At 44.1% G+C, this 70,687-nt stretch overlaps 2 protein-coding genes across 16 annotated transcripts; one reads left to right on the forward strand and one right to left on the reverse strand.

The window, feature by feature from the left end:
* The first annotated feature begins 791 nt into the window (after nt 1-791).
* Kiaa1191 (KIAA1191 ortholog) lies at nt 792-13,827 on the forward strand. 8 transcript variants are annotated; one of them, XM_075969598.1, is made up of 9 exons: nt 792-954; nt 1,520-1,626; nt 1,849-1,935; nt 5,193-5,371; nt 7,883-8,009; nt 10,178-10,302; nt 12,036-12,142; nt 12,263-12,402; nt 12,485-13,827. In XM_075969598.1, the coding sequence occupies exons 3-9, from the start codon at nt 1,908-1,910 to the stop codon at nt 12,688-12,690; spliced, it is 912 nt and encodes a 303-aa protein (XP_075825713.1). In that variant the 5' UTR covers nt 792-954; nt 1,520-1,626; nt 1,849-1,907; the 3' UTR covers nt 12,691-13,827. The 8 variants fall into 8 exon arrangements, with proteins under 8 accessions (XP_075825713.1, XP_075825717.1, XP_075825711.1 ...); XM_075969596.1 differs by having other exon boundaries at nt 793-954; nt 12,482-13,827; XM_075969597.1 differs by lacking the exon at nt 792-954 and adding an exon at nt 979-1,283 and having other exon boundaries at nt 12,482-13,827.
* On the reverse strand, nt 13,760-49,793 carry Simc1 (SUMO interacting motifs containing 1). Of its 8 annotated transcripts, XM_075969593.1 has the most exons (13): nt 49,521-49,752; nt 39,802-40,969; nt 39,679-39,699; nt 39,559-39,618; nt 38,984-39,519; nt 36,715-36,947; nt 35,998-36,067; nt 26,818-26,972; nt 23,225-23,377; nt 20,919-21,047; nt 18,895-19,051; nt 18,662-18,746; nt 13,760-14,665 (listed from the first exon to the last, which is right to left on the reverse strand). In XM_075969593.1, exons 1-13 carry the CDS (start codon nt 49,647-49,649, stop codon nt 14,415-14,417), a joined length of 3,147 nt encoding a protein of 1,048 aa, XP_075825708.1. In that variant the 5' UTR covers nt 49,650-49,752; the 3' UTR covers nt 13,760-14,414. The 8 variants fall into 8 exon arrangements, with proteins under 8 accessions (XP_075825708.1, XP_075825707.1, XP_075825709.1 ...); XM_075969592.1 differs by having other exon boundaries at nt 38,984-39,618; XM_075969594.1 differs by lacking the exon at nt 39,559-39,618 and having other exon boundaries at nt 38,984-39,540; nt 39,640-39,699.
* Nucleotides 49,794-70,687: the final 20,894 nt, after the last annotated feature.

Raw genomic sequence — 70,687 nt, forward strand, 5'->3', positions numbered from 1 at the left:
GTTTATGGACAGACCTCGACAAGAAAGAGAGGGCAGGAAATGGTGACAGGGTCACAAACCCAGGGAAGTCCGTTGTGAACTTTCTGGCTTTGATTTCAAGATATATTTACTATACCGTCTCCATCTTCTTTTTTAAAAGATTGATTTTATTTTATTTTTTTTTAATATTTATTTATTTATTTGTTATGTATAGAATATTCTGTCTGTGTGTATGTCTGCAGGCCAGAAGAGGGCACCAGACCTCATTACAGATGGTTGTGAGCCACCATGTGGTTGCTGGGAATTGAACTCAGGACCTTTGGAAGAGCAGGCAATGCTCTTAACCACTGAGCCACCTCTCCAGCCCCTGATTTTATTTTTATATGTATTACGTGTGCGTGTAGTGTCCTTGGAAACCAGAAAAGGGCGGCCGATCTCGTGAAGCTGCAGTGAAATCCCGAAAGTCGGTGCTAGAACAGTCTCAGGTCCTCTACAAGTGTGGGACTTGCTCTTCAACTGCTGAACCATCTCCACCTGTCTTCATTCTTTTCCCCTCCCTCCACTCACCCCACTTCCCGCCATGCTCCTGTCTCAGCCTCCAAGTGTTTGGGTTACAGTCGCATACAGGCGCAGAGGAAGTGCAGCAACAGGCGACCCTCGCTCCGGGAACCCCATGGGGTTTGCCTTAAGATTCCAACCTACACGGAAGGTGAAGGTGGTCATGGTGATGATCCCAGATCGTGGACTACAGCTCCCAGCAAGCCGCGCCAACCGCCGAATCAAGTCTCGCGCGACGTGCTGCGGTATCGGGATGGGCTGTGCTTTGGCTGCCGGCCGGCGGCAGTGCTTAGTCGGGAGAGTGAGTCGCGCGCTCACGATGGCTCGGCTTTGCTCAGCTCCTCAGCCTCTTGGGCCATCTGGAGCCTCGGAGCCTCTTTAGTGCCGGAGTTCGGGCCGCAGGCGGCTGGCGAGCAGGTGACGGGCTTCGACTTGGCGCTGCTGGAGGGGGCTTGAGCCCCGGGGCGCCGCGGCCTGGGGGCTGGGTGGGGGCCTCGAGCCCCTCTGAGATCTCCAGTTAGGCTCCGTGCACCCGCGCTCCGGGCATCCGCGGGCTTGGCCTCGAGGGGTGGGACCGTGGAAGGATCCGGCCGGGCTTTATACATCCCGGAGGCTTTGTTTTGTACCTTCTGAAGGAAAGACTTGGGCTTGGGGTCGCTGTGGGAGAGGTGAAGGGCGTGTGTCTGGCTTGCCGATGCCCTCGGGGCTGCGGTGAGTGGCCCCAGTGAACTTGAAGAAAAATTCGGGTCAGTAATGCCTGCTGTGCACTGCGGCGCAAGGGTTTTAAGGATAGTTTTGTTAAGAGGCGGTTACTGTTAGCCGGCGTTAGTAAGAGTGTGTTGGTCTTCGCTGCTGCATAGCCCATTTCTGTCGAGGGGAGATGCTATGTAATACGGCTTGTGATGGGAATGAACGAATGTACAGGGCATCGTTTGGTGGGCTTGGGAGCGCTGTACCAACCCTGGTTGTTTATTGTTATTAGAGCCTCTGGATGGAGTCTTCCTCGGAAGCTTTGCTAATTTGCAGCAGCTGGGCAATGCTCCTCATTACCATCTGTCTGTCCGCATAGTTCAGCGTCATTTCATTGTGGTAAGGCGTCTTCACTGTGTCTTGTCTTTACTTTCTCCGTTGTTAAGATGAGCCAGGGGGTGAACCGTTGAACTTTATCCTTTGGGGTGTGTTTGTCACACATTGGTTCTAGTGTATGTAAGTTTCAGCCTTATTAACAAGCCATAAATCGCTGAGAAGAGCAGCCCTGGAGTGATCATCCGCTGTTCAGCTTAAGAAAATGCCCTTTGTTATTTTTATTAGGTGGCAGGGACTCCGCTCCGAATTCTGTATAGAAAAAGCTCCTGGATCCCAGTCTTTCAATGGCTTCGAGACAACCAGAAGTGCCTGGTAAACAGAGTTCTTATTTGGTTAAGTCTGTTTTGCCTTTATTGATCTAAACTTATTTTCTCCAAATCATATGTTAACAGTTCTCCCATTTGCCACTAGGGAAGTAGTCAGATTGTCATCATTTTAATATTATCTCATTATCCTCCAAGCCACGCTCAGATCTTTACTTAGAGCCACTGCCCTTAAGTGTATGACAATACATTATACCAAAGGAGAAGAATTAACAGTATGTTTGTAAGGTGTGTCAGTGTGAATAAATTACCCTATTTTGAGGGTGGTTAGTGTAGGACGGAGGTCTGGGCAAAAGATAGAATCACTGTTAAATCTAACTCAGTTGTAAAAACGTTTGTGTCAACACTTAGTGTGTTCTCTTGGTTTGTTCTCTTTGGACTGTTACCAGAAAGGAAGACGATTTGTTTTTTGTTTTTTCGAGACAGGGTTTCTCTGTGGCTTTGGAGCCTGTCCTGGAACTAGCTCTGTAGATCAGGCTGGTCTCGAACTCACAGAGATCCGCCTGCCTCTGCCTCCCGAGTGCTGGGATTAAAGGTGTGCGCCACCATCGCCCGGCTTAAGAAAGGCTATTTGTAAATCAGGCTGAATCACTGAGTCATTCTCAGAAGTGTAGACTGTGTTGCCTGCCCATCTAATGTGAAGATTAAACAGTTTTTTTATTTGTTCTTTGGAGACTGGGTCTCTCTCTCTGCGGTTTGTAGTTCTGGCTGTTTTGGAACTCTACTTGCTTGTTTGTTTTTCGAGACAGGATTTCTCTGTAGCTTAGTGGCCTGTCCTGGAACTAGCTCTTGTAGACCAGACTGACCTTGAGCTCGCAGAGATCCTCCTGCCTCACCCCCAAGTGCTGGGATTAAAGGTGTGAGCCACCACCACACCATCTTAAATAAAACACATTTTGCAAATTGAGTTAAAAGTGGCTGCTAAATCTGCTTTTACTGCTCAAAAAGTGTTGTTTGTTTGTTTTGAGACAGTCTCACTTTGTAGACCTGGCTATCCGGAAACCCCAGAGATGCTCCTCCTGAGTGTAGGATTAAATGCATGTGTACCACGCCTGGTTCTTTGTAGGCACATGTTTCTTAGGAGAGGTTAGCTAACGTTATCGTCATGGTTTTTATGAAGCCACTGGGAACAGTCTTTTTTTTTTTTTTTTTGAACCCCGGTCTCCCGCGAGACAGGCGGAGATACTCACCACTATACAAACGAGGATGGGAACAGTCTTGAACATGGTTCTGAAATTGCTCCCCAGTAGGTAGGTTAATGGAAGCGTCTCAATGTGTCTTAGAATCTCTTGTCTCAGCTAGGCTCACGCCTTTAATCCCAGCACTTGTGAGGCAGAGACTGGAGAATCTCTGAGAGTTCGAGGCCAGCTCTGGTCTATAATAGAGCTAGTTCCAGGCCAGGCTCCAAAGCTACTGAGAAACCAACCCTGTCTTGAAAAACAAAAACAAAAATCTCTTGTTTCTACCATTATGTGTGTCTTCCATTCATACTGCATTGCCATAAACTCATTGTAACCATGCAGAACTGTGGTGTCACACTCATTGGGTTAGTGCTTTGTAGCATGGACGCATGGAGTGGTGGGCACAAGGTGGGAGCCCTGACTTGACTGTCTACTGCACACTAAGCTGTGTGATTGCTTGTGCTCTGTACCAGTTTCCTGGTCTCTGGGACATGGGAAGAGCATTTGTTTAGTGATGATTGGATACAAGGAGGGATGTTAGTGCCTGGTAATTTCTATTTGTCTATTTTAGTTGAGATACAATGCACATCCTGTAAATTCACCACTTACAGTGGGTAGTGTAATGGCTGGTGTGTTCTTAAGGTTTGCATCTATCAAATTAACCTACTTACAGAGTATTTTCCTTCTCTCAGAAAGACTTTGCTCCCATTAGGAGTTACACCTCATTGCCCTCTCTCCCTGGCTCCTGGCAACCTCTTGGGTTTGTTAGTAGTTATTAATATTGGAAATAGTCACATGGTAGCTGTGGGTCTCCTTGCTGTCTAAGTGAACTTTCTGGGGTTTGGGACTTGCTGCCAGGCAGGCTGCTATCTTAAAGAATATGATTGTATAACAGGAAAGTATCATCTTGAAGGCAGGTTCTGGATCAGTAAACCAAAGTGAACCTTCTTGCTCTCTGTTGTGGCACAGCTGAGAGTGCCCTTGAAGCATGGTGCTGGCGTCACAGCTCTACATTCCAGCAGGCCTGTGGACAGGGCTGGCAGGATCAGGCTGGTAGTGCTGATGAGAGCGGCTGTCAGTCATTTCTTTGGAAATGTTCAGTCATCAGAATACTAGAAACTGGAGGTGGTGCCAGGCTGTGAACTACTGCTTGTAGTTCTCTTTGTGGGGAGACAAGAGGCATGGGGTTTGCTGTAGACTTGGTCAGACCTCAGCCAGCTATTTTCTCTATGAACTAAGGCAGATCAGTTCACGCTAGGGTTTAGTTTCCTCATCAGATGTGACAGAGAGAGGTAGAGTGAGGGGGAAAAGAAGAGAAGATACCTCAGCCACTTTATGTCCCTTAGTCTTGTATGTCTGCGAGTTTAGTGTAAAAGTTTTGAAATGAGATAGATTTGAGTTTTGACTGGAAATCATGCTTTGAAATTGAGACTTTGCACAGGTAAATTTAAACTGAGTTTAAGGTTCTTTAGTCTTTAAAAGTGGATTAGGTCTTGGTGTAGTGGTGCATGCCTGTAGTCCCAGCTCTTGGGAAGAACTGAGGCAGGAGGACTGACAGAATTTGAGGCCAGGTGTGCAAGTTATATAGTGAGTACCAGCCAGCCAGGACTACATAGCAAGACCCTATGAAAAAGGAGGAAAGAAAAGAGGATAGTGTTGAGTGGCTGTGTGGAGGGAGACTCCGGAGTGTAGTGGGTAAAGAAGGCAGTTAGCACTGCTATTACCCTTCCTTTGAATGGATTGGTAGCTGCCACAGACAAGCTGTCCCTAAATAAATTCCATAGCTTCCTTGTCTATAGATTATCTTTTTTTAAAAATATTTATTCATTTATTATGTATACAATATTCTGTCTCTGTGTATGCCTGCAGGCCAGAAGAGGGCACCAGACCTCATTACAGATGGTTGTGAGCCACCATGTGGTTGCTGGGAATTGAACTCAGGACCTTTGGAAGAGCAGGCAATACTCTTAACCTCTGAGCCATCTCTCCAGCCCTCAACAGATTATCTTAAAGCCACTAGTATGTTGAGTTGATATCCCATATTGACAGGTATCTCTGTTCTTAGCTCTTGCATCCAGTGGGCCTCTAGGCAAGATGTCCCTGCCCATCGGGGTGTGCCGCCGGGCATTCAGCTATGATGATGCCCTAGAAGACCCTGCGCCCATGACTCCTCCTCCATCGGACATGGGCAGCATCCTCTGGAAGCCAGTGATTCCAGAGCGCAAGTATCAGCATCTTGACAAGGTACCTTACCCTGCTGACGACTTCTGAACTCTCACCCCTTTGTTCTCCTGTTCCAGAAGCCTTCAGTGAGTCTCTGCCCTCTAACTCAGAGATCGCCTGCCTCTGCCTCTGGAGTGCTGGGATTAAAGGCGTGCGCCGCCACCACCACCTGGCTCTAAAACTTGGTTTTGTGATTGCCATAAGCACAGTCTCTTGAACGCCTGCTGTACTGTTGCTTTTCCTTTTCTGTTTCCCTTGTTACACTTGCAGAACAGGGACTTCTTTCTAAGAAGCATTCCCCATTGCTCTGTGGAGAGCTCTGTAGTATCAGTTGTCTGTGGGAATCTGGTCCAGGTGGCTGTTGAAGAGAAAATGTTCTAAAGACTGGGAAGCCAGCCGGGTGGTGCTGGCACACACCTTTAATCCCAGCACACTGAGTCAGGTGAATCTCTGTGAGTTTGAGGCCAGTCTGGTCTACAGAGAGAGTTCCAAGATAGCCAGGGCTACACTGAGAAACCCTGTCTTGAAAAACAAAAACCCCAAACGAAAATAAAGACAGTCGTAAGAACGGTGGCAACCTGTGTACAGATGGTCTTGAGTCTGAGGCCAGCATGAGCTCCATACAATGGTCCCCACCCAAAGCAAAGACCTCAGGTAACAACTCCAATAAAAATCTACACAAAAACAAACTGTAGCTGTTTCCAAGGCTGGTGCAGGAGGATTGCCTGCTTGGGCTACACAGTAAATTCAAGGCAAGTCCAGGCAACTTAATGAGGTCTTGTCTCAAAATAGATGTTAAAAAATAGGCAGGGATGTACTCGGTGGTAGAGTGCTTGCTGAGGGTCAGCCCTGAGCCTGGGGGTGTGCAGGGGAGACTATTGTGTGAGCCTTTGTGCAGTGGTCCGGCGGCAGTACTTGCTGGCCCAGCCTCCTTTCCTGTTGCTCTGATAAAATGTTCTGGCAGAAGCAGCTTCAGGGAGAAGGGCTCATAAAGCTCCCAGTTCAAGTACGGTTCATCCTGTGGGCAAGGGAAGGTGGAGGAGCTTGAAGGAGTGAGCTACATCTCATTCAGAGTCAGGGGATAGAGAGGGAATGTATGCTGATGCTCTATTCGTTTCCCCAGCTTATCCAACCCAGGAACCCCTGCCCAGGGAATGGTGCCATCTCTAATAAAGATTGGTCTTCCCACATCAATTAAAAGAATCAAGATAACCTCTCACAGACACTCACAAAGGCTAATGCTCATCTAGATGATTCTTCCTAGGTGTGCTCAAAGGCCTCTCTCTTGGTGGTGTTAGGTTCTGTCAAGTTAACACTGTTCACACTAACTATCGCACTTGGGAGTTTGTTAGAAACCTAATTTTTACTTAAAAATCTTATTATTTTAGAACCCAGGGCGTCAGACATGCTGGGCTAGAGACAAATTCCTTTTTCTTTTGATACGGGGTCTCACTCTGTGGTCCAGGTTGGCTTTGAACTCACAGCAGTCTTTAACCTTCAGAGTGCTGGGACTACAGATGGGTGTCACCATACTTTGTTTATGTGGTCCTCAAGATGGAGCCCTTGTGTCTCATCTGACAGCCTAGACCTGCCAAGTAGCCTGAAATGTATTTAGCCAGTACTCAGGTGACTGATGCATGGTCAAGCCTGAGGGAATATTCTGCTCAGGCTGAATAAGGGTCAGTGGTTGGCATATGTTCAGTGCTTTGTAAGAAGTGTCTCTTCTGTTTCTTTTTTTTTTTTAAAATATTATTTATTTATTATGTATACAATATTCTGTATGCCTGCAGGCCAGAAGAGGGCACCAGACCCCATTACAGATGGTTGTGAGCCACCATGTGGTTGCTGGGAATTGAACTCAGGAGGACCTCTGGAAGAGCAGGCAATGCTCTTAACCTCTGAGCTATCTCTCCAGCCCTTCTATTTTGTTTCTGTTCTCCCTGTTTGTCCTTTCTTTCCTTCATCCCGCATTAATTTTCCCTCTGTTTTGGTAGGTATTCCATCCTTGCCTTGACCTCACTGTGTAGCCCAGACTAGAGTTGAACCCACACCAGTCCTCCTGCCTCAGCCCCTCTAGCCCTGGGATTACATGTGTGTACCACAAGACCAATGTTTTATCTGTAGTCTTATGGGCAGACAGTCTGGAAAGTTAGGTCTCAGGGCTCCAAATTCTGCCTCTCCTTGTGTGATTCCAGGCTCTTCCCCTAAGGTCTTTTCCTGTTGTCACTGGACTAGTAGAGGCTTCAAATCTTTCTTCTCTTACAGGTTACATGTTCTTGTAACTCTTCTCTTAAGAAGTAAGTTTAGGATGGGCGGTGGTGGCACACGCCTTTAATCCCAGCACTTGGGAGGCAGAGGCAGGCAGATCTCTGTGAGCTCGAGGCCAGCCCGGTCTTCAGATTGAGTCAGGGCTAAAGTGAAAAACCCTGTCTTGAAAAACTGAAAAAAAAAAAAAAAAGGAAAGACAGACAAAGAAAAGTAGTAGTTTAGGTGTGACTCCTGCTCATGTGCCTCCTTACCTTTCTTGGACAGACAGAGGAAGGAGCGGCCAGTGTCTCTTCCCTTGCTGTGACTTCATCAACAGCCACTGACAGTTCAGACAAGGCCCCTGTGGTGAAGGCCAAAGCTACCCATATCATCATGAATTCCCTGATCACAAGTAAGCGCCCTTGGGTCTCAGCAGAGGAACTGAGGGAGGGAGTGCTTGCGCCTCAGCTGCAGCTGGTTCTCAGACCTGCTTTCGTGGGGCCCCCCATTCGCCTGGCTGCTGAACCTCATCGAGGAGGAAGATTTCTGCCTGTTAAGCATCTCATTGGCTTCATCCTGCTGTTGCTTGATACAGCCTCATTTTCCTGGACTGACCAGTATGGTCACTTTACTAGATATGACACCCCACTTTCTGAAATAGGGAATCTAGCTGGCAGGTCGATGTTAAGGTTGAATAGCATTAGCAGGAGCTTTGGATCCACTGCTGTTACTGGCCTGGTGTGTTGCTAGAGAAGGTGGCACACTGGAGGACAGCCCTCTGGCCTTGCACTGCTATATACGTTTATTTGGTTTTGAGACAGAATCTTGCTGTGTGCTCTCACTGGCTTTAAACTCAAAGCAGTGCTCGTGCCTCAGAGTTTTATGGCTAGTATTGCTCATATACTACTGTACCCAGCTACTTTTTAAAAAATTTACAGCCGGGCGGTGGTGGCGCACGCCTTTAATCCCAGTACTTGGGAGGCAGAGGCAGGCGGATCTCTGTGAGTTCGAGACCAGCCTGGTCTACAGAGCTAGTTCCAGGACAGGAACCAAAGCCACAGAGAAACCCTGTCTCGAAAAACCAAAAAAAAAAAAAAAAAATTTACATATGCATTTAAAAATAATTTATATTTTCACAAACAAATTTTGATAATGCTGATCAAGGCCTTGAACATGATGGTCCACCAGGAGGGAGACCAGGTTTGGCGCCTCAGTTTCTTTAATTTTTAGAATGTGTTATTGATGGTCCTAATGAGGCTTAATGAGAGCTTTTTATACTTTTTTTTTTACGTTTTTTAAATTTATGTATATAGTATGTGTGTGTGAGAGTGGAGGTGTTAGAGGCCAGAAGGCGACATCAGATCCTCTAGAGCTAGGGTTACAGTTGTGAGCCACCCAGTATGGGTGCTGAGATCTGAGCTCGGGTCCTCTGGAAGAGGAGTAAATACTTTTTAACCACTGAGCCCTCTCTCCAGCTCCTCTTCTTAAACTTCTGTCACAATTGCCTAAGCTTCTTCCTTCTCAAGGGCTGTCCTAGTTGGTGTGGGGAGTTAATTATTCAGTGCACGGCTCTGCATGTCAGCAGTAATACCTGCCCCAGGGCTGAGGTGCACAGAACTTCTCCTTGGTTGGCCTGTATTTTCCTCTCCAGGAGGGGATCAGTGTGTCTTGGTCACTTCTGGAAAGTTGACTCAGAAAGTCAGAGTCCAGACTCCCTTTGTTTCTCTGTGATTGCACCACCGGAACAGCAGCTACTACTTGTGTTCTGTAGCTTGACCATTCTGGCGTTAGGAGGGCACAGCTGTTGTGGCTTCCGAGGCTACCAGACATGCTCATGGTACACAGATATACTTGCAGGCAGCACACCTGTTACATAAAAAGGAAGTGGAGTGTGTAGATCCCAAAGTCTGTTGGTGTGGGGACTGTTCACAGCTGCCATGCTCGTGTTTAGTGTGAAAACTTTGTACCTTAAGAAAAAAATCTGTCTTAAACACACACAAACAAAAAAGAAAAGAAAAAGAAAAAAAATCATCTCTTCTTGTTTATTCCATAGTGAGTGACTTGTGAAATAACAAAATAAACCAAGCTAAAAAACATCGTTAGCTAGGGCAGGAACAGCAACAGGCAGATCATGTGTAAGAAATGTGGGGTCTGTAGACCTTGGCTAGTTTAAGGCAGGTGGCTGTGCTGTGAATCTGACTGGTACCTTGGGGACAGCTGGCAGGAATGTGACCTGCTTCTCTTTGACAAATTTTCTGTGCAAGTGCTAAGTCTCTTAGGAGCTTAGTGATTTGGGAATTCTTACTGTGTCTGGATGCCAGGGCCTCCTGGCCTATTGCTGAATGTGAGGGTGTTATGGAGTCTAAGTGAGAGGAGGTGAGGCATTCAGCATCCCTGTCGGGCAGCTTGCTTTTTAGTATGCTATGAGGGAAGGCTGCACCTGAGGGTCAGAATTGCCATGCCAGGGCCTGTCTGGGGGCACCCTTACTCTCACGAGGCAGTGTGGCCTCTTCTGGGAAGAACAGCAGAGAGTACTGTTGTCCTGGTTAGGAGCTGAGCGTGACTGTTCTCTCTTTTCAGAACAGACCCAGGAGAGCATCCAGCGTTTTGAGCAGCAAGCAGGACTGAGAGATGCTGGCTACACACCCCACAAGGGCCTCACCACTGAGGAGACCAAGTACCTCCGAGTGGCAGAAGCACTCCATGTAAGCAACCAGTGTTGTTCATGGCTTGAAATATGGCTATGGTTTAGAAGTTTACAGCTCAGCTGTTTGGCAACTAAGAGTGACAAGATAATGGGCAAAGGGACCAGGACTGCCCTGCTAAGGTGCACTCCTGCTGAAGGCCTGCACTCCTGCACTTTGTAAAGTGTTCACATGGATCTTTAGAGAGGTCTCTTCGTACTGAATGGTGTTCTGTGACTTACGCATTCACATCATCTTGACATTGATCCTTGGAGGTAGATACTACATTCTGTTTTGTAAATAAATAAGGTACTGGAGAGAGAAATCAGTAAGGTGCTTGCTATGAAGCATGAGGATCAATCTCTAGAAACCATGTATAAAGCTGGATATGATGGATGATCCATGCTGGCTGCCTCAGTGCTAGGGAGATAAAGATAGGTGTATTCCTGGAGTTTGCTGGCCAGCCTACTCTACTCAGCTCCAGATTGCAGTGAGAGATATCTCAAAGAACACAGTGGTGCCAGACAGTGTGCATGGTTTTACTCCCAGCACTTGGAGGCAGATGTAGGCAGGCCTCTGTGAATTCAAGCCTGGTTTACATAGGGAGTTCCAAGACAGCAAGAGCTTACATAGTGGGACCCTGTCTCAAAATAACCCAAACCAACAAAGTAGGTGGCTTTTGAATAGTGACACAAGTTGATCTCCATATGCACTTTTACCCCGTGTGCACACCTTCTCTCCCACAGTTCATATACACACATGCAGGCACTCATGCACATAAAAATAAGTAAGGAAAGAAAGAAAGCAGGGCAGTAGTCGCACATGCTTTTAATCCCAGCATTCAGGAGAGAGAGGCAGGCAAGGAGATCTTTGAGTTTGAGGCCAGCCCGATCTACAAAGGGAGTTCCAGATCAGCTTGGGCTATTGGGCTGTTATACAGAGAAACCCTATACAAAAAACCAAAACCAAAACAAAGCAAAAAACCCAAAGAAACGAAAAAACTATATATATGCTTTTATTTATTTATTTTAAAGAAAAAGCTGGGTGGTGGTGGCATACGCCTTTAATCCCAGAACTCAGGAGGCAGAGGCAGGCAGATCTCTGAGTTTGAGGACAGCCAGGGCTACTCAGAGAAACCTGTCTGGAAGAAAACAAAGCACAAAACAAAACCGAAGTAGCCATGGCAAGTTCCTGTGGGCATAGGAAGAACATAAAAAACACAGTGTGTGTGGGGGGATGGGGGAGCTATGTGGTGAGTGGATGGGCTGCATTGTGGAATGACATTCCGATGAATCTACAGGCTAAGTTTAAAAGCCACTGCTGTGAGAAATTAGTCTTGAACTGGTGTCCATCTGAGCTTAGACAGGACTGATGCTTCTTGGGGAGTGTTCAGTTTTTACCATTCATCTTGCCAACTTACACAGATTGATGTGTTGAGAAAGTGAGCTTAGGTCTAGTAGAGGCATAGCCCTCATGGAGGACAGACATACTACTATGGAGCTTCAACTTAGACATAGAGCTCTGACTCTCCCAGCTAGTGTACTGGCACTATTTTAACAATGGTGTGGAGGTGGTTGGTTACGGGAGAGGAAGGAGAAGGAGGTAGGTTTCTTAGCATTTCACTACAGAGGACAGATAGCAAGTGAGACAGAATCTCTCCTGCCTGAAGTTAGGATGTGCATCGGAGTGCATACACTGACTGCGCGGCTCTGTGTCTGCTCTCCTCTGAAAGTCTCTTCTCACCGTCTGAACAGAAACTAAAGCTGCAGAGTGGAGAGACAACAAAGGACGAGAAGCAGCCTGCATCGACCCAGTCCACCCCGAGCAGCACCCCTCACTCCTCCCCTAAGCAGAAATCCAGGTGAGTCCTTCCTTTAGGGAAGCCAGTGCTGAGGTGGTACTGGCCTCCAGCCTGTGGAAGACACTTCTCATGATATAGGAAAAGGACATTCAGAAATACATATTTACTTCTCCATTCCAGAGGCTGGTTCCCCTCTGGCTCTTCCACAGCTTTACCTGGCCCGAATCCTCAAACCATGGATCCTGGGAATGGAAATGACAAGAACTCAGTAGACAAGTGGAGCCTCTTTGGACCACGGCCCCTGCAGAGGTCTGACTCTGGTAAGAGCTCCTTCAGAAAGAGCAGCGAGGCCCTGGCTGGTGTATGGGCTAGGGGCTATAATCATTTGCTTTTCCTTAGCAGGTTTTGCCATCCAGGCTTACAAAGGTGCCCCGAAACCCTCTCCTATGGAGCTAATGCGTGTCCAAGCCACACGAGTAGGTGAAGATCCAGCAACCTTCAAGCCGCCTAAGATGGATATCCCAGTGGTAGAAGGGAAGAAACAACCACCTCGGATCCATAATCTCAAACCCCGTGACCTGAATGTGCTCACACCCACTGGCTTCTAGAATGCTTTCTGTCCAGGGTCTGTGGTTTTCCCTGGGCTCTGACATAGGAGTTACATAGTTAACTGGAGGCCTGAGTGACATTGTGCAGATTGTCCTTGTGTGCAACCATTTTGCACTGCTTTTAGGTTGGTAGAATATGTCAGTGGTGCTGAGTGACCTCACCTTTTTTTAATCATTTATCCTAGGGAAGGACTTTGACCCTTGCTCTCCTAGATAAATAAGTGCTGGTGTGCTGGATTCCTTTTCCTTGATCAACATGGGCAGTTACAAATCATGATAGAGGTGCCCACCAACTCATCTGGACAGCCATGCTTCCTGACATGCTTTTTTAGCCTTGTGAGTGGGCCTGGACTTGTCTGAGAGACCACACTTGGCAGGGCCACAAGTTCTTTGTCTTGATTAGTCCGGTGTACACTTTGTCCTCCTGGGCCCCTGTAGTTGAAGGCCTGCTTACTTGCTGTGCCACAGAACAAACACTAGTCTCACATGGCCTCTTTTGCACTTTAACAGGAAATTAATTGAACTGAGTCTACTGGTTTCATACTGATGATTTCCCCCTCCACCCCATTGGGGATTGAATCTAGGGTCTTGCTCTACCAAGTTAGTTTCACCCTAGTTCCTGGATCTTAAGCTTTTCTTAGTTATGTGTATTTTGTTTCATGAGACAGGGTCTCGCTATGTAGGCTTGGCTAGGCTGGAACTCACTCATTAGACTCAAAGAGAAGATCTACTGCCCCTGCCTCCCTGTGCTGGGATTAAAGGCATTCACCACCACACCCAGCTAAAACTTTTGTTAGAGATGATAAGTACAATTGGATTATAGTCTTCAGGTTCACCTGAATTTGGTGTCACCTTATTCTGATAACTTTGAGACCATTTTCCACCAAGTTAGCCTCATCTCTTCGGTAACGCATCTTACTGAGGAGAGGAAGCAAGAAAACTGCTTTTCTCTTCTCATTGTCCACAGGTCTGCTGGTCTTGGACACTGTCACAGCTGCTTGCTAGATCATTTTAGATAGTAGTCTGTTTACATAATAACCTTCTCACAGGGAAGCTCTGGAGTCTCAGATTGTTGTAAAAATTAATTTATTTGTGTTATCTTGTATTGACAATAAAAATCTTTACTACTTTCTCAAACCCAGGTCTCTCATGTCCATTCTGCCTGCCCAGTAGTGGAGCCGGAGCTTTGTAAACTTGGTGCCTTTTGATATAACTTTTGACATCAGATGTTTCATTAACAGGCTCTAATTTTGTTTCTTTGCCTGCTTTGTTATATTAGCTTTAATTAACTGGCCACAGAGTAATATTCATAGGCAATATGAAAAGTCTAATTAGAATGTGCTGTATTCAGGAAACACTCTTTCCAGAAACAGGCTGTTAGTACCTTGACTGATGTAACACTGATGAAGATTGTTCAGCAAAAGGGGGTCTTCACATCTTGAATGGAAATGTTGGACATATAGTGCATATTGTATTGCCTATTTCAAAAGCATACATAAATAATTTAATAAAAAATATATACACCTTGTATATTTAAGCCATATTTGAATAGGCTAGGATAAGGATTATAAAAAAAGATACTGAGGAATTATAAAGTTATTACAGCCTACTGATAGGTTTGGTCCTATGATATTCCTAACTACTGTTCGTACTTAAGAGCTTCTAAGTAGCTGGCCACAATCAGGAGGTATTCTTGGTACTCAGTGCTTAGAAGTCTGGCTGCCTCAGTGCTGTGGGGCAGGCTCTGTGTCGGGGTTCAAGTCCGCAGCATAGAAGAGCAGCAGCTTCAGCAAGTGCACTTTGTCTTGGAGCTGGGGGACTAGAGGTTCTCCCAGCATGTGGATTAGGCGGCTGCGGAAGGCCTCGATCTGCTTCTCCACATCCACCACAGTGATGTCATCTCCTTGCTGGGGCTTGGGCTTGATTCTTTTGATGATCAAGTCTTTCCGATCAATCACTGAACTCCGTAGGTGCTCTGTAAGAGGGAAGGAGTCAAACATCTGCTTTTTGTTCCTTGGGATTCAAAAGTTAAAGTCTAACTTGGTAAGTAAGGCCTGGTGCTTGGCTACTAGGAGACAAAAGGTCATGTGAGTTACCGTGGGAACTCCAGTTCTTAAAGGTTTGTGTTCTTGCCTCAACACTGATGTAAAAAAAAATGTTGCTGGGCAAGGCAGTCATGACTAAATAGACCCTGTCTCAAAAAAGGAAAAAAGAAAAAAGAGCTTCTAAAAGGTATATTATTGTGTGTGTATGCCATGTGTGTGCAGCTGCCCACAGAGGCCAGAGGAGAACATCAGATTGAACTGGTGTTTCAAGACAGCTATGAGCTGCCTGACGGGGTGCTGGGAACTGAACTGCAGTTCTCTGGAAGAGCAGGAAATGGTCTTACCTATCAAGCAATCTTGCCAAGAAACTTTATACAATCAAAATCAAAAGTATTTTAGTTTCTTTGATTTAAACAACTCTACTAAAACCTATAATAACCACTTAGGGAGAAATTCATGTGGATTAATTTTTACTACTTAGTGTATGTATGTGGGTGTGCCTTTCACTGAGGGTGCTAAAACATGTACACACTATACAACTGTGTACTGTGGCCTGACAGTGCACCCTTTGACACATCTAGTTGTAAGGACGGGTAAAGTGGAAAGTGCTTATCTAGCATGCAGGATTCTTCAGTTTACTCTCTAGCACCACAACCCCAGACCGCTGTAGTTACAAGAGTATGCAACAGAAAAGACCCTGTCTGCCCCCAACCAGGCAGACAAGCAGGCTGAAAGTAAGGCGATGGTGATGGAAGATTTACTACTTTTTCTCATAAAAGAATAATCCATCCTAAATTACGTATCACCAGCATTGTAGAGAAGTGAACCTAAACACCCATGTGTAGCTCACCCTATAATCCAGGTCTTAGGAGGCCACGGCAGGAGGATAGCCATGAGTTAAGGACCAGGCTGGGCTAGAGACAGAGACTTTAATTTAGTGCTAGTATTTTAAAATGTCCTGCACAGCACTTTAGGTTCCAGGCTGAGCAGGTTTATGAGTTCTCTTTACTTTCTACATAACAATCACCAAGTTAAAGTCAACCTCAACATAGGCATGGGCAAGTAAAATTTCCTCATTACTCTGAGAATAATCTAATGACAGGGTGATCAATAATGCAGCATGTATTTCCTGAGATCGAGAACATTTACTATTGTAACCTGGTGTAATCAACAAAAATAAGCTATCAACACATACACTCTTCAGAATGCCCAGTCCTGGGACTGAACCATGGCCTTGCATGTGCTAGGCCAGCGCTTTATTGCTGATCCTCAGCCCTCCAATACCACCTCTTTCTAATTCAGAATCTTGCTGGGGATCAAACGTTATATTTAACATTCATATGCTTTAGCTGCTCTTTAGTTGGGAACAGTACTTTTGATAGGGAAAGGTCATTCGTTAAAAATGGTCTCTGTTCCAGCAAGTCAATTTGACACTTGAATCATTGGGGAGGAGGGACTCTGAATTGAGAAAATGTTTCTGTAAGATTGGTCTGTAGGGCATTTTCTTGAGTGATCAGTGTGAGTGATACCATCCCTGGAGGTGGTCCTGGGTGTTGTAAGAAAGCAAGCTCAAGCTGGGTATGTTGGTGCACACCTTTAATCCAGCACTTGGGAGGCAGAGGCAGGTGGATCTGTAAACCCGAGGCCGGCCTGGTCTACAGAGCAAGTTCAGGACAGCCAGGGCTGTTACAAAGAGAAACACGGGCAGGAAGCTGAGGTAGGGAAGCATGTCAGTCAGCAGCAGCAGCAGCAGCACTCCTCCATGGCCTCTGCTCCAGTTCCTGCTTCCCAGTTCCCCTGGATGCTGGGCTGTGATAGGTGTAAATGAAATGAGCCCTTGCCTCTCCAAGTTGCTATTGGTCATAGAGTTCTATCCCAGCAATAGAAACCTTGATCAGGGCAGCCATCAGTCTGGGTTTGTGGGGTCCTTCCTTGAGATCAGAACAAGGTCACAGGCTGTGGGAAGAACAGCATGAGGCTGTGTTCTCCATCCAATGTGTCCAGGGGAAATGCCCCATTTCTCCTGTGATGTTACTGTTTTCTGTCAGGTGTGGTGGTGTATTCCTGCAAATCTAGTGCCTAGGAGCCTGAGGCGGGAAAACTAAATTCAGTTCAAGCTGGGATACACAGGTTCCAGACCATGTTGAAATACAAAAACAAAGCCGGGCAATGGTGGTGCATACCTTTAATTCCAGCACTTAGGGAGGCAGAGGCAGGTGGATCTTTGTGAGCTTGGGGCCAGCCTGATATACAGAGCGAGTTCCAGGACAGGCTCCAAAGCTACACAGAGAAACCCTGTCTCAAAACGAAACAAAATAAAACACGCCCTCCCCCCCCAAACAAAGTCCGAAAGAAAAAAAAATCTATGTACTTAGTACTTTGATTTAAACAATTTTAGTGACAAGGTCTCCTATATCACAGGCTGGCCTTAACTTGCTAAGCAGCCAAACCTTGAATTTCCGGTTCTGCCTCCATCTGACTGCTAGTTGAGGCTGTGCTAGGACTGAACCCAGGATTCCATGAATGCTTGGAAAGCACTCAACCAACTGAGCTATAGTCCCAAACTTCCTAATTATTTATTAACTTGCCAGTTCTTCAGCTTTACCAGGGTTCTCATTAATTAATCCCTGCCTAATAAAATCATTCTCACTTGATGAAGTTATTCGACTATGATCCTTGCTAACATGTGCAGTCTGCATGTTACCCGGTCTAACTTTCCCAGCAACTCTGAACGGCACTGTTTCATAGACTTTAAGATTCCCTCTCAGCAGTACTGGGGATCGAACCCAGGGACTCACACATTCAAAGCAAATGCTCTTACCCTGAGCTACAACCCGATCCACTTTAAGGCCACTCACATCTTGTTGCAGACATGCTCTGTATTTGTGCTTTACTGACAGCTGTTTGTAATGTTGCTAATCTGTGAACAACTGACTCAACAAATGTGCTCTGAGAAGCCAGGGTTCTCATGATATGATGGCTTTTGCTTACCTACACAACTTCCTCACTGGGAGGACCACTGTATTACCACCAGCTGTAAAAAAGTAAGGACGTTTCCTAATCACCACAGTGATCCAGCTGTGCTCTCTATAGTTATAAACAAGGAATAGTGCTTTAAATTTTTATTTTGTTATTATTATTATTATTATTTTGGGACAGGGTTTCCCTGTAGCTTTGGAGCTTGTCCTGGAACTAGCTCTTGTAGACCAGGCTGGCCTTGAACTCACATAAAGGTGTGTGCTGCCACTGCCTGGCTATTATTGGTTTTTTGAGATAGGGTTTCACTGTGTAGCCCTGGCTGTCTTAGACAACTCACTCTGTAGACCAGGCTGGCCTCTAGTTCACAGAGATCCATCCGCTTCTGCCTCCTGCGTGCTGAATTAAAGGAGTGTGTCACCACCACCCGGCTTCTTGCTTCTGTTTTTAAAACGTTTTAAAAATTGCTTATTTTTATTTTATGTGTGGGTGTTTTGTTTGCATCTCTGTCTGTTGACCACATATGTGCTGTTCCTAGAGGACAGAAGAGGGCATCGGGTTACCACATGGGTTCTGGGAATCAAACCTGGGCCCTCTATAGGAGCAACAAGTGCTCGTAATCATTAAGCCATCTTTCCAGCTTATATAATAATAATAATTATTATTATTATTTTGGTTTTTCGAAACAGGGTTTCTCTGTAGCTTTGGTGCCTGTCCCAGAACTAGCTCTTTATTATTTTTGAGACACATTTTTACTATGTAGCCTTCAATTCTTCATCCTTCTGCCTCAGCTTCCTGGGTGCTGGAATTAGAGGCCAGCGTCACCACACTGGCCTAGAACAATGCATTACTTAGGTGAACAAGTGAGAATTATCTGACAAGCTGTCCTTTTTGATAATGTCCACTGTGAGACTTCTCACAGGGCCTGCTTGTGAGCAAGTGCCCCTTACCTCTCAGCACATGCTGATAACTGGACAACAGGAACTGCAGATGCTCAACCAGCTCATCCCATGTCTGCCACTGGGTTTTATCTGACTGCAGAGATAGTAAAAGCAGCAGGTAATGAATGCTTGCCCAGTTAGAGGTCCCAGTTACAGCATAGTTTCCAAAGCTCTTCCATGATGGCCAAACAGCAGGAAGGAAAGATGCTCTGGGCGAAGAGCTGAAGCAGAAAGGCAAGTACCTGACACTTGAGCAGCGATGTTGAGTTGTTCAGAAAGTAGAGGGCCTGGGCCAGAGACAAGGGGAGGCGGGTGGGCGTCTCACAGCTGTGGAGAAAGATGATCTCTAACACCTTGCAGCGCAGAAGGTGGCTTTCCATAGTAGTGAAGAACATCTCCCTGTATGGAGAAGAGGGAGTTAGGTAGAAGTACACTCAAAGACTCTACGGTTTGCCCTGGATGCTCCGACATGTAATGGAGGTCTACAAAAACACAGGCTGCAGACAGAAATGGATTTGTTGATGAAGTAATAACTTACAGGACGAGGGAACAGCCTGACATCTGAAAAAGACAGAGGCAGGTATCCTGGTGCACATCCAGGGAGGAGGCAGGAGGATCATGAGCTTGAGGCCTGTGCTTCAGAATGCTGTCTGCCACTGAGACGGACCCCAGACTTTAAGTTTCTGAGTTTTTCATCAGAGATGATATATTCAAGGGAAACAGAATATCTTTAAAAGACATAAAGTACTTAGTAATTAGGAACTGTATTAAAAAATGGTGAAATAAAACAAAATTAAGATAAATAAAACAATGTAGCAAGCCTGGCATGGTTTTAAACCTAGCACTTGAGTCAGAGTCAGGAGGATTTCTGTGAGTTCGAGGCCAGCCTGGTCTACAAAGTTAGTTACAGGACAGCCAGGGCTGTTACACACAGAAACCCTGTCTTAAGCCCTCATCCCACTCCCTAAAAATCAACAAACAATGTAGGTAGGTTGATTCTCTTGCCTCAGGCTTGAGTGCTGAGATCACAGGCTTCAAACAACCAGGCCCAACTCTCATTTACTAGAAGTTTCCTTATATATTTAGCTACATAATGTTCCATCATGTTCAGGTATCATAATAAGTATTCAAATCCCTTGTATGGATGTTTGGGTTGTTTCCAATATTTTACAATTGTAAACATCATTGTAGTGAATATCCTCATGCACATGTTTCATTATTATCCCAGCACTCAGGAGGCAAAGGCCAGCAGATCTCTGAGTTCGAGGAGAGCCTGATCTCTAGGAATACACAGAGAAACCAAAACCAAACTAAACCAAACCAAACTAAACAAACAAACAAGCAAAAAAGGTAAACTCTGGCATGCACACGTGGTTCTGTCAGACACTGCCAAATACTCCTACATTTCTAAGGTTTGCATCATTTTTGCATTCTCATCAGGAATTAATAAACACCTGTTTTCTTGAAACCTTCTTTTTTGAGACGGGGTTTCTCTGTGTAACAGTCCTAGCTGTTCTGGAAGTCTTTTTGTAGACCAGGCAGGCCTCTAACTCAAGAGATCCGCCTGCCTCTGCCTCTAAAATGCTGGGATTAAAGGTGTGTGCCACCACCGCCTGGCTTTTCAAAACCTCTTTAATAGAGAATTTATTGATCCTATTATTTTTTTTCCCTATTTGGATATGTAAGAAATGGTACCTCATTTTACTTTCTAAAAACGACGACATTGAACATCATAGGCGAAGACAATTACTGACTGTTATGTGCTACCAACAAGCCACTGGAAAATGACAGGTCAGGCATTTGTCAGGACTCATGAATACCACCTATGTAAAGCTGCATAGTTATAAAAATAACTGCAAATTATACCAGAATTAATAATGAATAAAAGTAAAAGGTACTTCATGCATCTGCTAGTATAATTTGGGTGGGTGGCTAATTTACCCCTTCTGAGAAAATTAGTGTTAGTGTTGATTCAATCAAATCAATATGGTAGGGACATTCAGATTCTCTTGATAGCGTCTACTTCTTCCCAAGGAAGTTGCTTTGACTGCACTTCGATTGTTTGGGAACCTACTCCTTTCATCTCAAAGACATAAATAGTCCCCCTACTCCTTTCTTCCTTTTTCAATTAGTTTGTGATTTTTCTCTCTGTAAATTCTGTTTCTGGCAGGCAGAAATAAAAAAGCTAGTAAAAAGTTACTTCTTAGTTCTCTTTTTAATGGAGAAATCAACCAAAACCAAAACAAACTGATTAAACCAGACCCACCTTTGACTCCTCTCAGGGATGTCCAGCACAAACCCAAACATCATCTCAGCTATTTTATTGGAGCTGCAGGTAGGAGTCCTGTCCACCTCTACAGCAATGGACAACATCCTCTGAAGCTGACACACGATCCTGGATCCAGAGCACAGGATAGAAACAAGTGAGCGGAAAGACTTGGTGACAGGCTTTCTGAAACTGGAGGTCCCCACCAACGTATACCAAGACCAGACGGCTGGGTGTGGAGGTGCAATCAGAAAGCAGAAGTGGGCAGGCCTCTATGAGTTCAAAGCCAACCTGGTCTACATAGTGAATTTCAGGCCAGTCAGAGTTACATGGTGAGATTCTGTGGCAAACAAAACAAAACAAACAAGCAAACAGCAACAACACAACAAAAGAACAGAGACTATTAGAGGGTCAGCAAAAACCCCCAGGCCAAGGAGAGTAATAAATTATTAGCTTGCTCTCATTGAGCAATTCATCTACTTGAATCCTTTTGCCAGATCATATGTGAACCTTTCAGAATTTGAGGGTGAACTACATAAGCAAAATGCTTTCCAAATTAAAACCAGAATCACACAAGCCCAAGGGTCTAGAGAACTTTAAAGACACTAACTTCTTGGTTTTGTAAATGAAGAAACAGGTCCAAAATGACTAACTTTATTTTAATTTCTTTGTTATAGGAGAAGACAGGCATCTGCCATTTAATTTTTTTTAAGATTTATTTATTTATTATGTATACAGTATTCTCAGTATTCTGTCTGCATGTACACCTGCATGCCAGAAGAGGGCACCAGATGGTTGTGAGTCACCACATAGTTGCTGGGAATTGAACTCAGGACCTTTGGAAGAGCAGGCAGTGCTCTTAACCACTGAGCCATCTCTCCAGCCCCTGCCATTTAATTTTTTAAAAATGTAAACTACTTAATTACTTTTATGTTTGAATATTTTTCGGGTAAGTATGACTATGCACTACGTGCATGTCTGGTGTCCTCAAAGGTCAAGAGGGCTCTAGATCCCATGCAACTAAAGTTACAAATGGTTGTGAGCCACCATGTAGGTGCTGGGAATAAATTGAACCTGGAGCTGGGCGGTGGTGGCGCACGCCTTTAATCCCAGCACTTGGGAGGCAGAGGCAGGCGGATCTCTGTGAGTTCGAGACCAGCCTGGTCTACAAGAGCTAGCTCCAGGACTGGCTCCAAAACCACAGAGAAACCCTGTCTCGAAAAAACCAAAAAAAAAAAAAAAATTGAACCTGGGTTCTCAGGAAGAACAGCCAGTGCTCTTAACTGCTGAGTCACTTCATTTCTGTAGCCCTACCACGTAATTTTTCTATTCCTAGTTTCTTTCTTTTTTTTTTTTTTTTTGGTTTTTCGAGATAGGGTTTCTCTGTAGCTTTGGTGCCTGTTCTGGAACTAGCTCTTGTAGATCAGGCTGGCCTCGAACTCCCAGAGATCTGCGCGCCCCTGCCTCCCGAGTGCTGGGATTAAAGGTGTGTGCCACCACCGCCTGGCTATTCCTAGTTTCTTTACAACACAGCAGTTCTTACTAAAACAAGTTTCAGAATGTTCACTGATGGTCCTTAACCTCTCTCCCATCAGACATGAATATGGGAGAGAGGCAGAGACAGCTGGAAAGCTGGGCAACACTTCAGAAGGGAAAGTCTGGTTCGACAGCAGCGATTTAAACACATCTTATTTGATGGAAAGGCATTATTTTCAGAAACAACCGCAGCCAGGGACAAACAATGGACAGGGTGGGCAGGTTCCGGCTCTGCAATGATGCATTTGTAAGTCACTGTGTTGTCTGTGTCCACAGCTAACCAACATGAGGACCATTTGTTAGAGTTTGGAGAAAACAACAGGGCATCTGGCCAGGGGGTATGAGATGGGTCAGAGTTAGAACTCAAAGGGCAGGAAGGCTAATCGAGGTAAGCCTTTGAGCAGCGACATGGGATGGGGGTGTCCCCAAAGGGGGCAGCTGCCCAGAATATCGGACAAAGTAGGCTCAGGACTTCAGTTAGGGAGCTGGAAAGAGGGGAAGTGACACTCTGAAAGGGAACTAACTGGAAGGCTAGCAGTGAGGGCCTGTAAGGAGGAGTCCTCCTTGTCTGCTGGTAGAATCCAGGTCCTAGAGCACACGACATAGGGATTCTACCATAATTATATTCCAAGTCTAGACTAAGTCTTTAATGAGAATTAGGCTGTTACAAGAGCTGGTAATCTGGGGCAAGCTGATCTTTGAGACTGGTCCTATTCTTTAAATATCAAATCCTTGCAGCCCTGGAAGACAACTTTGTGCTTGCTCCTTACAGCTGGTTGGTGTTCCTGGTCAGGTTAGGCTGGGGAGACAGATGGCCACTGCTAGCTTTCAAGACTCCTGTTCCTGAAGAGGTCTGAGTTCCACCTGGGGGTTGTGTTAATTCATTTTCAGTCACCGTTTTGACCAGCCACTTGATGACATCTCTGGAATACAGAAAAGTAAGAAAGGAAAGGTTTGCACTATTGTTTTACCTACAGTGTCCAGACCTGCATACTTACGCTGGGCTCCCAAACCAGGAGACTCCTCCAAACAGAGTCAAGGACCTCTAGGTTATTTTTTAAATTTTTTATTTTTTGTTTTTCGATCCAGGGTTTCTCTGTATAGCTCTGGCTGTCCTCAAATTCACAAATATCCACCTGCCCCTGCATCCAGAATGCTGGGATTAACGGTGTGCACCACCATTGCCTGGTTATTTTCAATATTTAAATAAGTCTAATGAAAATCACACATTTAGCTGCAGTCTGGTTATAAAAGCAAGCTGAAATATAAACATTTTTCTTTTTTCTTTTGTGGTACTGGAGACTGAGCCTAGGTCCTTGTGCATGCATGTTAGCCAAGTATTCTATCCCTAGGCTGTCCCTCTAGCCCTCAACACTTTTCCAGAAGCTATGTATTAGTTACATTTCACCATAGTGTGGCAAATCCCTGACAGAAATACCTTAAGGGAGGAAGGATTTAGTTCAGCTCACAGTTTTAGAGGGTTCTGTCAATGGCACTTGGACTTGTGCAGTCATGGAGAACACCCTGGGAGGGAAGCATGGAGCAGAGGCTGTTCTTCACTTCTTAGTGGATAAAAATCAGAGAAAAGAGGCTGTAGGAAGTGGCCAGTATGAGCTGTAATGCCCAGGACAGCTGCACCCTGTGACCTATTTCCTCCAAGTAGGCCAACACCTCTAAATACTATCAGTGTATTGTGAATTCATAAAGGAACTGACACATTCATTAGGGCAGAACCCCAAGATCTAACCATCTCTGGAAATATCATCACACACCACTGAGGTGTGCTTTACTAATCCAGTCAACTGGACAGACAAAAGTGGCTACGTAAGTTATAATTACAGAAAAGCTCTTCTGGGGCAAAGATGACTTTCTGAGCAACAATACTACCTAACTAGGTAGAAATCAGGACTAGATGGCCAGGTAGGTCTTCACCAGCTCTCCACTATCATGTACCATCTATGAAGGTAAGAACTAGGGCTGGAGGATGTGCAGTGCAGACACTATATAGGGCTTAGACTCTATCAGTAAGGCAAAACATTGTTAAGATATATTTTGTTGTTTTTCGAGACAGGGTTTCTCTGTATAGCCCCAGCTGTTCTGAAATACTCTTTGTAGACCAGGCTGTACCTGAACTCATGGAGATCTGCCTGCCTCTACCTTCCACTTGCTTAAAGGCGTGCACCACCACCAACTAGTCCTAAAATTTATTTTGATGATTACTGACTATTTAAATAACCAATATAAAAAAGTTGTATTGAGCTGGGTGGTGGTAGGACACACCTTTAATCCCGGCACTTGGGACGCAGAGGCAGAAGGATCTCTTTGAGTTCAAAGACAGCCTGATCTACAGAGTAAGTTCCAGGACAGCCAAGACTACACTGAAAAATCCTGTCTTGAAAACTCAAAAAAACAAAACAAAAAAATTGTATTGAATACACACACTTAATTGTTTCCCTCCTAAAACCACAGTAATACTAGAGAAAATAAAATTGTAAATACTGATTTGGGTGGGACACAAACCTTTAATCCCAGCCCTTGGGAGACAGAGGCAGGATGATCTTATGAGTTTGAAGGCAGCCTGGGTTACACAGTGAGTTTCAGGCAGTCAGGGCTACATAGAGACCATGTTTCAAGGAATCAGAGACCTAAATATCCAAAACAATTTGATGGAGGAAGGTCATTGGTTAAAATAAAAGGAACTGCTTTGGCCCATTTCATTGGTTAGGACATAGGTAGGTGGAGTAAACAGAACAGAATGCCGGGAGGAAGAGGAAGTGAGCTCAGACACGACAGCTCTCCTCTCCGGAGCAGACACTTCAGAGAGACGTCATGCTCCCCGTTCCAGGGAAGATGCACGCTATGAAGCTCCGACCCAGGATGGACTTAGGCTAGAATCTTCCCGGTAAGACCGGTGCTATACAGATGATAAGAAACGGGCTAGTCCAGGTGCGAGAGTTAGCCTAGAAGAGGCTAGATAGGAATGGGCCAAAGCAGTGTTTAAAAGAATACAGTGTCTGTGTAATTATTTCGGGGCATAAGCTAGCCGGGCAGGCGGCTGGGGGTTGGGAACGCAGCCCTGCCGCTCCTATTACTACAACAATTCCACTCCTCTGCCAAAGGCAACTAACTTGGGGAAAACAGATGTTATGCACAAAATCAGAGAAAATTATCAAATCAGATGTTTGGGCTCTAGCCCCTTTCTTTTGTTTTTGTTTTTCTATAAATTATTACTGATGAAATTTAGACAGCTCTTTATTTTTTACCTTATGTGTATGTTTATTTTACCTATATGTATGTCTGTGTATCATGTATATGCCTGGTGCCCATGGAAACTCGAAGGTGGTGTCCTATCTTCTAGAACTGAGTTACTTATGGTTTGGAATTGCCATGTGTATATTGGGAACCGAACCTAGGTCCTCTAGAAGACTAGCCAATGCTCTTAACCATTGAGTCATAGCTCCAGTACTGCTTCTGATTTCTAAAGATTTATTTATTTATGGTTATAAGTGCTCTATTTGCATGTATGCCTGCATGACAGAAGAAAGCATCAGATCCTACTACTGTCAGCCACAATTCCCACAACCTAGGAATTGAACCCAGGTCCTTTAGAAGAGCAGCCAGTGTTTTTAACCACTGAGCCATCTCTCCAGCCCTGCTTCTGATTTCTAGACACTTCTGACAGCTAGAAGACAATTTCTTCAAAGTTCTGCACAAAATTTATTTCTAAATATCTAAAATAATTAGCCTACTTATTAGTCAATACATGAGAAAAAAGAAGAGATTTTTCAGACATGTGAGTTCTCAGAATTTTACTTTACAAATAATCTTCAGAACAAGGGAGTAATCCCCGCTACTTAGCCACATAGTTTAGTTCTTTTGATTTCCACAGTTTTTGGTATTTATCCCTTTTCCAATATTTAGCAATGAGGACAATCTCATTCTCTTGTAGTCTCTGGGTTCATCATCAATGACTGATTGAAAACACCCAGCAGATCAGTGTGTCAGGAGAGCACTTTTCTAGCAGTCCGATCTATTGATGAATCCAGATCTAAGTGGACTGTTGAGAGATGGCAAAACTGGAAGGGGAGGCCCTAGCTGGAAAAGTGATCACTGGGGTCTGCACGCTGCGCTGGCCCCTTCCTTTACTCCTTTGCTTCCTGGCTGCCACGAGCTGAATAGCTCTGCTCCTGCCATGACAGACTGAAAACCTCCAAAACTGTGAGCTTAAAATAAGTCTTCTTTCCTTGAACTGTCTTTTCCACACAGTTGTCAGCGATGAACTGACGACCACACTGGCCTTTACTCGTTACACACCTACAGTCCCGACTCTCGGCATACTAGAGCTCTAACAGCTGATTATTACCTGACGTTGTGAGGCTGTTTGTCACATGAAAGAACGGTGTTTGCGATGGATTGCTGTAGGTGCTGCCGCTGCTTCCTCAAGGTCTGCTGGAAGTCATCTTCCAGGGTCTGCACTACGTAACGCAGAAAGAGGACTCGTCCAGGCAGAGTTTGGCCCTGAGGAAGAGCAAATAAGCAGTCATGCTTGTTTCTCAGTCCCTTGAATGACAGGAAACCATGGGCTGTCATAACCAAAAGTCCAACGAAAGGCCATGAGCCAGTAGGTTTGCCTGTATCAAAGAGAGATTGGTGGGAGACAGCAGGTATTCTGAGTCTATAGAATCCACCATAGATTCTACCATACTCTACCAACTGTTTTCCAAAGTGGCCGTACCATCTGTGTTCTCACAGTAATGACAGACTCACTTATTCTTCACCTTCTTGCCTAAAAATGTGTACAAAAGAGATACTATATTAAATTCTATCTTAGCCCCTTTAAATTAGTGTTACAGTTTGAATGTGTGTCCTCTACAGGCTTATGTTCCAAAGAGGACAGCTCAGCTGGTGCTAAGTCACTGAGAGTATGCCTTTAAAGGATACGTCTTGATCCAGCTCCCTTTCTCCCTGCTTTGTGAATGCTGTAACTGATGACTTATCTCCACTGCCACACCTTTCTACTGGACTGTCTGACTCACTAGTTTGGAACAGAGCCAGCCAGCCATGGTTGGAATCTCTGAAACCAAGAGCCCAAATAAATCTGTCCTTTAAAATTCTTTCAAGTAGTGGTCACTGTGAGGAAAATTCTGATACAAGGATCAGCTTACCCATAATCATGCACAAGGATACAAAAGTTGGTCATTCTGCAAAACTGAGATCCAGAGGGGGGATACACTCTTCAGAGGAATGTCCTAGAATGTCTCTAGTATCCAACTTCCTCCAACCAGTACCAATTTCCTCTAATGTCATCAACCATGAACCCGCCAATGGAGTAAAAGCCCTCATTCAGTCACCACGCCCCCCCCCCTTTTTCCCTTCTGAGACAGGGTCTCTGCGTAATCCTGGCTGTCATGGAGCTCACTCTGTACACCAGGCTAGCCTTGAACTCAGAGATCCACCTGCCTTTGCTACTCTCCCCTGACAAGTACTGGCACTAAAGGTGTGCACCACCTCTGCCCTCTATTCAGTCACCTTTTTAAGGGCTAAATCTACAAGCTGGGAACAAAGCCTTTAACACATGAGCATTTATAGGACCACTGGAGGTGGTATATATATTTTATCATTTTTGATCATACAGTTGTTTAATCTCTAATGATCCCTCCCTCCCTCCCTCCTTCTCTCTAGGTTTCTCTGTATAACTGTGTAACAGCCCTGGCTGTCCTAGAACTCCCTTTGTAGAGCAGAATGACCTTAAACTCTTCCACCTGAGTGCTAGAATTAAAGGTGTGTGCCACCACTCCCAGCTCCTTTATCCTAAAGTTTTCAAATGTTCTGTTAATTCACTAGTGTGGGATTTTTCCAGCTTTTTTATGTAAGCATTTAGTGCTATAAACTTGCCTCTTAACACTGCTTTCATTGTGTCCCATAAATTTGGGCATGTTGTGTGGTCATTTTCATTGAATTTTAGGAAGTCTTTAATTTCCCCCTTTATTTCTTCCTTGACCCATTGATGATTCAGGTGAGCATTGTTTAATTTCCATTTGTTTGTGGGTTTTCTGGAATTAGTATTGCTGATGACTTCTAGTTTTAAAGCATGGTGATCTAATAAGGTACATTGGGTTATTCCAATTTTTTTTGTATTTGTTGAGGTTTGTTTTGTTACCGAGTATGTGGTCAATTTTTGAGAAGGTTCCATGAGGTGCTGAGAAGAAGGTATATTCTTTTCTGTTTGGATGGAATATTCTATAAATGTCTGTTAAGTCCATTTGAGTCATAACATCTGTTAGTTCTTATTTCTCTGTTCATTTTTTGTCTGACTGACCTGTTCAGTGGTGAGAGGAGAGTGTTGAAGTCTCCCACTATTAGTGTGTGGGGTTTAATATATGATTTAAGCTTTAGAAGTGTTTCTTTGACATATGAGGGTGCCCTTTTATTTGGGGCATAGATGTTCACTATTGAAATTTCCTCTTGATGGATTTTTCCTGTGACTAATATGAAATGTCCTTCTTTGTCTCTTTTGACTGATTTTAGCTTGAAGTCTATTTTGTTAGATATTAGGATAGATACACCCACTTGTTTCTTAGGTCCATTTGATTGGTAGATTTCTTCCCAACCTTTTACTCTGAGGCGATGTCTGTCTTTAAGGCTTGAGATGCATTTCTTGTATGCAGACGAGGGATGGATTCTGTTTTCGTATCCAATCTGTTAGCCTGTGCCTTTTTATGGGTGAGTTGAGTCCATTTACATTAAGGGATATTAATGACCAGCGACTGCTATCCCCTGTTAATTTAGTTTTCATCGTTGGTGATTTGTATGCAGACAAGGGATGGATTCTGTTTTCATATCCAATCTGTTAGCCTGTGCCTTTTTATGGGTGAGTTGAGTCCATTTACATTAAGGGATATTAATGACCAGTGATTGCTATCTCCTGTTAATTTAGTTTTCATCGTTGGTGATGTTAATTTGTGCATTTTTTTCTTCTTCAGGATCTTACCTTTTCTACTCACCTTTTCCTCTAATAGGTGTGGTTGGGGCTGTCTGAGATTCTGTTGAATAATTTTCTAGGTGCCAGTGAATCCAAAGCTCAGATGGTTGTTCCTCAGGGTACAGTCAGTGTCACAGTTCTAGTTACCCCGTTGGTTATTCTTGTTCCTGGAGGTAGCTCAGTGCTCCTGTGCTTTGGTCTGCTCCCTTGGAGTTTGCTGTCTAAGCCTACTTTGGCCTAGGCTGCTGGCTTTGATCTGTTTCTGTAAATCTTGATCTGGATCTCTTCCTGCAGAAGTCTCTGGCTTGGAGTTGGACTTGTTCTGGTAGAGATCGCTGACTCTAGATCTGGTCGCTGGGTCAATCCTGATCTGCCCATGTCCTGGGACTGGGTTTGCTCCTGGCTTCTGCTCCTGGTGGAGCTTGTTCTGTGTCTCAGGTAACTGGTTCAGTCCCACTCCAGTTCTGCTGGAGGTCGCAGACTCTGAGTCAGGTCGTTGGCTCAATCTTGGTCTGCCAGTGTCCCAGGACTGGGTTGGCTTCCAGGGCTGGATTTGCTCCTGGCTTCTGCTCTCCCAACTCCTTTAATGATCTCCTATGTTTATTTCCTTTTTCATCTCTTATTTATTTAAATATTTTGTTCTTTCCCTTAACTCTAGCTAACAGCTTTATTTATTTTTAGTTTTTGGAAAATGAACTCTTGGGTTGTGATCTTTTTTGAGAGTTACATATTTGAAGAAAGTAGCTTTTCTACTATGTACAGATTGAATTTATTTAAGGTAAGACATTTAGCAATTAGCATGGCTTGAAATTCTGGACCTGTCCTCTTTCCAGTAATACTCGCTTTAGGCATGTACATGTACTGCCCCTATTCTGTTTTCTTTTGTATATGTGGGTGCATGCACTTGCAGGGAGGGCAGAGGAAGACATCAGGTGCCTTGCTCTATCACTTTGTCTTATCCCCATGGTCTCTCTCTCACTAACTTAGAAGCAGGCTGATGGCATACAAGCTCAAGAAAATCCTCTTGTTTCTGCCCCACAGTGCCAGGGGTTACAGGTATGTATAGCCACACCCATCTTTTTACATGGATGTAGGGGATTTGAACTCAGGTACTCACGCTTGCACAGAAGATGCTGAGCTATCTTCCCAGCCTCCTGCATGATAGTTAAGCTTTTTGGGCTGGGTGGTGGCGGCACATGCCTTTGATCTAAGCATTTAAGAGGTAAAAGCAGACACATTTCTGAGTTTGAGGTCAGTCTGGTCTATGGAACGAGTTCCAGGACAGCCAATGGAATACAGAGAAACCTTGTCTCAAACCAAACCAAACCAAAACCAAAACTTATTGTTTAAATATTAATTATATTTACATGTATATGCATGTGCACATGTTCATGTAATATACACATGTGTGGAAGGCAGAGGACAACTTATCAAAGTCAGTTCTCTCCTTCTGCCATGTGAGTCCAGCAGATTAAACCCAGGCTGGTAGGCTTGACACCTAGTTTCTTTACCTGGTGAGCCATCATGCTGGTCCTCATATATCATACTTTTATTTTTTTTAAAGATTTATTTATTATATATACAGTGTTCTGCCTGCAGACCAGGAGGACACAAGATCTCATTACAGATGGTTGTGAGTCACTGTGTGGTTGCTGGGAATTGAACTTTGGATCTTTGGAAAAGTAGCCACATGAGTCAACTCTCCAGTCCCTATACCATACTTTTAAATGTATATTTAGCATGCCATGATCTGCATGTGGCAGTTAAAGGTCAGAGGATAACTTAAGAATCCCATCTCTCCTTCCATTTTGTTGAAACAGGTTCTCTGTTTCTTGCTTTTCAAGACAGGGTTTGTGTTCCTGGCTGTCCTGGAACTCTCTTTGTAGACTATGCTGGCCTCGAACTCACAGGAATCCACCTGCCTCTACCTCCTGAGTGCTGGGATTAAAGGCATGCGCCACCACGCCCAGCCTGTAACAGGTTGTCTCTAGTTTGTCTGCTTTACTGTTTATTCCAGCACACCTACCTAACCTGCCGTCTCTTGGGGGATGCTGTCTCCAACTCACTACGCTCACTATAAGAGTGCTGGGATTACACATTTGTAAACCATAGTGAGTTTTCTAACATAGGCTCTGGGGACCAAACCCAGGATGTCACAATTTTACCTACTGAACTATCTTGCTAGCCTTCATGTACTTTTGTTTTGTTTCTAGACAGGGTTTCTCTGTGTAACAGTCCTGGCTGTCCTAGAACTTGCTCTGTAGACCAGGCAGGCCTTGAACTCGCAGAGATCCGCCTGCCTCTACCTCCTGAGTGCTGGGATTAAAGATGTGCACCACCACTGCCTGGCTATGTACTGTACTTTTAACTGTCTTATTTTCCCAAGTGGCTTGATTCTCAGACCTCTCTTGCTTCCCCCTGGTGTCTGTCTATTGAACTGTAGACACTATTGGTAGTTTCAACCGGACATTATGGCCTGTTTTCAAACCATTCTATTGTTTTTGCCCATGTTCTGATGCAGGCAGGTCAAAAGTTAATCTCTTGAGTAGCTCCCCGACAAACTGACACACTTGGGGTATGGCAAGTCTGTCTCTAAGAAGGAGCTGGGGAATAAGTGGTTTCTTTCTGGATGTAGCTTGTTACATTAAGAAAGGGGTGGGCTGGAGAGATGTCTCGCAGTTAAGAGCACTGACTATTCTTCCAGAGGACCCTTATTCAATTCTCAGCACCCACATGGCAGCTCACAACTGTCTGTAACTCCAGTTTCAGGGAACCCGACACCTCACATGGACATACACACCAATGCACATAAAATAAAAATAAATAAAAAAAATAAAGGGGTAAATACCTGAGCATGGTCAACAGTACAAAGTTGCTCCCTCTACTGATGGAGCACCCTCATGGTCAGGAGTCAGCCTGCTCTGCAGCTACTCTGGAGTTCTCACAAGTCTTGTGATCTATTTGTCGTCTGGTAGTTTGAGTAAGATGTCTCCCATAATTCTCAGGCATTGGAATATTTGGTCCCCCATTGGTGGTTGTTTGGGAAGGATTAGGAAGCGTGGCCTTGGAAGAGGTGTGTCACTGGGGTGAACTCTGGTTTCAAAAGTCTCCCACTGTTCCTATCCTGCTTTTAGATCAAGATGTGAGCTATCAAATGTTCCTGCTGTCATGACTTTGCTCGGTCATCCTGGTCTCTAACCCCCTAGAACCACAAGTCACTTCTACTTTACAAGAGTTTTGATGTAGTCATGTCTTAAGCTTTGTTGTACATATGCGACTGAGTTCATTATCACCAGGAAAGTTTTTCCTCAAACTGTGTGCTTAAATATGCCTAAAATAAACTTCCAGGAGTCAGACTCTCAACATTTGAAATAACACTGGAATTGTGCTGAACCAAATTTCCTTTTTGCCTCCCATGAATCCACATTCTGCTGGTTTTGGTTGTAGGCAGAGACCCCTCCGCCACTATGACTGGCTATGACTATGTGGTGTTTTTGGATAAATGTGGGTGACTTTGGGGCTTTGAACTAAAAGTGACTAAATGCTCTAAGAGTTTAATGGGCCAAGTTAGTAGGAGCCTGGAAGACAGTGCAGAGAGCTGTGTGGACTTTGGAGGCCCATTCAGAGGTTTTGGAGGGGAACAATATTTGCAATTGGGCTGGAAACTGTTCTTGTGATATTCTGGCAAAGAACATGGTTGCTTTTTGACTTTGTCCTAAGAATTGACCTGAGGCTAAATTGTGAAGTATTAGAAGATTAGTTTCCTTGGAAGATGACAGTCCAATATTCACCCTGTGTCGTGGTTATTAGTAATCACTCTCTCAAGTCTACAATGAGGAAAGAAAGTGGAACAGGAAGAAATATAAAATGTACAGTTTGACAAGAATAGCATCCAGGAAATTTAAATATTGGAGCTAGCTTTGTGCTGAAAGATATGAGATTAAGAAAGCCTGACCACATTGGAGTAAATGGAGGGACACCTTCACAGAGATCTCACCCAACTAAGCTTCCAGCTTCTGAAAGGAAAAGACAGGAGGAATTTTCTGCTCCTAAAAACTGCTGCAAAGCCAGGTGGTAGTGCATGCCTTTAATCCCAGCACTTGGGAGGCAGAGGCAGAGTCTCTGTGAGTTCAAGGCCAGCCTGGTCTACAAAGCAAGTTCCAGGACAGGTTCCAAAGTTATAGAGAAACCTTGTCCTGACAAACCAAAAATAAAACAAAACAAAAACCAAAAATCAAACAAACAAACAAAACCTGCTGCAAATATGATTCGAGGGGGCCAGGATCTATCCCAAGCAAGCAGCCAAGCTTGGCAGTATTGTCCATGTAGTTCTGGCTTTACAGCCATGCAGGGTATATGAGTAATGGGGCTGTGCAATCTTCCTCCACAGTGAAGGAGAGCTGCTGAGAGCAGGTATGTTGTAGGAGAGTCCCTGCACAAAAGGCCTGAGAGGTTTTGCACAAAGCATTGAAGACCCCAAAATACTGGAGATGCCAGAGCCATTAGACATCTCCTAAGGGGAACTGCATACAGGGAGTAGGACCATCTCGAGAGAGAGAGAGAGAGAGAGAGAGAGAGAGAGAGAGAGAGAGAGAGAGGTATGTTGCAGGCTGATGTGGAAGTGTCATATCAATCTGTTGCTTTCATTGGTTAATTAATAAACTGCTTGGCCTGATAGGTTAGAACATAGGTGGGTGGAGTAAACAGAACAGAATGCTGGGAGGAAGAGGAAGTGAGGCAGACGCGATGAAATAAGCTGCCAGGTCAGACATGCTGAATCTTTCCTGGTAAGACTGGTGCTACACAGATTACTAAATATGGGCTAGGCAAGATAAGTCACCACCTCGTGGTGCTACATACATTAATAGAAATGGGCCAAACAGTGTTTAGATGAATACAGTTTGTGTGTTGTTATTTTGGGGCATAAGCTAGCCAGGCAGCCGGGTGCTGGGTGGCAGGAACGCAGCCCGCAGCTCCTTCAACAGCAGGCAGCAAAGCCAGAAGGGTGGAGTCATCTAGCCCTTTGACATTAGACATGGAGATACAGGATTTGGAGTTTGCTCTACTGTGTTTCCCTGTGGTCTAGCACTTCCTCCCCTTGCCCCATTTCCTCTCTTTTGGAATGGTAATGTGTATTCTGTGCCATAGTAGAGGGAAGTGTATAATGTGTGTTTTGAGTTTATATAGGGTTACAGTTAAGAGACTACCTTGAGTCTCATAAGAGACTTTAGACTTTTAAACAGTGTTGAGTCTGAAAGACTATGGGGCTTTTGAAGTTGGACTGAACATATTTTGCATTATGATATGGCCACAACACTATGGGCCAGGAAGTAGAATGTGGTGGTTTTAATGAGATTGGTCCTCATAGGTTCATATATTTGACACTTGGTCCCCAGTTAGTGCAATTGTTTGGAAAGGATTACGATGTGTGGCCTTGTTGAAGGAGGTGTCTCACTGCAGGTGGTCCTATGGTTTCAAAAGTGTGTGTTCTTTGGTTCCTGTTTGTGGATCTAGATGAGAGTTCTCAGCTGTTGCTCCAGTGCTATGCTCCTTGCCATGATGGTGATGGGCTCTTATCCTTGGAGACTGTATGCCATAAATAAACCCTTCCATCTTTTATTTTATTGGTTTTTCAAGACAAGGTTTCTCTGTATAACAGCACTGGCTGTCCTGGAATTCACTCTGTAGACCAGGCTGGCCTTGAACTCAGAGACCACCTGCCCCGCCTCCCAAAAGGCAGGTGCCCTTGCTCTAAACTCTTCTTTTTTTGTGGGGGGAGAGGGTTTCGAGACAGGGTTTCTCTGTAGCTTTTGTTCCAGAATGCAGCAGTTGACAGCTCCATGTAATGACTCTCAGCAGGCACTCACTCACCATCCACACTGAACTCACTCTTCCCTCTCAGTATGTAGCTTGCATTTCTGAGTGAAGACTTCTTTGGGCTCCAGTGCAAAGATTTCCCTTCCACACGTGCTCTAGCTCATGGCTGTCTCTGCCCAGCTTTGTTACTCATCACTCTGATGTTTTCCTTAGACCTTTTGAATCTTCATTCCACGTACTGTCCCTCTCTGTTTTCATAGCTATGCATTTGCGAGCACTTTAACAGTTACTAATCTGCAGCATTGGGGATTGGATTCAGGATCTCATGCATGGCAGGTAAGTGCTTGCTCCACCACTGAGCTGTTTCACTAACCCTTTTACTAATATTTTCAGTTTCATCTCAAGGAGCTAAGACATAATATACTAATATCCAAGTTGGGAAACCACATTTTTTTTAACAGTAATCTTTTGGTACAGTAGGGTTGTCAACAGGAAATAATGGCTCAGGGGTAAAGGCACTGTTCCCAAGTCTGACTGTCTACAGGAAATAATGGCTTGGCAGTAAAGACACCTGGTCCCAAGCCTGACAACATGAGTTCAGTCTCCAGGACCCACAGGACGGAAGGAGAACTCCTAGAAGTTATTTTTTGACTTTCAAATACACAACCATACTCACACCCACACACAAATAAATGTAATTTAAAAATTCCTCTGTAAAAGATATATCTTCGTAATTTATGTTACCTCTTCCTCCATGACGTAGGTGAGCAGTTTCCAGTCCCATTCCACTGTCTTGGCATTGGCTGGATGCAACCTGAAAGTCAGGTGACATCAGTCAGAATTCTAGAAAATTTAGTGGCAGAAGGGATAGGGTCTGTAAGGTGACAGGCAACTACGCATCTTCTTACCCTCAGCAGCTGACCTACCCCAGTACCACACCATGTCAGTCTGGCCAGCTCATAGTCATTGAGCTTTATGTACTGGGACAGCATGAAGCTGTTGATTTATTGTGTTAACTACAATATTCTATCGTTTGGTTCACTGTGACTGTCTCAAAAAGTGACTCATATCTCATGATAAGCGAATTATAATAGAACTCAGTTTCAGAATTGTGTAATTACGAAGTTGATTTTCTAACTTAAAGTACTATAAAAATCTGAAGCTGAAGACTACAGCGTAGATCCCTAAAGCCAAAACTAAGGCAGATTTGAAAACTGGGTACCAGTAGCCTTTTATGAAACAGTGTCAAATAATATCTTATTCCCAGGTTTCTAGTGAAAACAAGTCATTAAATTCTTTTACCAGCAATTGAAGCCAGTTTTGATTGGGTTTCCTATCATTTGCAATCAACATTATTAAGAAACTTCCCTAGGTCAGCTGAATAATGCTTAGACAGGAGAAGCTGTGCCCTGAGTCTACATTCCCTAGAAGACTTGGTCAACCAGTGGTAATGATTCATACTGTTGGATTTTCATGAGAAGCATGTAGGCCTCCTTGAGGACATCCACAGTCTCAGAGCCACTGAGCAGGATTTTCTGGATGATGTGAGCCACAATTTCTCTGGGTGGGTAATGCTGGGGTGAAACAAAGTCCATTAAAAACTGCACAGTCCCCAAAGGAAAGTTTTCTTCAATAGTGTTTGCCACCATTCTTAGTCTTCGATGAGGGATGGGTTCTAATTTCTGACCCTTGCTCTGTAGAGACAAAGAGATAGACAGACATCAGGATGGGTTCTACACTTCCTGAAAGCAAGAGGTTCTGCAATAGGTTGAGAACAGCAAAGGTTTCTATGCATTTCAAATATTGTACTAAAGAGAGACAAGAAAACTCTAAAAATAAATCTTTTAATGATGGATGTAGGGAAGCTAAAAGATAGGAATTCTAAATTCTCCATACAAGATGACTTCATCTATATTAAAATGTAACAGAAAGCTAGATGTGGTGTGGCATGCCTTTAATCCCAGCACTTGGGAGGCAGAGGCACTTGGATCTCTGAGCCCAAGGCCAACCTGGTCTACGAGTTCCAGGACAGCCAGGACTACAGAGAAACCCTGTCTCAAAAAAACAAACAATAAGAACAACAGAAAAGTGACAGAATAGCAAATATCAAAGCAAGGGATGCCAATAACAGTCAGAGATGGGTTTTAAATTCCTAATCTTCCTGCCTCCACCTTCCAAGTGCTAGGATTATGGGGCAGTGACAAAAGTATAGTAGAGCTGGGCGGTGGTGGCGCACGCCTTTAATCCCAGCACTCGGGAGGCAGAGGCAGGCGGATCTCTGTGAGTTCGAGGCCAGCCTGGTCTAGTTCTAGTTCCAGCTAGTTCCAGGACAGGAACCAAAAAGCTACGGAGAAACCCTGTCTCAGAAAAAAAAAAAAAGGCAATTGGGAAGGGAATACATGGAATTATCCATAATAAATATTGTCTGATAGCACTATGGGTGACTTTAAACACATTCATTTTTATTTTTATGAGTGCATGTGTGTCTGGGTGTGGAGTATCCTGAAGCTGAAGTTCAGGAGGCTCTGACCCACCCTATGTGGGTGCTGAGAACTGAACCTTGTTCCTCTGGAAAAGCAGTGGACACTACTAAGCACTGAGCTATTTTCCAGTCCTGCTTCGTTGACTTTTAAAAGTTACATTTTATTTATTATCTTTTGTGTGTGTTTATGAGCACAAGTGTACACGGCAGTGCAGATGTGGGGTCAGAGAACAATGTGGAGGAGTCAACTCTCTGCTTCTACCAGTGGATTCAGTCTACAGGACACAAGTTGCCAGGCTTGGCACAAGTGCCTTTATCTACTGAGCCATTTTGCCAGCCTACCTACCTTTTGATTTAGTTTTTGTTGTTGTTGTTGTTTTTGATGCAGGGTTTCTCTGTGTAGCCCTGGTTGTCCTCGAGCTCAGAGATCCTCCTGCCTCTGCCTCCAGAGTGCTGGGATTAAAGGCATGCACCACTACTGAGTACTTTAGACATACCTTAAAGCTGAGGGTTTGGTTTTGGATAACAAAAAGGTTTCATGCTATGAGACTGTCACAACATTTTTGTCCATATGTCTAATTTAGTTCCCATAGGTCAATGAAGATATATGAGAAATGATATCCACATTAAAGTTTTAAAATTGAATTCTACTCCCAAATACAAGAGGTGACTTCAGACATGGAAGTGACAAGAGTCTTTTCTCTGTGATATGTATTGTATGGTATCAGGAAGAGAAGAAGAAAGGAATGGAAGACAAGAATTTGATGAAGGGCAATGACGAGTCAGACTAACGGGTATTTTACACACATCATCTCATTTAGCGGCCCTAGGAGGTATGTTTTTACCCCTCCTTTACAGACAGGGGAGGCTAAGGCTCACAAGGAAAGTGATGTGCACAGTGCTGGGTTTTAAAGAGTGAGCTGAGATTGGAACACAGCTCTAACTCCACTTTCAAGTGGGGGAAGATAAAAAATTTCATTTCTAGCTAGATGGTGGTGGCATAAGCCTTTAATCTCAGCACTTGGGGGGCAGAGGCAGGCAGATCTCAGAGAATTCGAGGCTAACCTAGTCTACCAAGCAAGTTCCAGGACAGCCAGAACTGCTACACAGACACAAATAGACAGACAGACAGACACACACCATTTCTATTTGGCCCATTCTCTAATGTGTGGACTCTAGTCATAGTAACTTTATCAAGGGCCTATGGGAGCAGACATAATCCCCAAGGGAGTGAGTATACTAACTTACCTCCCGTGTGTCTTTATCTGGTATTAATGTCTGGAAGAAGAGATGATGTACTGGAGGTCGTAAAAAGTATTTCAGTCTATGCAGGCAAGGTTTATTGTATACCCCAACTTGTGGTATTTGTCCTTGTATCTGGGCAGACCCAGGGTTGGCAAACTGTGGCAATGATTTCTCTTTTCTGGCTAAGTTGTCTGTGAAAGGGAGCCCAGGAACTTTTTTTAAGGAAAATTCAGACTGTGGAGACAGTGGACTGGTAGAGCCACTTGGAGAGGACGGAGCTGAGATATCCATAGGAGTGTCACGATTCTGCACATCATCTGGGGAAGATTTTGGCTTGTCTCTTGCTAAGTCCAGTAACCCTTGTGGTGAGTGTGACACATCTCCTGGTAAGTGTGGTGTATCTACAACTGATGGTAGCACACCCTCTGGGGACCACATCACATTTGGTGACTGTGGCACACCTTCTGGGGACCGCATCACATCTGGTGACTGTGGCACACCTTCTGGGGACCGCATCACATCTGGTGACTGTGGCACACCTGGGGACTGCATCACACCTCCTGATGACTGTGGCATACCTGGGGACTGCATCATATCTACTGATGACTGCATCACACCTCCTGGTGATTGCATCATACCTCCTGACGACTGTGTTACACCTGATAACTGTGTCACACCTCTTGATGACTGCATCACACCTCCTGGTGACTGTGTTACACCTCCTGATGATTGTGTTATACCTCTTAGCGACTGCATCACACCTCCTGATGACTGTGTTACACCTGATGACTGTGTCACACCTCCTGGTGACAGCATCACACCTCCTGATGACTGTGTTACACCTGATGACTGTGTCATACCTCTTGGTGACTGCATCACACCTCCTGATGATTGTGTTATACCTCTTAGTGACTGCATCACACCTCCTGATGGCTGTGTTACACCCGATGACCGTATCAAACCTCCTGGTAACTGCATCACATCTCCTGATGACTGTTTCACATATCTTGGTAACTGCCCCACTTTTGGTGACTGTGGCACATCTTCCAGCAGTGGTGGCAAATCTTGCAGTGACCGCAGCACAACTTGTAGTGACAGTGGCACATCCTGAAGTGACCATGGCATGTCTTGTAGTTGTGTCACACTGTGTGGATATGACAGGTTTTGAGGTCGGCCTGGAACATCTTGAGGTAGGCCCAGAGTGTCTTGGGGTGGGTAAAGTGGGTGTTGAGGATGCCATGATAAATTCTGATGTGTGCTTGGCATACTCTGCTGAGGGCATGGCACTTCTTGAGGTGGATGAGGCAAAGCTTGGAGTTGGCACTGCACAGTTTGTGATGGGCATGACAAGGCTTGTGATGGACATGACAAAGCTTGTGGTGGACCCGACAAGGCTTGTGGTGGACATGAGGAAGCTCGTGTTGGACAGGGTGAAGCTCTTAGTGGGCATGCTAAGGCTTGCAGTGGGCATAGCAAGCCTTGTGGTTGGCAAGGCACATCCTGTTGTGGGCATGGCAAAGAGGCCCTCTGATTGCTGCTGCTACTGTTATTGCTTGTTGAGGAGAAGGAGCTAACATCTGAAGAGAGCTGTAGGCTTGTCAAGAAGCTGAGGTCACCTTTGTACGTGATCGAACTACAGTTTGGCTCTGGTGGATAAACAGAGTCCTGGCTAATAGATGTAGGGGGTCGAGAACCTTCAAATATGTTTTCTTCCAACAAATCCAGATCTACAGGATCATTGTGGACGATTCTCTGTGTCGCAGGCTGAGAGTCTCTGTCTCTATGGGCTTCTGTTACCTCTTTGCCTGAAAGACTGACACTTGTCTGAAGACAGGGTGGCTCCTTCTGAGAGGAAGCTACAGGTTCCAAAGTCAAATCAAAAGTGGCAATAGGTCTATTTTCTTCCTCACTTCTTGTCAGATCAATCACACAAAGTCCATTACGGTCTTTTGCCCTTGTTCTGGTCTCTCTAGTTAGGTCAATGAAGTCCTGTTAAAGATGGGAGAAGAGAAGAGTGAAAGAAGGGCACATTAACTTTATTTGAGAAGACTGAGGTTTTAGCTTTTAACGATGAACATCACTTTACTTTTTCATCTCATTGGTATTTCTATATATACCTGCAGTGCTAGTGATTGAACCTAGGGCCTGGTGCATGCTGGGTAAATGATTTCCCTCTGAGCTATATCTCAAGCTTTCTATGCATCTTCTATAACATAAATATTAGTTTTATTTTCTTTAGTTAACATTTTGCTAATGTGTTGTGGAATATTATTTTCACTAGGCAAAGGTGTGTTACATTTGTTTATGCTACAGAATATTACTTTAACTGTAATATTCACAAACAGAAAGCAACCTTTACTTGAAGAACAAATTTCCAGGATAATCTGCAAAAGAAGTTAAGCAAGATGGTAAGTTAATATGAGGACCTTGGTACTAAGACACATTGAGTGTTTGTCACAGGATTCAGGAGTTCCCAAAGATACCTAGTTTCATCAGAGAAGGCTCTCAAGGATGGACATATAAATAGGAACAAATTTATTGGGAAAAAATTGCAAAAGTACACTCCTAAAAGGGAGAGAAAAGTAGGCAACTTAGCTGGATAATTGAATTTTTAAGGGTTAGAGAAAAAAACTTTCATTTATCCTATGCATTTGTAAGTGTAATTTTTTCTGGAAACTGGGAGGACATTTTGAGAATCACAGGAGAGGTTTGACTAAACACAAAATGTTTAGAGTCACAGGCAACATCTACATGTAAGTACAGCTATAATTAAATGCTAAAGAAGTTGACAGGGATTTTGGGTCTCTAAATCTCCTAGAGCACAGCTAACTACCCTTGCAGAACACACTATGTTGTGCAGTCTGTATCTGGATGAAGACATACCATCCGGTTGAATTTACATGTAGTGGGGCTGGAGATATAGTTCAGTAGTTAAGAGCATTGACTACTCTTCCAGAGGACTGGGTTAGACTCCCAGCATCCATAGAATGGTTTACAAGCATCTGCTGTTCTAGTTCCAGGGGACTGGATCTCTGGTCTCCATAGACATAAGACACATAGCTGATATACAGACACAGGCAAAACACCCACACATAAAATAAAATTAAAAATATTTACGTTCCATTATCTTGTCTCCCTGATTACTCATGTCATTTTTCTATGATTTCTTAAATTTTCACAATGATACTGCAGGATGGTATTACCATCTTTATTATATACATTCAAAAATTAGTTTTGAGGGACCAGGTTACTTACCTAAGGATTCTACAGCTAAGTAGTAGGGGAAGATATTCAAATTCAACTTTCTGTCTTTCCTATTGAATACCTAGAGATGCATTAACTTTTTCTAATATGTAATCAGCTTTACTCTTTTTGTTTTTAAATGAGTTATTTATTCTTATTTTGTATGCATTGGTGTTTTGCCTGCATGTCTGTCTGTATGAGAGTGTCACATCCTCTGGAACTGGAGTTACAGACAGTTGTAAGCTGTCATGTGAGTGCTGGGAATTGAACTTGGGTCCTTTGGAAGAGCAGCCATGCTCTTAACCACTAAACCACCTCTCCAGCTCCCCGTCTTTACTTTTCTGAGACAGGATCTCACTTTGTAGCTCTGGCTGGCCTGGAACTCACTGTGTAGACCAGACTGGTCATGAACTGACAGATATCACCTTGTTTCAGTCTCCTGAGTGCGAGGATTAAAGGCATGCACCACCACACCTCACCCGTGATGTGATCAGCATTAAAAGGGATTGTTTTTAAAACAGTAAGGGGTAGGTATAAAAGCAATGGTCTGAGTTTTAACTAATGGAAAACCACTTTATTCCCATTCCTCAGCAGGTCGATCAAATTATAAGTTGATGTCAGCCAGAGGTATTGTCACCACCTATTGTGCCATGAGCCTGGAATAACACTGTGTTGGTCTCCAGGAGTCTTCTCACCTGGTTGGGTACCATCACTATTAGTATATTATGGTCTGGCAATGTAAACTATAGCCACTATAGTCAGCATACAATTTCTCTCACTTTTAAATGTTATTATTGTTTAGTTAGCATACAAAGTGTTTCACTATGGCCGGGCGGTGGTGGCACACGCCTTTAATCCCAGCACTCGGGAGGCAGGGGCAGGCGGATCTCTGTGAGTTCGAGGCCAGCCTGGAACTAGTTCCAGGACAGGAACCAAAAGCTACAGAGAAACCCTGTCTCGAAAAATCCAAAGAAAAAAAAAGTGTTTCACTATGATACTTTTATACAAGAGTTTGTCTTCTTGGTGGTCATAAACAGCTTTCTTCATCTTCCCCACTCCTTGTTGCTGTTGTAGGGAGGCCACTCATTTGTTCCCAGCTGCTCAGCCGGAAATACTCACACAGAAATCATATTTTTTGCCATACTGTTTGGCCAATAGCTTAAAAGCATATTTCTGGCTAACTCATACCTTAAATTAACCCATCTCCATTAATCTGTGTATTGCTAACAGGTTGTGGCTTTCTGGGTAAAGTTCCGGTGTCTGTCCCTGGTGGGGCTACATGGCTTCTCCTGACTCCGCCCTCTTTCTTCAAGCATTCAGCCTAGCTTTCCCCGCCTAGTTCTGCCCTGCACTGTCATAGGCTCAAAGCAGTTCTTTGTTAATCAGTGAGATTCACAGCATACAGAGGGGAATCCCACATCATGTTGGTACCCTTCTTTCCCTTTGCTTTCATGCTATTTCTCTTAATAGATGTGAAGATCACATCTGTCAACAGATTCAAAGACATGGAGTTCTGAGAGGGTCAAGTACAAATCTGCTATGTGCGTAGTCCTAGAATAGGAATTGTTTGGCAAAATCAAAATCCTCAGTTTCTAGGAAAGAACCATACAGCATTGGTGCCTTTGATGATACCCAGCAGAAAGCTGAACATACAGACCTGAGCTCCAAAGGTTTGAATTTAACTCACCCCCCCCCCCAGCCAACTGCTAAAATGCAACTCAGAAGGTTGGGTGTATAGTTTAGGATTAGAGTACTTGCTTAGCTCACAAAGACCCTGCACTCAATCCCAGCAACAGACACATACAGACACATACATACACATCACAAATCACTTCCATTTTCAACCATCAGTTTGACATGAACTTCAGGATTAAAGTCAAATGCATTAGCAAGATTCATAAAGGTTCTTCATCATAAGTCTGTCTACTCCTTATTGCATGATGTATCCCCAAATGTGCTAAATTTCTCAATTATCTTTAATGTTTGCTTCTGCTCTTTCTTTTACTTGCAGTGACTATGGTAACTATTAATTGCTTGTCTCTTTTGAATTTCTCATTTTTCTAGTTGTACATCTTTTAATTATATTTTCAGTGGCTGATCTGGAGATTATAGTCTGGAAATTTAGTATGTTGTAGTATGCTTAAAATTATTTATGTGTGAGAGTGTTCTATATGCATGTGTATCCTGATGCCTTCTGATTGCCCAGGATGGTGGTTATAGATGGTTGTGAGCTGCCAGGTGGGACTGGGAATTGAATCCAAATTTTTTGGAAAAGTAGGCAGTGCTCTTAACCACAGAGCCATCTCTCCAGCGTCTCCCTTCTCCACACAGGGTTTCTCTGTGTAACTTTGGAGCCTATCCTGGAACTTGCTCTGTAGAACAGGCTGTTCTCAGCACTCAGAGATCCACCTGCATCTGTCTCCCTAGTGTTGGGATTAAATGCATGCACACTACAACCGCCTGGCTCCAGCTTCTATTTCTTAAAGTATTAGTTTTTAAGCCTATATTTGGAATTTCTGATACTTTTTATTTTTTTGTGAAAATACTCTTTCCACTTGATGTCACTGTTTTCAGCCTAAATATCTTGCCATACAGAGATTCTAGTGAAAAGTTCAATTTGTATTAGCTCTTATTCTTGAAGGTAATTCTGTAGACACAGAATTCTTTACTGAAGAGTTTTTTTTCTTCCATTATTTGAACATATCAATCTGAGTCTTTTGGCCACCACAATTATGTTAGCTGTTAACTGCATAGCTGTTTTCTATGTGCAACATCTAATTTTTCTCTCTGTAAATAAGAAAAGAGTTTTCTTTGTTTATTCTTCTATGTGTCTTATTTTTTGGGTCTGTATATTAATTCTCCCCCAATCAAATCTGATAAATTTCATCAATTGTTTTTCAAAAACATTTCTCTCATCTATCCCTGCTCCTTTAAGACTCCATTACACACACTTTATTTTTTTTTTTTTAAAAATGTGTAGCCCAGGCTGGCCTCGAACTCGTGATCCTCCTGCCTCTGCCTCCTTCAGCAAATCCTACCGGCGTGCGCCACCACAACCGGCTCATTACACACACTTTAGTATCCTATATAACTATGCAGTTACTGAGCTTTATTTACTCTTCCTGCCCATTCTGTTTTTTTTTAAATAATTTATTTTTGTTTCATTTGCATTGGCGTTTTGCCTGCATGTATGTCTGTGTGAGGGTGTCAGATCTTGGAGTAACAAACAGTTGTGAGCTGCCATGTGGGTGCTGGGAATTGAACCACGGTCTCTGGAAGAGCAGTCAGTGCTCTTAACCACTGAGCCATCTCTCCAGCTCCCATTCTGTTTTTGAACTTGGTGATGTCTGTTGATTTGTCTTGAACTTCCCTGTTTGATTCATCACTGTTTTCCAATTTTCGATGAGTTCATTTAGTATATTTACAAAAACATTCACTCAGTTATGGCAGATCTTCATCTCTTCCTCTCTCCTCCAAATCTAGTCCCCCAGTGTTGCAGCAGATAACTTGCTTCAGCTTCTCACCCACCATGCCCCCATCTCCAGTGGATTACACACACTTCTCCTCCTAACTTCTGCCCCACCTTGCTTTATCCCAGTCCTCAACTCCAACAGGCAATCCCTGGGAACCTGTAGACATCTTCAGCCAGAGAAGCAGCCCCAACTCCAATAGGTATCAGAAGATATCAGAAGACATCTTTTATCAGAAGATAAAAGAAGCCGGGCGGTGGTGGCGCACGCCTTTAATTCTAGCACTCGGGAGGCAGAGGCAGGCGGATCTCTGTGAGTTCGAGGCCAGCCTGGTCTACAAGAGCGAGTTTCGGGATAGGCACCAAAGCTACAGAGAAACCCTGTCTCGAAAAACCAAAAAAAAAAAAAAAAGATCAAAAGATCACCCCATGCTCATGGATCAGTAGGATGAATATAGTAAAAATAGGCATCCTGCCAAAAGCAATCTACAGATTCAATGCAATTCCCATCAAAATTCCAACACAATTTTTTACAGACCTTTAAAGGACAATTCTCAACTTCATATGGAAAAACGAAAACCCAGGATAACTGAAACAATTCTGAACAATAAAAGAACCACTGGAGGTAACACCATGCCTCATTTCAAGTTGTACTACAGAGCTATGGTAATAAGAACCACATGGCATTAACACAAAAACAGATACATGATGGAGGAAGGTCATTGGTTAAAAAATAAAGAAACTGCCTTGGCCCATTTTATTGGTTAGAACATAGGTGGGTGGAATAAACAGAACAGAATGCTGGGAGGAAGAGGAAGTGAGCTCAGAGACGCCACGCTCCCCTCTCCCGGGCAGACTCGATAGCTCTGCTCTCTGAGGCACACGCGATGAAGCTCCGACCAAAGGATGGACGTAGGCTAGAATCTTCCCGGTAAGCGCACCTTGGGATGCTACACACATTATTAGAAATGGGCTAGTCCAGGTGCGAGAGTTAGCCAAGAAGAGACTAGATATAATGGGCCAAGCAGTGTTTAAATGAATACAACTTGTGTGTTGTTATTTTGGGGCATAAGCTAGCAGGCGGCCGGGGTGCTGGGGATGCAACCCCGCCGCTCCTGTTATTACTACAGATACATGTTGAACGATGTAACTGAACTGAAGAGCCAGACATAAATTCACATACCTATGGACACCTGATTTTTGATGATAAAAAAAAAAACAGAAAAACATACTGGAAAAAAAGACAGCCTCTTCAACACATGGTGCTGGTCTAACCAGACAATTGCATGTAGAAAAATGAAAATCGATCCATTCACACATCATCTTGCACAAAACTCAACTCCAAATGTATCAAAGATCCCAATATAAAAACGGATACACTAAACCTGATAGAAGAGAATGTAGAATATTCAAGGGAATAGCCTTGAACTCATTGACACAGGAGAAGATCTAAGATCAACAATTAGTAATTGGGACCTCATGAAACCGAAAAGCATCTGCACAGCAAAAGACACCATCATTCAGACAAAGTGGCAGCACACAAAATGGGAAAAGATTTTTACCAACTACACATCCAAGAGAGGGCTAATATACATAATACATAAAAGCTCAAAAAACTAGATCAAGGAAACAATCCAACCAAAAAATGGGGTAGCATATATTCCATTGCAAAGAACTTGTCCTACAGACATCCCATTGTAGCTTTCAATTGCAAAATAGATCAGTTGTATCATTTTTTTATGTCAGAATAACATGTAGCTGATAAATTACCAGGATCCATACTATATACAGGGACTAACAATGTCAATAAAATGGCCTATAATATGAATGAGGTAGAGATGTTCAATTTAAATGCTCAAAATTATTATGAGATTTTAAAAAGTTACTACAATCTCTCAGAATTGGGGAAATATCCCAGTTTGTATCCTGTCTGCCCTAGGTTTGATCCCTCGCACCCCATATATGAAGTACAGTCATACATGCCTGTAGTCTCAATACCCAGGAGGTGGAAGAGGGGGAATCAGAAGTCAAGGTAATCCTCAGCTACACAGCAAATTTGGGGCTAGCCTGAGCTACAGGAGACCCTGTCTCAGAAGAAAAAAAAAGTTTGTACAACCCCATTAGAAAATAATTAGATACTTAAAAGCATTTGTGCACACACAGAGGGAAATTTCCTTGTGGTAACGCACACACAAAACTGTAGCTCTCCAGACAGTGGAAATGGGCAAGTCATTGCTCACAATCCTACAGTTCTTACCTCTACTGTAAAATTATGTTTCTAATCCAAAGTGGTGAAAATTCATTTTCCCAAAGATGACTGTGGACCTTAAGAACAGCAACAAGGCTTCCTTTTGTGGTGAAGTAAATGATTTATGAGAAATGAAGGCTGTACATTCCAAGGTATTGTATGGATGAATTTTATTATATGGAATCGTACCATAATAAAGCTACTATTAAAAGATGCATTAGAATAAAGATATATTTACAAGCTGATAATACAAAAACACAAATTAAGTTCCTCTCCTACTATGCTGGTTAGTTTTATATCAACTTGTTTCAAGTTAGAGTGATCTGAGAGAAAGGAACCTCAGATGAGAAAATGCCTCCATAAGATGGGGCTGTAAGAAAGACTGTAAGGCATTTTCCTAATTCGTGATTTTTGAAGGAAGGCCCATTCCATTGTGGGTGGGGCCACTCCTGGGCAGGTGGTCTTGGGCTTTGAACGCAGGCTGAGCAAGCCAAGGGGAGCAAGGCAGTTTGCATCCCTCCTCCACGCCTGTCTCTGCATCAGCTCCTGTCTCCAGGTTCCTGCCCCTCTTGTGTTCCTGTCCTGTCTTTCTGACGATGAACAGTGATGTGGAAGTGTAAGCTAAATAAGTCCTTTCTTCCCCAGATTGCTTTTGGTCATGGTGTTTTATCACAGCTATGGACCCCTAACTCAGGCAACCTACGTTTGGGTGTAGGAAATCCCTTCAACTTCCCAAAGGCAACCTAGAATGAATGAGCACTCCAAAAGTGATTATGGGCTTCTTCAGCAGCTGACCTTGATTTAGGACACAGATTAGGTAGAACAGAGAATGACCCCTGCCCCTGGAATAAGCGAAGCAACAGTATCTGGAGCATGGTAAGGGTACTCTAGATTTCTGTGGAGGGTTCTAGAAAGGCAGAGACCACAAATATTTTCATTCACCACTTCTGGGGCAAGGACAAAGATAAAGGATCTGGAGGAAAAACAAAGGTGCAAGTGCCCCGCCCTCGGGCTTTGTACGTGATTCGCTTTTGCAAAGCGAAATAAATGTCCTTCTCCACAATTCAAAAATCGGGCCCCTGGCTAGGGAACTAGGCCCCGGAGCGCAGCCGCCCCCGTGCCAAGGGCGGCGCTTTTCTCGCTCGCAGCCGGGGCTCCTGTTACCTCGCTGCACACATCTGTGCCCCATCACAAGCCAAACAATTACGCGCTCCCGCGCGCCCGCCTCGAGGTCTAGCGGCGGCTGCGGCCTGGCCAGGACCCCCACCTCCTCCTCCCGCTGCCAAAGCTCTGGGGCCACCCGGGGCCGCGGGCCACTGCCGGCCACCGCACGGCAGCGCGCATTGGTGCCCACTCTGTCGCCCATGTGCTCGGCCCGCTCGGGCGGCGCAGCCCTGTAGGGCTCCGCGCCGGTCAGCCCGAGGCCTGCCGTGCCGGCGGCGCCGCAGCGCTCCTCGAGGCCAGAGGCCGCCAAAGGCGGGAAGACGCGGCGGCAGGGAACCAGGGTCGCAACCCCGAGGCCCTGAGTAGGCGACGCTCGGGTCCCGTGGGGCGTGGCGAGCCGCAGCGGGCTCACTCACCACAGTTCGGCGGGGCAGCGCGCCGGGGGTCCGGGATAGGGCCCGACGCAACCTCCGCGCCCTGCCCGAGCGGGTCCCGGACGAGCTCTCGGAGCCGCTGTCGTCGGAGATCACGATGAAGTCCTCCATAGCTACGGGCCCGGCTGAGCCACGCGCAAGCGGCCAGCGACCCCGGCGACGGCGACTTCGGTTCCAGCTGCTGAAGCGACTGCGGTGACCGCGTCGCCGACACTGAGGTTAGTACCCCGCCGGCCCCGCCCCCTCCATTGCCCCGCCCCTGCCGCCCGAGCCCCGCCCACCGCTCCTCCGGGAAGTGGCGCCTGGGTGAGGACACAGTCGCGAAGCCCTGGAGGCGCCGCTCTGCCTTTCCCTCCGGGAAAGAAAGAGAGGGAAAGGAGGAAGGGGGGGGGGGGGCGCGGGAGAAGGAGGTAGAGAACAGAGAGGCTGGGCCGTGCGGTTCGCGGGCGTGAAAAAACGTTGATGTTGAGGGGGTGTCCACCCCAGCTCTCAACTGACCACAGTGTGCGTGCGGTGCTGGTGATTAGCCCCCAGCCTGCAGGTGCAGGAAGGTGTGACCAGCAGCGTGATTCCCACAGAGAGGGGTCACTGGAGGTGAGCCGACCTGGCCACTGATAGAGCCTCTCACTGATGGTGGTGCGGCCTCCTACTGACAGTGTGGGAGACTCCAACAGGTTAAGGAGGCCGCGAGTGGCTGAGATAGGTCACCTGAGCTTGGTGTCTTATTGGCTGAAGCCGTCAGTTGGTTAGAAAGTGATCTGACTTCTGACTGAGGTAGGGAAGAGACCCCACTTCTTCGTATGTGCAGGTAGATCTGTAGGATAAATTCCCAGAAGTGGAATTATTGGATCAAATCTATGTTTTTATTGTTACTTTGGCAAATGTTGCCAAATTACCCTAAGTTGTACCAATCTGCAGTTTCACTAACAACACGTGTCTCAGGAATTTAAACTGTCAGATGTGAAGAGTTATTGAGTTCCTAGTTGGCTAAAACGCAGAAAAGGCACACAGGTAGAGAGAGCTATGGGGTCCCAGAGTGCATGGATACTCCTGCTGGGATCAAGCAGAAGTTATAAGGATAAAATTGTCTCCCACAGAGGGAAGTGTTGGTAAGTAGTGAATTCTTTGGTTTGTTTGTTGGAGGGCAGGGGCATTTAAATCAAAATAGGACCCATGTTTATTTTTAAAATGTGGGATATTGGCAAAATCCTGTCAACTGGGCTCAACTAACTGAAAAATAGAGTAATAGATTCAAATTAAAATGTCTTTAGCAAAAAGAGTTTTGTTTTTCTTTGCAGGAACAGCTGTTGGGTGCTCTAAGCCATGTCTGGTGCGGTATTTTTAATCTTTAGTAAATTTCTGGGTCACTCCAGCATTTTTGACTGAGAAACTGAATTTTGTGAGGTCCCCAAACTAGTATTTCTTTCAGGTTCCCAGGTGACTTTGACATTGCTTAAAGTCTGGTGAACACTTTAAGACTCACTGGTCTGAGCCAGGCACGGTGGTGCATGCCTTCAGTCCTAGTACTTGAAGGCTGAGATCAGCCAGGGTGAGAGAAAAAAGAGAAGAGGAGGAAGAAGAATAAAGATCACAATGAGGGGAAGAGGAGGGGAAGGAGAGACTGCTGGCCTGGTGGTCAGGTAGTTTTTGACGCATGAATTTCAGACCCAATAGGTGAATTGCTATGAAGGGACTCAGTAAGCTGAGCTTCCTGGATTGCGAGCACACATCCATTTTAGCTCACACACTTGCACACTGGGGCTTGAATCTAGGATGCTGGACTATCGCTGGCTCTCTGGGCCAAAGTCCCCTTTTTTGGAAACCTTGTGTTTTCTAGTCTTTGTGTTTGCATTTCTCTTATCAGTTCTTTGTAGTCTCTCCCAACTCCTATCCCTCTGCTCAGACCTAATTTTTTTTCTTTTAGTTTTTTGAGATGGGGTTTCTCTGTGTGTAGCCTTGGTTATTCTGGAACTTGCTCTGTAGACCAGGCTGGGCTCAAACTCACCTGACTCTGCCTCCTGAGTGTGGGGATCAAAGGCATGCAATACCACTGCCCTGCTTAATTTTTTTTTTAGTTTCTTGTTTTTAAAAACTATTTTAGATTTTTTTAAATTTTATTTTATATGAATGAGTGTTTTGCTAGTATGTATGTATGTACGTACAGATGCCTGGTGGCTTCAGAGGTCAGACAAGGGCACTGAATCCCCTGGAATTGGAGTTATAGGAAGTTGTGAATTATGTGGATGCCGGGAACTAAGCCTGGGTCCTCTGCCATAACAGCAAGTTCTCTTAATTGCTGAGCCATCTCTCCACTCCCAGTTGCAAGGAATCTTTTGTTTGTTCTGGCCGCCCAGAACTGAAATAATCACACAGAAACTGCATTAATTAAATCACTGCTTGGCCCATTAGCTCTAGCTTCTTATTAGCTAACTCTTACATCTTAATTTATCCCATTTCTATTAATCTGTATATCACCACGAGGTTATGGCCTACCAGCAAAGTTCTAGCACGTCCATCTCCAGCAGCGGCTCCATGGTGTCCCCTGACTCTGCCCTTCTTCCTCCCAGCATTCTGTTTAGTTTTCCCCACCAGCTCTGTTCCCCTATAGCTCTACTATAGGCCCAAAGCAGTTCCTTTATTCATTAACCAATCAAAGCAATACATAGAAGGACCTCCCATACCACCAGTCCTTAAATCTTCATGATGCTCCTCAGCATGTTGACATGGGCCACTTCCGAATGTTACTTTCTCCTCACATAATCTCAACTATTCTCATGGCTTCAGTGATTATCTTAATGCTAACAATACCCAACGTGTTTATCTCCAACCCAGCCTGTCTTTAAAGCTCCATTTGCAAATCTCCAAGTGCACAGTGATGTTTCTTGGCATCTGAATTTACCTTTGTTCTCCCCATAGAAATTATTTTCTTTCAAAAACAAAAAGTTATTAGTTTTCTTGTAGTATTTTCCATTGGTCCTCCTGTCTGTTTTTATGCCAGTACCAGGCAGTCTTCAGTACCGTTACCTCTGTAGTAGAGTTTGAAGTCAGGGATGGTGATGCCTCCAGAAGTTCCTTTATTGTATGGGATTGTTTTGGCTATCCTGAATTCTTGGTTTTTCCATATGAAGTTGAGTATTGTTCTTTAGAGGTCTGTGAAGAATTTCCCTGGGCATTGCATTGAATCTGTAGATTGCTTTTGGTAAGACTGCCATTTTTACTATGTTAGTTCTATCTACCCAAGAGAATGGGAGATCTTTCCATTTTCTGGTGTCTTCTTCAATTTCTTTCTTCAAAGATTTGAAGTTCTTGTCATATAGGTCTTCCACTTGTTTAGTTAGAGTTACTCCAAGATGTTATTTGTGGCTATTGTGAAGGGTAATGTTTCTCTGATTTCTTTCTCAGCCTATTTATCATCTTTATGAAGGAGGGCTACTGATATTTTTTTGAGTTAATCTTGTATCCTGCTATATTACTGAAAGTGTTTATGAGTTGTAGAAGTTCCTTGGTAGAATTTTTGAGGTCTCTAATGTAAACTATCATATCATCAGCAAGAGTGAGAGTTTGACTTCTTTTCCAATTTGTATCCCTTTAGTCTTCTTATTTATTTATTTATTTATTTATTTATTTATTTATTTATTTATTTATTATGTATACAATATTCTGTGTGTATGTCTGCAGGCCAGAAGAGGGCACCAGACCCCATTACAGATGGTTGTGAGCCACCATGTGGTTGCCGGGAATTGAACTCAGGACCTTTGGAAGAGCATGCAATGCTCTTAACCACTGAGCCATCTCTCCAGCCCCCCTTTAATCTTCTTTTATTGTTATATTGCTCTAGCTAGAACCTCAAGTACTCTATTGGATATTGAGTGGACAACCTTGTCTTGTTCCTGATTTCAGTGGGATCACTTTGAGTTTCTCTCCATTTAATTTGATGTTGGCTGTTGGCTGCTGTATATTGCCTTTATTATATTAGGTATGTTCCTTGTATCCCTGTTCTCTGGAAGATCTTTATTGTGAAGGAATATTGTATTTTTTCAAAGGCTTTTTTCAGCATCTAATGAGATGATCATGTGGTTTTTAATTTTCAGTTTGTTTATATGATGGATTACATTGACAGATTTTTGTGTTTCCATCCCTGCATCTCTGTCTGGGTTGAAGCCAACTTGATCATGGTGAATGATTTTTTTTTTAAATATCCAGGTTTAATGGGAGATCTGCGCTCTCTGGTGGCCCCGAGGGGGAAACCTAGAAGCAGCAGGAACGCGACCCCCGGGAGGAAGAAAGGGAGACCACTGGTGGATGATTTTTTTTCATGTGTTCTTGGATTCGATTTGCCAATATTTTATTGAGTCTTTTTGCATCAATGTTCATGAATGAGATTGATCTGTAATTCTCTTTCTTAGTAATGTCTTTGTATGGTTTGGGTATTAAGGTAATTGTAGCCTCTTAACAAGAGTTTGGCAATGTTCCTTCTGTTTCCATTATATGGAACAATTTGAGGTGTATTGGTATTAGTTCTTCTTTGAAAATCTTATAGAATTCTACACTGAAACCATCTAGTCCTGAGCTTTTTTTGGTTGGGAGACTTTTGATGACTGTTTCTATTTCTTTAGCAGCTATAGGTCTGTTTAATTTTCTTATCTGGTCTTGATTTAATTTTGGTAAGTGCTATTTATCCAGAAAATTGTCCATTTCCTTTACATTTTCTAGTTTTGTGGACTACAGGTTTTCAAAATATGACCTAATGATTCTCTGGATTTCCTCCATGTCTGATGTCCCCCTTTTCATTTCTGATTTTGTTAATTTGAATATTCTCTCTTTGTCTTTTGGTTAGTTTGGATAAAGGTTTGTCTATTTTGTTGATTTTCTTGAAGAACCAACTCTTGGTCTCATTGATTCTGTGTATTGTTTTCTTTGTTTCTATTTTGTTGATTTTAGCTCTCAATTTGATTATTTCCTGCCATCTAGTCCTCCTGAGTGAACTTGCTTCTTTTTGTTCTAGAGTTTTCAGCTGTTCTGTTAACTCACTAGTGTGGGTTTTCCCCAGCTTCTTTATGTAGGCATTTAGTGCTGTGAACTTTCCTCTTAACACTGCTTTCATTGTGTCCCATAGATTTGGGTATGTTGTGTGGTCATTTTTATTGAATTTTAGAAGGGCTTTAATTTTTTCCTTTATTACTTCATGGATCCATTGATGATTCAGGTGAGCACTGTTTAATTTCCATGTGTTTGTGGGCTTTCTGAAATTAGTGTTGCTGTTGAATTCTAATTCTAAGCCATGGTGATCTCATAAGCTACATGGGGATTATTCCAATTTTTTTTGGTATCTGTTGAGGTTTGCTTTGTTACCTAGTATGTGGTCAATTTTTTAGAAGGTTCCATGAGGTACTGAGAAGAAGATATATTCTTTTATTTGTTTATTTATTTATTTTATTATTATTATATTTTTTTTGTTTTTTCGAGACAGGGTTTCTCTGTGGTTTTGGAGCCTGTCCTGGAACTAGCTCTTGTAGACCAGGCTCTTTTATTTTGGATGGAATGTTCTACAGATGTTTGTTAAGTCTATTTGAATCATAACATCTGTTAGTTCCCTTATTTCTCTGTTAATTTTCTGTCTGACAGACCTGTCCAGTGGTGAGAGTAGGGTGTTGAAATCTTCCACTATGAGTGTGTGTGGTTTAATGTGTGATTTAAGCTTTAGAAGTGTTTATTTTACATATGAGAGTGCCTTGTATTTGGGGCATAGATGTTCAGTATTGAGATTTCCTCTTGATGGATTTTTCCTATGACTAATATGAATTGTCCTTGTCTCTTTTGATTGATTTTAGTTTGAATTCTATTTTGTTAGATATTAGAGTAGCTACATTAGCTTGTTTCTTAGGTCCATTTGATTGGAAAAATTTTCCCAACCCTTTTCTCTGAGGCAATGTCTGTCTTTGAGGTTGAGGTGTGTTTCTTTATGCAGAAAAAGGATGGATTCTGTTTTTGTATCCAGTCTATTAGTCTGTGTCTAATTTATATTAGGGACATTAATGACCAATGATTGCTAGTTCCTGTCATTTTAGTTTTCATTGTTGGTGATGTTATTGTGTGTGATTTTCCCTTCTTTGGAATTTGCTGCTGTGAGATCTTCTATTGTCCATTTCTGTGGATGCAACTAACTTCCTTGGGTTGGAATTTTCCTTCTAGTACTTTATGTAGGGTTGGGTTTGTGGCTAGGTATTGGTTAAATCTGGTTCTGTCCTGGTATATCTTATTTTGTCCATCTATGGTGATTGAAAATTTTGCTGGGTATAGTAGTGACTTCCCCAAGGACCGTCTACTGTAGCCTCTTTCAAAGGAATCATTGATGTGATCTCGCTCCAAGTATTAAAACTTCAGCCTGACTCCTTGAAATATTTCTATTTTTATTTATTTATTTATTTATTTATTTGGTTTTTCGAGACAAGGTTTCTCTGTGGCTTTGGAGCCTGTCCTGGAACTAGCTCTGTAGACCAGGCTGGTCTCGAACTCACAGAGATCCGGCTGCCTCTGCCTCCTGAGTGCTGGGATTAAAGGCGTGCGCCGCCATCGCCCGGCTCCTTGAAATATTTCATCTCCTATTTAATAGCTCCTCTTATTCTAGTACAGGTAAATTTGTATCTACAATTGCTGCTTGCAGTGGAAGGGTTGGTGATATCTCCTCTCTTTCTCGCACCGCTTCTCTTCTAAGTAAGAAACACAGACAAGAAAGAATGCTCTTTGCAAGACTGTCCTTGAATCGTGGCAGTTGTCACTCTGCTTTCTTGAGTAACAGATCTCCCATTGTGTCAGTGTTGGCTCTCTCGCCTGCCCTGTGTGCACTTCGTTACGTTCTGGGGCTCCTAAGTTCAGAAACTGCAGGTTCAGACTCTTTCTCCTGGAAACTCCCACCAATGCCTTCCAGGGATAGCTAACAATCTTTTACTGTTGAGGGATCCAGAGGGGCGTCTTGAGAAAAGCCAGCCCCTTTCTGAGCTGTGCAAGAGGCTCAGAAACATGGAGAACTTAGCATAGTTCAAGGAGGAAGGGGCTGCAGGAAGCTCCCATCTTGGTGCTCTCTTTGTTACTCCCATGAGTATCAGAAACTCCTTCACGTCAATCAGTGAGTCAATGAATCGAGAAATTCTTAGCTTGGGGAAAGTCGTGAGGAATTCCTTACTCTCTGGCAAGTGAATAGAAAAGGCAGAGCATCTGGTATGGAGAAGTCAGTCACCCATAGATATATTAACTAATTGGAAATTTCAAATGCCCCCTGTTTTGCTAAAGGGTTTATGGTAAAATGACTACAAGTATGAGATTGGTCATATAACTGTAGGGGTACAGCAGTGTTCTGGTTGTACAAATCTTTCTCTTCAGCGATCTGCCTCAACTTGGGAAGCACAGAGTCCCTGACTGCATTGTCTGAGGACTTCTGAAGAACAGCTTGCCAACCAGGTGGGATGAATACCGGCCCCAGAATTACTGTGCCTAACTGTACTTCACATTACTAACGGTTTCTTGGTCATCCTGAGTTTGACCTAAAACAACTTGTTTAATTAAGACTTCAAAAATGATGAGTCTTCTCCAGAAGTGTGTATGTGTGTACTTGCATATATTCTGTGAGGTGTCACTTCTACATAGATTTACCCCCTTAAATAGTTAAATAACCTCCTATCAACTGAGAGACCAGTGTAGTCTTTTGTAGTTAGTAAGATACTTATAAATTCTCTTTGTTTTTTGTTTTGTTTTACAAGACAGGGTTTTTCTGTGTAGCCCTGGCTGTCCTGGAACTCATTCTGTAGACCAGGCTGACCTCAAGCTCAGCGATCTGCCTGCCTCTTAAGTGCAGGGATTTAAGGTGTGCGCCACCACCATTTGGCATTATTTATTTATTCTTTAATGAGTGCCAGTTGTGTGCCAGGTACCATGGAAGAAGCCAGGGCAAAACAATAAGCAATTTGTGTGCAGTGATGTAACCTGTAACCCCAGCACTCAGGCAGCTGGGATAAGAAGGTCACTATCAATTTGAGGCCATCCTGGCCTACAAGGCAAGTACCAAGCCAGTCAATGCTAGATGGTGACGCCCTGTCACCAAACCCACAGACAAGCAAACTGAAGCATGAAAGCAGTAAGGCAGCTATTGCCTTATCCAGAGCGTTGCAGCTGAGGAGCTGTCCCTGCTTTGTGATGAAGGAAAGAAAGCCCCTCTCCCCACAAATATGCTGGGTGGTGGTGGCACAGGCCTTAATCCCAGCAGAAGCAGGTAGATCTCTGTGAGTTCAAGGCCAGCCCGGTGTGCAGAGCTAGTTCTAGGACAGGCAGGGCTACACACAGACACACAGAGAAACCTTGCCTTTTATATATATATATTTTTTAAAAACGATCTTTTCTCATTTTACATACCTATCCCAGTTCCCTCCCCTCCTCCTGCTCCCTCCACCTTCCTCTCCACCCCTTCCCCATCCACTCCTTACAGAGGGTAAGGCCTCCCAAGGGGAGTCAAAAAGTCTAGCACATCACTTTGAGGCAGGACCAAGACCCTCCTCACTATATCTAGGCTGAGCAAGGCATCCCTCCAAAGAGAATAGGTTCCAAAAAGCCAGTTCAGGCAGTAGGGATAAATCCTGGTCTCACTGCCAGTGGCCTCACAGTCTGCCCCAGTCATACAACTGTCACGCACATTCAGAGGGCCTAGTTTGGTCCTATGCTGGTTCCTCCGCTGTCAGTCTGGAGTCAGTGAGCTCCTTTAGCTCAGGTCAGCTGTTTCTGTGGGTATCCCCATCATGGTCTTGACTCCTTTGCTCATATTATCGCTTCTCCCTCTCTTCAACTGGACTTTGACAGCACAGTGCTTTGCTGTGGATCTCTGCATCTGCTTCCATTAGTTGCTGGATGAAGGTTCCATGATGACAATTAAGGTGGTCATCAATCTGATTACAGGGGAAGGCCATCCTCTTCAGTATTGCTTAGGGTCTTAGCTGGGGTCATCCCTGTGGATTCCTAGGAATTTTCCTAGTGTCAGGTTTCTTGCTAGCCCCATAATGACTCCTTCAATCAAGATATCTCTTTCCTTGTTCTCCCTCTCTGTCCTTCCCCCATCTTGACCATCCAGTCCCTCATGTTCACCTCCCCCCTCCTCCCTTTCCATCCTCCCTTCTACTCCCATCCCCACCCTCACAATTTTTTTCAGGAAATCTTGTCTATTTCCCCTCCCCAGGGGGATCCATGTATGTTTCTCTTAGGGTTCTTCTTAGGTTATCTAGCTTCTCTGGGCTTGTGGACTATAGGCTGATTATCCTTTGCTTTACATCTAATATCTACTCATGAGTGAGTATATACCATGTTTGTCTTTCTGGGTCTGGGTTACCTTACTCAGGATGAATTTTTCTAGTTCCATCCATTTGCATGCAAATTTCAAGATGTCATTGTTTTTTTAAAATATTTATTTATTATATATACAATATTCTGTCTTTGTCTATGTCTGCAGGCTAGAAGAGGGCACCAGACCTCATTACAGATGGTTGTGAGCCACCATGTGGTTGCCGGAAATTGAACTCAGGACCTTTGGAAGAGCAGGCAATGCTCTTAACCACTGAGCCATCTCTCCAGCCCAAGATGTCATTGTTTTTAACCACTGAGTAGTACTCCATTGTGTAAATGTGCCATGTTTTCCTTTTCCATTCTTTGGTTGAGGGGCATCCAGCTTGTTTCCAGGTTTTGGCTATTACAATTAATGCTGCTATGAACATAGTTGAGTAAAATGTCCTTGTGGTATGATTGACATCCTGCTGGGTCTTGAGGTAGGTTGATTCCCAATTTTCTGAGAAACTGCCATACTGATTTCCAAAGTGGCTGTACAAGCTTGCATTCCCTCCAGCAGTGGATGAGTGTTCCCCTTACTCTACATGCTCTCCAGCATAAGCTATCATTGGTGGTTTTGATCTTGGCCATTCTGACTGGTGTAAGATGGTATCTCAGAGTCGTTTTGATTTGCATTTCCCTGATGGCTAAGGGCATTAAGCAGTTCCTTAAGTGTCTTTTGGCCATTTGAAATTCTTCTGTTGTGAATTCTCTGTTTAGATCTGTACCCATTTTTTATTTTTTTTTTTTTTTTTTTTTTTTTTTTTTTTTTTTTGGTTTTTCGAGACAGGGTTTCTCTGTGGCTTTGGAGCCTGTCCTGGAACTAGCTCTTGTAGACCAGGCTGGTCTCGAACTCACAGAGATCCGCCTGCCTCTGCCTCCCGAGTGCTGGGATTAAAGGCGTGCGCCACCACCGCCCGGCCCTGTACCCATTTTTTAAAATGGATTATTTGGTATTTTGATGTCTAGTCTTGTCTTGAACCCACCTCCACTAAAAAAAGTTCCATTCCCTGCACTTTAAAAAATAATAATAAATCTTAATTAAGTTGAAAATTAAACTTGGAAAAACTATAAAATTCAAATTTAAGTCACAATTAGATACTGCTTCTTAAGATTATTATTGTTATTTATTTATTTTTTAAGACAGTATTTCTCTGTATAGCCCTGGCTGTCCTGGAATTCACTCTGTAGACCAAGCTGGCCTTGAACTTAGCGATCTGCTTGCCTCTGCCTCTCTAGTGCTAGGATCAAAGGTGTGTGCCTCTGCCACGCAGCTAAGATTTTTTTTTTGAGAAATTATTCCTTCATAGACAAAGCTGACTTTGCTATGTAGTATGAACTTGCTAAGTAGCCTTAAATGGCCTCCAGTTTTTAGTCAACCCTTCTTAATTTCAGGAATGCTTGTGTTGCAGATGTGCATATAACAGATAATTTAGCCATAAGAAGGAATAAGGTTCTGCTGTATGCAACAGTATGGTTGAACTTTGAAGTCATTGAGCTAAGCAAAGTAAGCCACACAAAAGACCAACGAGCACTTCTCCCATCCTCCATATCTGAAATGGAGCAGTGTTGTAGAACTCTGCTGTCTGGTCTTGACATGCCTGACATGGCTGCTAAATTTTTATATCCTTACAAGAGTCCTTCCAGGACTGGTCCACTAGCATTCCCACACGGAAGAGGGGGAGGTGTGGGCTAACTAAGCTAACACACCCCGCCCTGCCTCAGAACATTTAAGCCCTTAACAGTTGCTGCTGGGGAGACTCTTCAGAGGTATAGATGCTCTAAGTTGCCCATGTTCTGTAAGCACCCCCAGTGACACTCACTGTTCACCCAAAGCTGGAGCTGGTGGAAATGTTTCTTCTGTCTGTTTGTTCCCTACCTGGTGTGAAGTTATGTGTGCTCATGTCTCCCAGAAAAGTCACGCAGCAGTCTTTAAAGTTAAAGAAACACGTCTGTGAGACCAGGCTTTTTTCAGTACTGTAGCTATAGTAGAGTTTAAAGTCAGGGATTGTGATGCCTCCAGAAGTTCCTTTATTGTACAGGACTGTTTTGGCTATCCCGGGTCTTTTGTTTTCCCATATGAAATTGAATATTATTCTTTTCAGGTCTGTGAAGAATTTTGCTGGACTTTGCTTTGAATCTGTAGATTGCTTTTGGTAAGATTGCCATTTTTACTATATTAGTTCTACCTACCCAAGAGCCTGGGAGATCTTTCCATTTTCTGGTGTCTTCTTTAATTTCTTTCTTCAAAGATTTGAAGTTCTTGTCATATAGGTCTTCCACTTGTTTGGTTAGAGTTACTCCAAGATACTTTATGTTATTTGTAGCTATTGTGAAGGGTAATGTTTCTCTGATTTCTTTCTCAGCCCACTTATCATCTGTGTAAAGGAGGGTTACTGGTTTTGTGAGTTAATCTTGTATCCTGCTACATTACTGAAAGTATTTAGGAGTTGTAGAATTTTCTTGGTAGAATTTTTGGGGTCACTTATGTAAACTATTATATCATCAGCAAATAGAGTTTGACTTCTTTTCCAATTTGTATCCCCTTGATCTCCTTTTGTTGTTATATTGCTCTAGCTAGAACCTCAAGTACTCTATTGAATAGATATGGAGAGAGTGGGCAACCTTGTCTTGTTCCTGATTTCAGTGGCCTCGAACTCACAGAGATCTGCCCGCCTCTGCCTCCTGAGTGCTAGGATTAAAGGCATGTGCCACCACCGCCTGGCCTGAGCTTTCTTTCCATCATGGGCAAATACCTTAAATTAGATTTTTAGAGAAATGCTTAAAACAGCATTATGTCATGGAGTAATGCTCCAAATTGGGTGTAGACAACCAGAAAGAGGAAGTAAACACAGCCAATCATCTGGGTGGGAGAAGTAGCTGGCTGACTGATGATAAAGTCCCAGATCATCTCTGTAAACTATAGGCTTAAAAGAAAAAGACAATTTCAAGAGGATGATGGTATTAAAACTATAATAAACCCAATCTGAATCATTTAAGTAAATTGGTCTTTCTTGCCATCCTTCAAATTAGATTTTTAGAGGTAGACATAAGTAGTAATTTGAAGTTGAATTATTTATATACATTTTAAAAATTGTATTTTATGAAGGAGTAGTGGTCCAAACTGGGGAGTATTTGATGGCCATAATTCCAGCATTGAGCCAATTAGGGGCTGTTGGACTCAAGTCATGAGCAGAGTTCTAAAGAGCCTGTATACAAAACAATACATTAAACTAAAAGAATTTAGGACTGATTTGGAGAAGGCTAACCTGTATATCTAAGTATAGTACAAAATACAGAGTTGTAGCTTGAATTCTAGTTGGTCTTAATAAATAAAACCTGGAGTCAGATATTAGTGGGTGAAAGCTGAAGGCTCAGAGAAGCAGAGCGGCCAGCACTAGAGAGACCTTTTACCTCTACCAATGCTCAGACCGAAGGGGAGATCCTGTCCTCAGACTGTCTCCTCAGACTGCATCCTCAGACTGCAACTGTCTCCACCTAACCTCAGACTGCACTGAGTTCCTGTCTTCCCTCTGCTTTATATTCCTCTCTCCACCCAGCCTTCTCCTGTCTCCATCTCCCTAGTGCTAGGAATAAAGGTATGGGATTCCAGCCAGGCGGTGGTGGTATGTTGTAATAAGGAGCGGCAGGGCTGCGTCCCCAACACCCCAGCCGCCTGCTCGGCTAGCTTATGCCCTAAATAACAATACACAAACTGTATTCATTGAATCACTGCTTGGCCCTCTAGCTCTAGCCCTTACTGGCTAATTCTGATATACCGATCAACCTAATAATCTGTGAGCACCAGTCTTACCGGGAAGATTCTAGGTCGGAGCTTCATCGTGTGTGTCTGCCTGGGAGCGGGGCATGGCGTCTCTCTCAGGCGTCTGCTCTGGAGAGGAGAGCTGTCGAGTCTGAGCTCACTTCCTCTTCCTCCCAGCGTTCTGTTCTGTTTACTCCTCCCACCTATCTTCTAACCAATGAGGACCAAGCAGTTTCTTTTAATTTAACCAATGACCTTCCTCCATCAGTGGTACACTCCTTTAATCCCAGCACTCGGGAGGCAGAGGCAGGTGGATCTCTGAGAGTTCGAGCCCAGCCTGGTCTACAAGAGCTAGTTCCAGGACAGGCTGAAACCCTGTCTCAAAAAAACTAAAAAAAAAAAAAAAAAAAAAAAAAAAAAAAGTGTGGGATCCCAAGTGCTGTGAGCTGTTTAACCCCCGGTGGCCTTGAACTAACAGAGATCTCTCTGCCTCTCTCCAGAGTTCTGGGATTAAAGGTGTGTGCTACAACTCCTTGGCCTCTAGTAGCTTAGCTCTGCACTCTGCTCTTCAGGCAAGCTTTATTTCTTAAAACATAAACAAAACATCACTGCACAGAGTGAAATTATTTTGTATTTCTGATCTGAAAAGTATGAATTGAGACTCCCATTCAGGGCCAATCACACTAATGACCACTGTGTGTATATCAGTCTCACATATTCGCGATAACAATATGGCTAGACATTTGATCTGTTATTATTCAATTCACTTATATGGCTAGTTTTTTTTTTACATTTGTTTGTTGGTTGTTGTTGCTGTATTTTTTGAGGCACGGTCTCACGGTATGCCCTGGCAGTCCTGGAACCCACTGTGTAGATCAGGCTAGCCTAGAACTCAAAAAGATCCACCTGCCTCTGCCCCCCAAGTGCTGGGATTAAAGTCATGTGCCACAGCTGCCTGGCTCCCCCAGTTGTCTTTATAAACTAGTGTATTACTTCCTGGTCAGGGATACAAGAAGGAGAGTTCCCATTCATTGGATCCCATAAGCTTTGAGGGCATTAGTAAGAGAGATTGGCTTACTTGCCAACGCTGCCAACCCCAAGCATCAAGGTGGGGGTGGGGTGCATGGTTTCTGAGCTAAGCTGGGCCTACTTGCTTTAGAAACTTCTGCTGCTTTTTCCTGCCAGCAATCTCGCTTGCTGATGCTGCGAATGTGTGTGTGCGTTTACCATTATCGCTTGTTTTTTAGATACTGAGGGAGAAAATTCCTTTAATATATTTTCTAAGTTTGTTATTTCAACTCTGATATAATATATAAAAATTTTTAATAGCTCTTTGTCTATTATTTTATTGATGGAAAGTATCACTTATAGTATTCTTTGTTGCATTAATATTGTAACATAGGTGAAACGATCCTTTGGTGTGCTGAGAAAACATTCTGACTTTGAAGCCTGTGTCTTTATCTGATGTCTAACTGTTTCTCCATTCAGAACTAGGTTCTGAGTCATTCCGTGCCTTGCAATTGTTGTAGCAGAACCAGAGGCAAGGAGGCAAGCTCTGAAGCCTGAGGTTTCTCCCTGGCTCATGCTGCAGAAGGATCAGGCACGCTGTTTGCCCTAGTGGTTCCTCATCCTTAAATGCTGCTTCGTTCCTTTGGGGGCTTGGGTTTATCACATCTGGCGCCAGAGAGGTCCCTGAAATTCTTTTTGTTAGTACCTCAGTGAGTGCCGGATTTGTTTCCCACACACTGGCCAGCGACTTAGGAGGGTTTGTATTTACTGCTGGATGAGGGCTTACTCTAAGTAACCTAAAAGAATTAGTTACAGTGTGGGACTGTGTGTGGGAACCCTGAGCCTCATCTTTACCACAGGCGCTGCGATGACCACCTCTCCAGGTTTATCTGGAGGCAGAAACTTCTGTTGTTGTGGATGAAGGCTGGGCAACATCTCTGTTCACTGATTCTGGACTTTCTGACTTCCCCATGTCCCCTGCTCTGAGCTCAGAGAATCCCGAGGTTGCTCTCACCCTTCATTTCTGCTATCTTCTCTGAATATTCTGGGTAATGATGTTTCTTCAATCTAATGGCACCCAGTTTCTGAGCTGGGGTAATCAAAGACATCATGGCTTCAGCCTCTGCCTTGGATTGCTGCTCACTGTGGGAGAAAGCAACTCTGAGTGGGTCATTTTGAGGAAGGGTCCTTTAGCCCCGTCAGTCATTCTGATAACCACAACCGTGGTTGGCATCTTCAGCCCCTTCAGCCGTTCTGAAGACTGAGTCTTGTGAGAGACCCTGAGCAACGACACAATAACTATTTATTGTTTTAATTTGTTAAAAGATTAATATTTGACACAGTGTTAGCTGCTGGGCATTTTCTAGGTGAAACTCCACTACCATGCCTTCCAAACTGTCCTTTTTTGTTATTTCAGCCAAAACTCTTTGAAAAAAACCAGACAAGGTCACCAAACCACTGTGACTAATTCTTTTAGGTGACTTAGAGTAAACCTGACCTGTTATAACGCTGAACTGAGCATGCCCAGACACATTTGCTTCTCATGATGGATAATGAATATGATCTCCAGTCACTAAATACAAAGAATAATTTGATCAGCAGCATCCTTTTCTCAGAAACACATTGGCTTTTGGGCATGGCATCAACATCTACCTACCAACCCTTCCTTCTTAGGTTCCTTTCTCCAACCCAGGCCATTAAATGTTGGACCCCTCCTAGTCCAGTCATAGGTTCTTCGCTTTTTGTAATCTACTCTCTCTCCTGAAGAATTCTCCCTCATCCTCTTGGGGAATAAGCATCTGATGCCCAAAATATGTTCATCAAGCCCAAGCCTCTTTCCTGAGTTTCGTCCACATTGCAGCATTTACCAGTGCTCAGCCCCTTTTATTGCTGATGTTATCCCATTTGATGGACAGAGCACACCTTATCTGTCTACAAACTGATGGCTATTTGGTTTTGTGTACTTTTTAGCAGTTATGAATAATGCTACTGGAACCATATCTTCTCATAATCCATGTGATCTGTCACTCTGTTTCCAGTGGAATGGCTGGACCAGGTCATGTGTATATGAATGAAAAAAAAATGAGGACATGATGCTCTTTGGTGTGTACTGAAGAGGTCTATTTAGATATGAGGGACCCCACAGCTGAACTGAACTAGGCCATGGTTGGGGCCAGTGAGAAAGGAAGAGAAGGGAGAAGGAGCAAAGAGAGTACCTGGGAACCTGGAGGCCAAGATCACTGAGACTGTAGCCAAAATGGCTGAGGTTATATAGGAATCAGAAATTGGGGGAAGGGAAAGGAAGCTCAGGGGCTGGAAAGATTCGGGGCAGGGGCTGGGTATGCCAGCTGGGATGGCTCTGTAACAGGTACTTACTGGGAGCCTGCCTGCCAGTGTCTGATCTGGTATGTTGAACTGGCACCTCAGTTAGCCATTTGTCCTGGGTTCGAGACCTAACAGTGTACACAGAGAGAGACAGAAAGATGATCAGATACTTTCCCAACAAAGTTCTGTAGGGTCTGTATTTTTAGCTTTTACATTTATTTGTTTTGTGTGTGGGTACATGTATGCACACATGTGGAGGTCAGAGAACAGCTTATGGGAGCCAGTTCTGACCTCCTACTGTGTGGGCTCCAGGGATCAAATTCAGGTCTGCAGGCTTGGCACATTCTGGCTTGTGTGTTCTCTCTCAAGTGGGATAAGAGCTGTACATGTCCTTACAGGTTAGTACGCAGATTAACTAAGTTAATGTAGGCAAGCACTTAATGAAAAGTCTCTTTTACTAGTAACGCCATTTATTGGCCTTAGCATGAGCTGTCACATCTGAATGCCTCGGTTGGCCAAGATGGCAAATAAGATAATGATGGGAAGCAGGAACTGTGAAGGTGTCCAGAGGCAAATCTAATAATGTAGGGAGAGGAGGTCCTGATAGAAAGCCAGCCTCCTGCAATCACTGAGGTCCCAAACCCCTTGGGAATGACAGAATAAGTCTATTACAGCTTTAGCAATTGATTCTCTGGCTGCTTGAGGACCTTTGAGGTTTTGCCCCAGGGCTCTGTGAGACTTGTTTTGTTAGTTCCTCTAATCTCTTCCCACAGGAATTTATGATCTGTATAAAGCTTTGTGGTTCCATCTGCTTTCCAGAGAGTCCATATCACAACTGAAGATTCCCTGGCAGCCTAAGATACCGTGTTATGGGTAATGTCAGTCACACGCCTTTTCCTCTGGGGTTTTTGACAAGTTTTGTCGGTCCTACTGCTGTGCTATCAAAATTTAGTGGAACAATTAAGATGGGCCGAGATGGCAGAGCTGCTTCTTTAGTTTTTCTTTTTAATGTGTATGAGTGTTTTGCCTGCATGTTTATGCACCACAGTGAGTGCAGTGACTTCTCAGAAGACAGAAGAGGTCGTCAGATTCCCTTCAGCCAGAAGAGGGTGTCAGGTCCCCTGGAGCTGGAGTTGTGGGCTGTTGTAATTCGGGTGCTGGGGCTCTATAACCTGGATCCTCTATAAGAGCAGCCAGCGCGCTTAACTTGAGGCATCACTCCAGCCCCAAGACGGTGGGTTTTTTTAATAACTACAATGTATATAATTGTGTGGCCAGGTGTGGTGGTGCATGCTTTTAATCCCAGCACTCAGGAGGCAGAGGTGGGGGGATCCCCATGAATTTGAGGCCAGCTTAGTCTACATGATGAGTTCCAGGACAGCCAGTGATATGTAGAAAGACCCTGTCTCAACAAACAAACAGAAAAGATAAAATTGTAATATGAATACACACAAACAAGAGAAATGGGAGAGGGCGAGAGAGGGGGAGCACGGGAGGGGAAGAAATGGGAGGGGGGAAGAGAAAGAGAGCGTCCAAATCTTACCACAGTATTTCCGCTTTGATGCAAGCTACTATTTATTTGTCCCATGTACCATTTATCTGTTCTAACTCATGTTTGGCCAGTATTTATTAAGACCAGCATGGTCCCCAATAAGGGTAAAGGCTCGTTTTATCTTTGTTTTGTTTTCTGAGTCACCAAGAGGGGTTTGAAGCTAAAGTCTCAGATCAAGCATTGAATTATACCTTAAGTCTTGCCAAGGTCTTGAGTTGGAGTGGAGACAGAACTGAAGCTGGAAAAGAGACTGGAGAGACCTTTGCAAGACTTAAGGTAAAATTCAATGCTTGAGCTGAAACTTTGCCTTTGAACCCCTCTTGGTGGCAAAGTGAAGATAAATACAGGCTGGGGGATTAGCTTGCTGCACAGGCAGTAGGACCTGAATTTGGATCCCTACTACCCACATAAAAGCTGAGCATGGCCACGCATGCCTGTAACCTGAATGTGGGGAGTAAGAACCGAGAAGGAAGGCCCACTGGGGCTTGCTGGCCAGTCAGCCTTGCTGGAAAACCACCAGGAAAATGAGGTTTGAAGCGATGCCAGGGAAGTGACATGTAGTGATTGAGATGAACAACTTCATTGTTTGGTCAATTATTAATTTGTCAGTGCAGATGTACCATGCGGTTCTTCTTAACTGGTAGGAAGCCGGCAGGATGGAGAGGTCAGTTACGGACCAGTAATTGAGTTGGAATGGCCAAAACCAAGGCCGTGCCAAGTTATATCTCTGTTGATTACAGGAAGATCCGTATCGCACATTTTTCATTGCTATAATGAAATAATTGACTTACAAAGTAACTTATAAAGAAGAGGGGTTTTAGCTCACACTCCTGGGGATGGAGAGCCCAAACTGCCTGGCACAGCACTGGCTCAGATGAGGATCCCCCTGCCTGACTCACACCATGGCAGAGGCAACATGGTGGCAGTGATTGTAAGAAGGGACCACACGGTGATACAAGAAGCCATGGAAGGGTTCAGTAACTGGGGTTCTTTTTCAATCTTGCAAGAAGTGACCAGTGTCTGTTAAGTACCACACCAGTTTCCTCTGAGGGTGCTGGCCCCAGTGACCTACTCTGCTGCATATCTGTTCAGTTTCTGCATCAGGGTCTTACTCTACAGCCTAGGGACCGCACACTCTGTTCAGTTTCTGCATCAGGGTCTTACTCTACAGCCTAGGGACCGCACACTCTGTTCAGTTTCTGCATCAGGGTCTTACTCTACAGCCTAGGGACCGCACACTCTGTTCAGTTTCTGCATCAGGGTCTTACTCTACAGCCTAGGGACCGCACACTCTGTTTGGTTTCTGCATCAGGGTTTCACTCTAGAACCTAGGGTAGCCTCCAGTTCACAGTCTTCCTGTTTGGCCTCCCGTGAGTCCTGGGATCACGATGTTGATCACTCTACTCAGCTTAGCCCACTTTTTTTTCTTCAGTTTTTCAAGACAGGGTTTCTCTGTAGCTTTAGAGCCTGCCCTGGAACTCACTCTGGAACTCGCCAGACTGGCCTCGGACTCACCAAGATCCACCTGCCTCTGCCTCTCGAGTGCTGGGATTAAAGGTGTGTGACACCACTGCCTGCTGGGTCCCTTGAGGACAGGCCTTCGCACCCCCACTTGATCTGTTTTGCACTCTTGTGGTTGGTTGTTCCAAAAACAAGAACAAAAACAAGAACACTCTGCTGTTTTCAGCAATATTTCTAAAGATGTTTACCCCTACAGTGATGAGCTTTCTGCTTTTGCTGGCTCGGCCTCCCCTGCTGAGGGCTATATATACTCTGTGAGAAAGTGGAATAAAGGCTTCTCTGCATAACCTGAAGTTGTGCTGTGTGTTAATCCCGACGTCCCTCTCTCAGAGAACTACAGTTGCTGTTCTGGCATGGCAACCGCCCAGCCCACTTTTTTTTTTTTTTAAACTTGGGTATTTTGCCTGCAAGCATATCCATATGCCCTGGAACTGGAATCACAGTCAGTTGTGAGCTGCTGGGAATTGAACCTGGGTTCTCTAAAGGAGTATCTCGTCCTCTAAACTGCTGAGCCATTGCTCCATTCTGTAAGCCCTACCCTTTGACAGGGTAGGGCTACTTAGTTTTTTTGGGAAAAAGGGTTAAAACAGACACACAGGTTGGCCTCAAACATACTGTATAGCATAGATGATCTTGAATTCCTGACCTTCCTGCCTCAACCTCACTAAGATCAAGTCACCACACCCATCTTTAGGTCCACCAGCTCTTAACATTCCATGTGGGCATCAAGTGTTCCTTTTCCCTCCCTCCCTCCCTCCCTCCCTACTTCCCTCCCTCCCTCCCTCCCTCCCTCCCTCCCTCCCTCCTTTCCTCCTTCCTTCCTTCCTTTTTCTTTTTCTTCTTTCTTTTCTCTCTCTCACTCTCTTTCTTTTTATGGTTTGGGCACAAGGTTTTCAACACATAGATTGGATAATAATGTCCAAAACTATTCTGAAAATCAGTTAAGATTATATGTAGGGCCAACAATTATAATCCAAAAACAACAAGCCTCTGGTACGAACTGCTTCCTTCTGTTTTAATTTTTTTACGAGAACTTTTGTAAGTGTCTCTAGAGCATGTGAGGTGGGATCCGGGAAACCACAAACTGGAGCTCACTGCAGACTCAGTATACCTATGTACATGTGAGCTGTTGCCTTTTTCCCCTGACACTGGCACGGTCCATGTGACACCTCTTATTCTGAACCTGCCAGTCGTGATGGAGCAGAACCACTTTGATCACGAAGCTATGGACTAATGAGTTCCCTTCCCGCGGGCTGAGAGTACAGGGAAGTGAGGGAAAGTTATGCTTCATAACTCTCTTCCCTAGAGCGAGGTGGGGCAGCTCCCAGTGAGCACAGGGGCTGGCTGCAGAGACCTTGTCCCTCCTGCCCCTCAGCTTGTTTGGTCCTCCCACAGCTGAATGGGCCGCATTAATCACCCAGGGGTGGGTGCTATGGAGAAGGCTCAGCTATCACACCCAGCCCAGCGGGTGGTGGGTGCTATGGAGAAGGCTCAGCCATCGCACCCGGCCCAGCAGGTGGCACATTGACATGGCAGAGGGACTGTTTGCTTTCAGCCAGCTTGGGTCTGTGAGGGGTTTGCATGTGCAACTCAATGCTGTGTGCCAGTGGGTGGTAT

The sequence above is a fragment of the Microtus pennsylvanicus genome, chromosome 4 (genome assembly GCF_037038515.1).
Source record: "Microtus pennsylvanicus isolate mMicPen1 chromosome 4, mMicPen1.hap1, whole genome shotgun sequence".
Lineage (NCBI taxonomy): Eukaryota > Metazoa > Chordata > Mammalia > Rodentia > Cricetidae > Microtus > Microtus pennsylvanicus.

Excerpts from the sequence above, each read along its gene's own strand:
- Kiaa1191 (XM_075969596.1), top strand. The coding sequence starts at position 1,908 with ATGGCTTCGAGACAACCAGAAGTGCCTG. Across the intron at positions 10,303-12,035 it reads GAGTGGCAGAAGCACTCCAT|AAACTAAAGCTGCAGAGTGG; the intron begins GTAAGCAACCAG and ends CCGTCTGAACAG. Across the intron at positions 12,143-12,262 it reads TCCCCTAAGCAGAAATCCAG|AGGCTGGTTCCCCTCTGGCT; the intron begins GTGAGTCCTTCC and ends TCTCCATTCCAG.
- Simc1 (XM_075969587.1), bottom strand. The coding sequence starts at position 49,649 with ATGGAGGACTTCATCGTGATCTCCGACGACAGCGGCTCCGAGAGCTCG. Across the intron at positions 21,048-23,224 it reads ACCAGGAACACCAACCAGCT|GATCGTGTGTCAGCTTCAGA; the intron begins GTAAGGAGCAAG and ends CTCTGGATCCAG. Across the intron at positions 19,052-20,918 it reads ATCCCTGAGAGGAGTCAAAG|GGAGATGTTCTTCACTACTA; the intron begins GTGGGTCTGGTT and ends TTCTCCATACAG.